Genomic DNA, 72,089 nt, shown 5'->3' with positions numbered 1-72,089 from the left:
AAGGGGGGGCAGCGGGAGATGGCATAGATATAAATTCACACTCCATTTTCTTAAGAGCTGTTGATGAAAAAGAAATTGTTGATATTATTAACACCTGCAAGAAAAAAACTTCAACTGACTGGAATGGGTTTGATATGACCGTGGTAAAGGAAGTGGTTGAGGGTGTTGCAAAACCATTAAGTCACATCTTTAACTTGTCATTTCAAAAGGGTATATTTCCAGGTAAAATGAAAATTGCAAAGGTGATCCCTGTATATAAAACAGGGGATAAGCATCAATTCACTAATTATAGACCCGTGTCCCTACTATCACAATTCTCTAAAATCTTAGAAAAACTTTTCATTAATAGATTAGACAACTTTATCGAGAAGCATAACTTGTTATCAGATAGCCAATATGGATTTAGAGCCAACAGGTCAACAGCTATGGCATTAATGGAGCTAACAGAGGAAATAACTAATTGTATAGATAAGGAAAAGTATGCTGTAGGAATATTTATAGATTTAAAGAAAGCGTTTGATACAATTAATCATGATATATTGCTTAGTAAAATGGAAAGGTATGGGATCAGAGGAGTGGGGCTTAAGTGGTTAAAAAGCTATATCAGCAACAGGCAACAATTTGTACAGTTGGGAGATCACAAATCATCATGCTTAGACATTATATGTGGAGTCCCGCAGGGGTCAGTACTTGGTCCAATATTGTTTATTTTATATATAAATGATATATATAAAGTATCAAAATTATTTAAATTGGTCATATTTGCGGATGATACCAACATCCTCTGTTCCGGAGATAATCTAGAGCAGCTCTTAGCGATGGTTAAAATAGAAATGAATAAATTAAAAACATGGTTTGATGTAAATAGATTATCATTGAATTTGAATAAAACCAAATTAATGATTTTCGGTAATCGTAAAATAGACACAAGAGTGCAACTGGTTGTGGACCAGGTAGATATTGAGCGGGTATACGAAATAAAATTTCTAGGGGTAATACTAGACTGTAAAGTTTCTTGGAAGCCACAGGTAAAATATATAAGATCCAAACTATCAAGGAGCATTGCTGTGTTGGGGAAAGCCAAACATATACTGGAACAAAGGGTGTTGTACATTTTATATTGTTCACTTGTACTGCCGTATTTGACTTACAGTACTGTGTGGAGGTTTGGGGGAATGCCTATAAAACAACTTTACAACCATTATGTATACTCCAAAAAAGAGCATTGAGAATTGTACATCATGTTGGGTACAGGGAACATACAAATATATTATTTCTGAATTCCAAGTGTCTCAAGTTTATGGATCTTGTCAAGTTCAAAACTGCTCAAACAATGTACAAAGCAAAGAATCATTTACTCCCCTGTAACATTCAAAAGTTATTTAAGGACAAAGAATGTGGGTATAATTTAAGAGGAAATCAATGAAAGTGTGGACCCAAGCAGCTCAAAAGGCAAAAGTATTCAAATTGAAAAAACGGTGGAGCTACTAGGAGTATTTTTATATAGCAATATTTAATGGGAAGTAATATATCTGTGTACAGGCAGTTACAAATCAGAATATATCTTCAAAGTTATACGGGCAGACAAAACGCAACGCGTTTCAACCACGTAGGTCTTCCTCAGGCAATGTTTATAATTTAAGAGGGAAAAATAATTTTGAGAAACGCCATGTTCGTACAAATTTGAAGAGCATGAGCATTTCATTTGGTGGAGTGACTCTGTGGAACAGTTTGGATGATGAAATAAAACAAAGTAGAACTATTATACTGTTTAAGAAAAAGTTTAAAAATATTATGATTGAGGGATACAGAGAAGAGGAGGCGGCGGGGGGGGGGGGGGGGGGGGGGGGGGGAGGGTGAGGGCACATGGTAATAGGGTACATTATGGCCCAGGTTAAAAGGGAAATAAGAAAATATGAAAAGTAATCAAATAGAATGTTGACAGAGACCTGATTTAAGTTTATTTATTTTTGAATTAAATAGGGGTAGGACCAGATAAGCAGAGGCTTCCTTCCTACTCCTTTTCGAACAAATACTGTTATTTCTATTGCAATTATGATTAATATTGTACATTATTGTTTTTTCCTTTTTTTGTTTTAAAATGTTTTTAAATGTATTGTGTATTATTATTATACTTTATTTTTTATATTGTCTTTTATGTTAATGTTCGAAATAAACATTCATTCATTCATTCATTCAACTCAACGCGTTCTACGCTAGATTCGACCCCTCTGCCAGAGCGCCTCCCATCCACCCCCCCCCCTCCCCTCCCCCACCCCTCTCCCACTCTCCCCCCCCCATCACCTGCCTCCCTCCCCTCACCCCCCCCTCCTCCCCTCCCCCCCTGCCACCCCTCCCCCCTCACCATCCCCCCCCCTCTCCGTCCCCCCACCACCCTTCCTCCCCCCCCCCTCCCACCATCCCTCCTCCCACCACCCTCCCCCCCCCCCCTCCCACCCCTCAGCACCCCTTCCCATTCACACCCAACCACCAACCCCCCCCACCCCCACAGATCCAGACCGCCCTCTCACCATCACTGAGGATGAAGTGTGCCGGTCGTTCCTGCGTATCAACCCACGCAAGGCGGCCGGCCCGGACGGCATCCCCGGGCGGGTCCTCAAGGCCTGCGCTCACCAGCTGGCACCCGTATACACAGACATCTTCAACCAGTCCCTCTCCCTCCGACGAGTCCCCCCCTGCTTCAAAGCAGCAACAATCATCCCCATTCCCAAACAGCAAAAAGTGACCAGCCTCAACGACTGGCGCCCAATAGCCCTCACACCAATAGCCAGCAAGTGCTTTGAGAAGCTGGTCATATCAAAGATCCGCCCCACACTCCCCCCGGACCACGACCCGCTACAATTTGCATACCGCCCCAACAGGAGCACAGCGGATGCAGTAGCACACGTGCTCCACACCGCCCTGTCCCACCTGGAGGGGAAGGACACCTATGTAAGAATGCTGTTCGTGGACTACAGCTCAGCATTCAACACCATAGTACCCTCCAGGCTGGTAAGCAAACTCAGGGATCTGGGACTAAACACGGCAATGTGCGACTGGATCCTGGATTTCCTGACAGACCGCCGCCAGGTGGTGAGGGTGGGCAACCTCACCTCCTCCCCACTGACCATTAGCATAGGAGCGCCCCAGGGGTGTGTCTCCAGCCCCTTCTGGTACGACCTCTACACCCACGACTGCGTGGCGACTCAAACTTCAAACACAATTGTGAAGTTTGCAGACGACACAGCGGTCGTGGGGCTGATCTCGGGGGGCGACGAGACGGCCTACAGAGAGGAGGTGGGGGTCCTGGAACAATGGTGCCAGGACAACCACCTGTCTCTGAACGTCTCCAAGACCAAGGAGATCATTGTAGACTACAGGAGAGGGGGGGGCGCACACCCCCCAATCACCATCAACGGCACAGTGGTGGAAAGGGTGGACAGCTTCAAGTACCTGGGAGTCAACATCCACCAGGACCTGACCTGGGCCGGCCACACCGCCACTGTTGTCAAAAAGGCCCAACAGCGACTACACGGACTCAGGCGCCTGAAGAAATTCGGGCTGAGGAAAGAAATCCTCGGGGACTTCTACAGAGGCACCATTGAAAGCCTGCTGACAGGCGGCTTCACCGCCTGGTACGGGAACTGTACCACCATGGACCGCAGAGCGCTACGGAGGGTGAGGCGCGCGGCCCAGCACGTAACAGGAGGTGAACTGCCAGAACTGCACGCACTGTACAACCAGCGGTGCCTCAGGAGGTCCCTGAAGATCATCAAAGACACAAACCATCCCCACAACAGCCTGTTCTCCCTGCTACCCTCAGGGAGGAGATACAGGGTTCCAAAAACACGCACAAATCGCTTGAGGAACAGTTTCTTCCCGCAGGCCACGAGACTCCTTAATATGCACAAAATAGTGCAGTAGTCGTACCGTACCGTACTGCAGCTGCTACTATTACGGATGCCTAACGTTTAATTGTAAATTTAAGTGTATGTTTAATAAGGTGCCTAACGTTCAATTGTAAATTTAAGTGTATGTTTAATAAGGTACATGCTATTTGCACATGTATGTATAAAACGTCGAATTTGGAATGTCTGAACACGTCTAACGTATGCACATGACATGTGCACCTATGTGCAATGAATATGCCACTGTCGTATAAGCCACCGACTTGTCTTATTGCTTATTGATGCCTATTTCTTATTGCCTTATTGCTGTCTTATTGCTTATTGATGCCTATTTCTTATTGCCTATTACTCATTGCTTGTTGCCTATTTGTACTATGTCGTAAACGGAGTCCACTGCACAAGAATTTCACACGTGGTACTTGTACCATGGAGTGACAATAAAAATCTTGAATCTTGAATCTTGATCTTGAATCTTGAACAAGAAACATACATGATAAAAGACACAGGGAACAAAAACAATAATAACCGGTTATCCGAAGGCTTGCCGGAACAGAAAGGTCTTTAGCTGTCTCTTAAAAATATCCACAGAGGCAGAGGCTCTTAGGTCCAGGGGGAGAGCGGTCCAAAGCTTTGGAGCTACTGTTTTAAAAGCGCGGTCACCTTTTGTTTTGAGCCTGGTCCGGGGTACGACCAGGAGCCCCTGGCTGGTAGCATAGGGCTGGAGGAGGTCGTAAATGTACGCAGGAACTTCCCCATGCAAGGCCCTAAAAGTGGTCACCAGAACCTTAAAATTAAACCTGAAGGCCACAGGGAGCCAGTGCAGTGAGAACAGGATGGGAGTGATGTGACAGGATTTACGTGACCGGGTTAACAGCCTGGCAGCAGCGTTCTGTATCAGTTGTAGACGGTCCAGAGATGATTTATTGAGGCAAGTGAAAAGCGAGTTACAATAGTCCAGTCGGGATGAAATAAAGGCATGAACAGCCAATTCCAGTTCTGAGTGGGAGACAATGGATCTGAGTTTGGCAATGTTTCTGAGGTGGAAAAGGCAGGTGCGGGAGAGGGATTTTACATGACTGTCCAGGAGCATGGTCTGATCAAAAATGACACCGAGGTTTCTTAGGCTGGAGCGAATGTTGGGGGTTAAAGATCCCATGTGTTTGACCACCTTAGAAACAATGGAGTCAGCAGCCACGATGAGGACCTCCGTCTTGTCTGCATTTAGTTGTAGAAAGTTATTTGCCATCCAGTTTTTAATGGCAGACAGGCACTCATGCAGGATGTTAATTTTTTCTATTTTTTCTGGTTTAAAAGACAGATACAGCTGGATATCGTCTGCATAACAGTGATAAGAGATGCCCTTAAAACTGTTGATGAGGAGGCCTAGAGGCAGCATATACAGAGCCCATAAAATCGGGGCTAAAACAGAACCCTGGGGCAGGCCACATGGTAGGGGGGCGGGGTCAGATGTAAAAGGGCCAACGGCCACAGAGAAGCTTCTCTCAGAGAGATAGGATGAGAACCATTTCAGTGCACTCCCAGAGACACCCACCCAATCACTGAGTCGGTCCAACATGATGCAGTGGTCTACACAGTATCAAAGGCTGCACTTAAATCTAATAGTACGAGGACTGAGCATTCAGCTGCATCTGAAGCCATCATTATGTCGTTTGAGACTCGGAGCAGGGCCGTCTCTGTAGAGTGCTTCTGACCAAAACCAGATTGGAATTTGTCCAAAATGTCATTATTTGTCACGAAAGAGGTCAGTTGATTAGCGACAACTTTCTCAAGTACTTTAGAAATAAAAGGCAGTTTAGAAATGGGCCTGTAGTTTTTGGGGAGGGACGGATCCAGATTGGGTTTTTTGAGGAGGGGTTTGACAATGGCCTGCTTAAAGGAGGATGGAACACAGCCAGACTGCAGTGAGGTGTTGATGATGGAAACCGTGCTAGGGCCAACAGAGCCGAAGACTTCCTTCAGCAGGGAAGTTGGTAAGGGATCTGAAGGGCTGGAGGAGGATTTCATCCAGCTGACTAACTCGGTGAGGTTTTGCAGGGTGACACAGGTAAAGTTGCTAAAAGAGACCTGTCTCGCAGGACAGGTGGGAAGGGGGGTGGGGGAGGTTGAGGTGGGGATACTGGCCCTCACATCAGAGACTTTGTTCACAAAAAATGAGAGGAAAGTGTTGCAGTCCTAGACGTTTTTGTTTTCTTGTGTTCAGACATAGGTTTATAGATGTTATTTATTTACCTTGACAGTTTCGACGAGTCAACTCTCGTCTTCTTCAGAAGCAGTCGCACTGACAGCTGGGCACACCGCCAGTTGCTGAAAAGCAACTGGTTGACACGTCATACCCAGCTGTCAGTGCGACTGCTTCTGAAGAAGACGAGAGTTGACTCGTCGAAACTGTCAAGGTAAATAAATAACATCTATAAACCTATGTCTGAACACAAGAAAACAAAAACGTCTATGTAAAAATGAAGACATGATGAACATCATTGAACTGTTGCAGTCCTGATTGAAAAAAACCGGGGGTGAGGGGAGAGGTGAGCTAACAATATTATTAATAGTTTGAAAGAGTACCCTAGGGTTACGCCTACTAGCTGTGACTAGGGTTGCAAAATAAGAAGCCCTTGCATTCTTTACTGAGTCATTCAAGGCACGCTGAGTAGGCGCTGAGAGGAAAAGAGAAGGCTTCTTGTGTGAATGGTTAAGCGTTAGCTCGGCCTGAGCCTGCCTCAAGCTTCAGCTCTGCTTACGTTAGGCGTCCTGTGTGAACATGGGCTAAGAGAGTGAGAGAATGCCAAAAAAATAAAGTTGAACTTTAACGTGTGTCCAAGGAAAGATAGTAAAAGGTCCACCTGATCTATTGATTTTTTTTCACACTCTAAAATAAGAAAGTAAATAAAGGCTGAGATTGCTGCCATAAACGTTTTTCAGCTTTCGCCTTTCTGGGCTCTCTCGTCTCCTGCTATCCTCTGGCGCATGGTGGTGTTCAAATGACACACATGAGAGGAGAGAGAGACAAAGTGGCGTGCAGCGGGGATTCCAGGTCGTGGCCTTTGTTTGAGTGGTGATGGAAACGTGGTTGGCACAGGGAATTGACGGTCAGACTTTGTGGATCGCAGAGAGATTAGAATGACAGAAATGTGTTGAGAATTTACGGATTGTAGGGAGGTTTGAATGACAGAGGTTATATTCACATCTATTCGTACGTATTGGCCAGATGCGCTGTCTCTCTAAGTGAGAGCAAATTAATGATACCGCTGCCGGTAAATTATATGGTTATTCGATAGCCTAATTTTTTACAAGGGTTTTTCATACTGGTTTAAATCAACATTTTCATCATATTTCCCATCTTTGCAAGCAGTTTTGTGTGAAAGGAATTAAAGGCCTGTCCCATAGACGCCTGTCCCAAATATAGACTGGTTGAGTTCAGTGATTGAAGCAAATAAAAACCTGCGCTATTAATTGAAGTTTTATGCTATGTTACATTAATAAAGAGCATACACGTGGCAGCCAAATGCCAGCCTATATATTAACTCACACGACACACATGTGCGCAGGCATGCATGCGGACAGACACACACCATAAATACATCCATGTCTGACATCTTAAAGCCCAGATGGCTTTCTTCCATTCAGGAAATAACATCACTGACAGGAGCAGGTCTCAGCACCTTAACTTTGACATTTTGGAGAAACCACACTCCACTACAACACCATAACTCATGAGGTATATATCAAACTTTTCCATGAACCCATAAGCCTACTCAACCATCTATCTACTCATCATAGGTTTGTAGCATATCTACATCCCTGACACATACCGGAGGAGGGAGCTCATTTCCCGACTGCTCCCGCTCCAAAACCAATACAGCAGGCAGCCTGAAGAGCAGGATCTCTGGTCTCCATCTCTCCTCCGTTGACTCTCCCTGGAAGGATGATCACAAACATCTGTAGCCTCCCTATCTGCCGTTCAGGAGCACTATCAGCAGAAAAACACTGCCTGACTCTCCATTCCCGTCAGTGGCGGAAGCAGGAACAGCTGGATGTCCAACCAAGCGAACACTGGTCTAGATTGCGCTTGGAGCATCGCGGCTGGTTAAGGGCAGGTCACGGCAGGGGAGGGGTCCCAGCTATTGGCCAGTTGATGACTAGCATTGACCAAGATCTGAAATCGAGCGAACGTTGGCTGAATTAAATATCGATAGCTGTGACGCAAGTATATACGGCAGGGGTCTTCAATTACTTTTCACCAAGGGCCACAGTTGGCTGAGGGCCGATCGAGGGCTGGGGGCCGAACGGCCGTTCAGTGTCAATGACATATCCTTCTGTTTCTCTTGTGTTTCTGCACCACTATTAAAAAAAAAGTGATTTGATCGAGGGTCACAAAATGCTAACTGGCTAACCGAGGCTAACGTAATTTTTGGGCTGTTAAGATTTTGTCACTTTTTGTGTAGTCATTTCACAACAGAAACAGAAAGATATATGACAACACCTGTATTGTGTTATTATAAGCTATACTGAAACACAAAATAAGTGAAAATGGTATGTTAAGTACCCCCAGTTTTAGTCACTCTCCCTTCCCTGCTGCCTCTGGTTTGAAAATAAATCTGATTGCAGAGTTGAACTAATGTAACACACTACAAATGGCCAGTGATGTGACATCTACTTTTCATTTTTAACCCAGAAAAAGTGAATTGTCAATTTAGTGTCTAAAACATCTTTAGTTGAACACGTGATGGCAGCTGTGGCTCAGGAGGTAGAGCGGGTCGCCCACTAATCAGAAGGTCGGTGGTTCGCTCCTCCAGTCCGCATGTCGAAGTGTCCTTGGGTAAGATACTGAAACCCAAATTGGCTTGCGTGGTAGCTTTGTATGAATGTCTGTATGAAGTGGTCGGTAGATTAGAAAAGTGCTATATAAATGCAGTCCTTTTACCATTTTATGTGGAGGCAATGGCGGGTATTGTTGACTTCTAGCTCAAACAACAGGATTTTACATTTTTCTTCTTCGGAGCCACGTAGCCTATAGAGTGCAACAGAAGAATCATGTTTAAATTCATACATTAGCAACACTACAGGTTGTAAGGTGGGGTCAGAAGCAACAGTGTCCAGACAACAGATGTAACAAAATATTCCTGCGACCCTCCAATTATCGCCATCACATTTGTTACAAATTCTGTCATGAAATATGGAGCAGAAATGGTACAATTAGCCGGGGGACGGTGCAACTCTCCACTATTGGCTTGGTGACGGCTCGCATTGGGGGAGTACTAAATCCCACTCTGACAAAGTTATTTATTACATACTCTGTAAAAGTAAAGTACATTTCACTGTTTACTTTCAAACTGTGACATTTTAGAGGATGTATAGACATCTGTTTTTTAAATACTGGGCAACGGGTAACTATTTTGTTATTCTTATTGGATACACAACTTTTCCAAATGAAACCCTTCAGTACAAACTGAGTGACCCCATAGCTGAATCACCGTTGTACCTGACCTGAGTGAATAGCAAAAAAACATCTATTATAATATTAGATGTCATTCAAATGTTAGAAGATAGAAGATTCAAGGTGTTTCACCTCCATGTGACATTTACGTCTGCATTCCTCCATTCATTTGAATACAAACACAGTGATAAAAATATATATATATATATATGTATGTGCAGGTCAGCAGAGTGACCACATTCCTCTTCCAACGGCTACCTTTCCCTCGTTGTAACTGGAGTGAAGTTCATTGCTTTTCATTAGTTATATGGAGTTGTTTTGCCCTCTCTGTCTTACAGCCAATAGATGGCAATAGAAAATGCCTATGGCGACTGCACACAGGCAGGATGTTGTAACAGATACTGAACATGAAAAAGCCTTGGGACTGTTGGCAGGGAAAGGGCAGACGCAGGCAGCTCGGTCCGTGTAAGAGCTTTGATAAACGCCTCAATTAACATTCCAGGTCCATTAAGGCTGACAGTTTACCTCATCCGGACGTCCACAGTTTACAGTAAGCCTCCCTCCCGGCCGGGCACTGGTCTGTCTGCAGCATGGTCCTCCTGCCTGTGGGTTTGATGGCACACCTGCATTAAATACACCCCGGGTTTAGTCTCCTGTATGTTTTAGCAGAGTGCTTTTAGGCTTTTAGTTAGGAAAGATAAGATTTGACTAGAGAGGTTTTGCTCAGCAGTCGCTCTCAAAACAACTTTGCAATTTGTTCAGGTGACTTACTGAACCAGCTAGAGGCCAAAAATAGGTTTAGAGCACTTATGTTGAGGATTGATTTCAAAAGTCACTCAAATGTGCGCGTGCACGCAAATCCCCCCCAATCACACACAAATGCGGGGCAACGCACGCACGCGCGCACACACGCACGCACACACACACACACACACACACACACACACACACACACACACACACACACACACACACACACACACACACACACACACACACACACACACACAAAGAATGTCAAAGAATATTCTATATTCAAATATTAAAATTAAAGGAATATTCAAATATTCACGTCATTATTGTAAAAGAGAATGTGATCTCAATAATCTACCTGGTAAAATAAAGGAAATGATGTATATGAAAATTAATATTCAATTATATATATATATATACATATATATACATATATATATATATATATATATACACAGTATATATACATATATACATACATATACATACACATACACACATGCATATATATATGTAGTGATGTCAGATATCAGTCACCTCTGTGGAGACACTGGTATATGTCGCTCTTATGAACACTGCACTATTTATTTGGATATTGCTTTTTCCCCCTACTGTCTGTAGGGATTCTTTTTAGTGATGTCTTTTTATATTGACCTTGAGTCTGGAATAAAGTTTTGATTGATTGATTGATTGATTGATATAGTGGTATTCGAATATATTCGAACAAATATGTTTTGTTTAGAGGAAATATTCGAATATGATTTTGGCCCAATTTTGACAGCCCTAACAGACACTTGAATAATGTATTAATGGATACATCACATCAGTGTAAGAAGAAGAAGAAAAAGTATAGTTTCTGTGCAATCCCATGGCACAATTGTGAAGACCTAATTAAAGCCATCATACACAGGTTTAATTCATTGACATTTTGTCTGAATTCTGCAACAGTAATCCTCATGTTAGGTGAATATAAATGAGTAAGATAATGTCATAAGCACAGGCATAAGTGCATTACTCTGTGACTTGCTTTCAATGTCATTTTGAGGTTCGGACATCTTGAGGATGATGATGTAAAAAAAATCTTCAATAATGAAAAAGCAGAAACATTTTCTCTCCAGAATGAAGGGTACTTTCCTGTTCATTCTGACAAATATTAAATTTTCCTGGAAGGGAGGACACTCAGTTCATCATGAGGGCGGAATTTTGCAAACTTGACGCATGTTTGTTTGAGTTCAGTAACTTCTGTCAGTGCGAGTAGTGCACTGGTATGTTGCTTTGGAGTGTGTGTTGACACCATGCATCACTGTATTGGACATGATGGTTGGTTTTGGCAATTGTGTGTGTTGAATGAACCTCAACAGACTCATTAGCCTGAGTCCAAATCTGATCTTATAGTTTTTATCGTTAAAATGAAGAGTAAAGATCAAGCAAAAATCACCAGAAATGTACTTGAAAGTCATTCACATCAGTGGAGCATTCATTCAGGACAAATGTTACATTACTTTGTTGACCTACAGTACATCGTATTATCATTAGGGATGTACCGATATGACAATTTTGGCCGATGCCGATAACCGATATTAACATTACTGTTATGGCCGATAGCCGATATTTACCGATATTGATATGATCTGTAAATCAAAAAAATCGGCTGAAGGATGCGGTAGGTTACAATAGTTTAGGTTAGGCCAGGAGTTCCCAAACTTAAGAATGCCGCGGCCCACTTTGAAATCTGAAAATCTTCCGGGACCCACCCAAACCTTTAATCACATCTCTGATCAACACACGAGACTAAGATGATGTATTTCCCTATTATGTTTTTTATATTCTTTTTTATTTTTATTAATTTTTTCATTAACAGAGCATGTGAACTTGGGCATAAGGGAAATTAATAATCCATCCACCAGTGTTGTGCAAGGTCACACTTCAAAAGAGCTAGCTCAAAGTTCAGCAAATTAAAATGAACTAGTTCACGTTCATAGCTCATATTTTGAACTTTGAACTATAGCTCACAGTCCCAGAAAATGAGCAGCTCAGTTAATTTCAAGCTCACTTCTTGTTTAGAGAAAAGGCAGAGCACTGAAAACGTAACACACAATAGCTTTTAACACACAATTGCTGTAGGAGCCATTTAAGTTTGGTGTTGGCATGTCATATTATCTTGTTTAGATATCTTGCACTATTATTTTTGGACACTTGGTGGCGGCCACGAGATCACATAGTTGTATAAGATGGGCACAGGTAACAGGAGACCATTAGGCACAGGTGAGGTGGAGCTCACACAGTTCTCACCAGACAGACAGACAGACAGACAGACAGACAGACAGACAGACAGACAGACAGACAGACAGACAGACAAGAACACCATTGGAAACTTGTACTGGAAACCAACTGGAAATAACTGGTATGCTCATCTGTCTACAATAAACCACTAAACTAAACCACATATCACTGTCTGGAAAATCTGTTTCTTTATTGGGTCTGCGTAAGATCACTCCAACCAACCTACCTGTGTATTATGGCAAATGGACATATAGGAAAATTCAAAATGGCCATAACAATAGCTTTTTAAACACATCTTTATTTTAAAAGATGAATAAAATTCAGGGGCACCCAAGCTTCAACAAGAGCAGACATATTTTATCTTGCTCTAAAATAAAAAATATACAATAAAAAATATACAGGTCATAGCTTTTTCAACATTCATTTTTCCCCAGTCCAGTTCACATGCAGCTGCTCTATCCCTGTTCCAGTCCCAACAACAACAAAACAAAACTGCAATCTACAAAAACATGCAATATAAAACCATAGTTTGAACACACACCACAACCAATAAAACCAAAAGTAAATATATATTTATGAATACTGATAAAAAAAGCAGAAATTCCAACAAAAAGATTCAGTGGCCTACTTTTATAGGATCTAATGCAAAATGTTGAGATTAGCCACTACAACAAGCACAACCGTGCACACCTATCGCAAGGCTAACACAGTAGCCTAGCCTAGCTAGCATAACACATCCTAGCTAAGGTAGCACAAAGTTTAGCACCTTTAGAGGATTTAAACGGCTAGGCTACTGTGCTTACAGCTATTAACCCGGACTGCTATCAGCAACTAAACCAGAAGACTCACCGAGAGAGAGAGAGAGAGAGAGAGAGAGAGAGAGAGAGAGGACACCGCCTTGGTGTGTTTGTGTGTGTGTGTGTGTGTGTGTGTGTGTGTGAGAGAGAGAAAGTGTGTGGGTGTGACTCACGGTGAGAAGGGAAGCGCAGCAACGCAAAACCAGTTTTATTCTAAGTAAATTACCACACGCATGTACACAATGGCCAATGGGCAATTATCGAGGTAAGAGAGCGAGAAAAAGAACGATAAGAGAGCGCCGTTCACCCCCGCCTGTGTTAGTGACGCTCACTGTACGCTCGTGGATTTGCAAAAAGGTGCGCTCAGCTCATCGCTCATGAAAATAATGAGCTTGCACAGTGAGCGGCGCTCTGTTAGCGCGTTCCTGCACAACACTGCCATCCACATACAAAAACATTTCAGCAAAATACCCAAAAGCAGATTGCCAACATTTTCTCCCCCCTTACTCATCAGATGTATTTGCATGCATAAAACACATTTGTTGAGACAAAATGTGATGAGCAACAACAGAAGAAATCAATCCACAAGTTATTAATGCTAGGCTGTGAAAAATGCTACCTTATCTGTAAAGGGGAGTCTCATGGGTACATTCAGATAAATTGAGCTCAGAGGTCAAGGGAGCCCCTTTGAAATAGTTTTCCCTTGCCAAAATGTAACCTATGTTTGGAGCGTTATTTAGCCCTCTTCCCGACAAACTAGCATATTATGCTTGGTAACAATGGATGCCTGGATGTCTTCTAGTTTCTTCTGATCCCAGGATCTCCACTCTGGCTCTAAAAATGACCCTGCTACAGCCATTTGATTGCCCGCGAAAATCAGGAGTGTTAATGGCAGACCACTCGCGGCCCACATGCAGTACCTCCACGGCTGGGCCCACAGTTTGGGAATCACTGGGTTATGCTCAGTAGATCAGCTAGATTTTTGTTTGTTTGTTATAGTTCTGGCTAAGATTAGATTAGATTAGAGTACATTAGGATAGGGCAGGTTAGGCTGTAGATTAGCTAGATTTCTTGTTTGCTAGTTAGTTCCGGTTTAAGTCCCTGGAAACCAAATGTGTTTTGAGTTTGTCACACCGCAGGAAAATGTGTTATTAACCACCCAGTCAAATTTTAACTGAATTGATTGTCGCCAAGTATTTAAAATTAGGAGCTGTAATCTCTATGTTCTCAATGCGATTCAACTATGCTTTTAAGTAGAGATGGAACAATGAAAATTTCATATCACGATTATAGTGACCAAAATTATCACGGTTATCAGTATTATCACGGTTTGTTAAAATGTGCTGAAAATGTTCAAAAAGTACTAATACACTCACATAAATCATTTCACCAAGTTTTATATTGAAAACTCAGACCCAAAAAGGATTGATACACTCACTGAAATCATTTCTCCAAGGCTGTGCGTTTGCATCTGGGAGACGGTTGCCAACTTTGGTTGATGATGGACGGTATTTACCATGTTTTTTAGAGCGCTGTAATCATGGTAACACGGTCATCACGGTACCACAGTTTTAATGATAATGAAAAAAAGGAAAAGGTAAATTATCGTACAGAATTTTATCACGGTTATCATTAAAACCGGTTATCGTTACATCCCTACTCTCAAGGCTGTTCTCTGCTGTGAGACTGTGGGGGCGTGTGATGCAAGCTGGCTGCAGCCAGTCTGCAGAATGCTCACCAATAGCCAATGAGTGTTGAACTAGGCGACGTAAACTCAGAGTGGACCGTGCCTTCTCCGTTGTCGCCACTAAACTCTGGAACGAGCTACCGCTGCAGATTAGGCAGGCCTCATCACTGTCACACTTTAAAGGCCTTCTTAAAACACACCTTTTCTCCCTTGCCTTTGACACCATGTAGGATGTTGATTTTATGATTAATGTTATTTGTGTTTTATGTTTTTACGTGTTTTATTTATTTTATTGCCGTTTCCTCTGTTTTTAGATATTTGTATCTATGTTATTGTTTTATTGTTGTTGCTTATGTTTTTTTTCTTTTTAGGTATTTTACGTATTTGTATCTATTTTATTGTGCTGCTTATTTCTCCTCTGTACAGCACTTTGGGCCCCTGTGGCTGTTTTAACCCATTGATACCTGATGCAGCATTTGTGTGTGTATCCCTTTAAGACCGCGAACCGCGTTAAAGGGATACGCACACAAATGAGGGATATACACGCAAATGCTGCATCAGGTATCAATGGGTTAAGGGCGCTTTATAAATAAAGTAGCTGCAAGCCATGCCCATGCCCATATATGGACGTGGGGCACAAGAGCAAGTCGCACAGTCCCTGGGCTGGCAAATGCCGAATGACACAGCGCATGTGCGAGTATCGTCTCAGGCTGGAGAGCGAGGCGGCATTTTTTAAATCTCAGCTTTGACAGACAACTGAGAGCTTCTGTAAGATTGATTAGGATTTATGACGGGATATGGTAGTAACATAATGAGCCCCAAGTACCGCCCACTTCAAACCCAGCCTCAGCAAACAGTAACAACAGGGAGATGCAATATTTAGGATTTGGGTTGAAACTAATGTCTGAACTTTTTGATGCTTATAATTTGGCACATTAGACCCTAAATTACATAGTTGGAAGGTTCTGGTACTTTTTCTTGCCAGGGTCTTTAAGGTTAGAGTACCGTAAATTCCGCACTATAAGCCGCACCGGAGTATAAGCCGCACCTGCAAAGTTGACTGTTTTTTACATATATAAGCCGCACCGGACTATAAGCCGCGGGTGTTTTAATGGTATTTTTTTTATTTTTTTTTATTGTGTTTTAATGTTTAATTACCATATGTAAGGGTTCATGCACAGAGGGGATTGTCGGGAAAGAGATGGCTGTTTGAGGAAGCTCCCATTTATTAACATTTCAACAAAACAACATAACACAACACCACCTGTGTTGTGTTATGTTATGTTATGTTATGTTGTTAAAAGAGGGCAAGAGAGGAAATTAAAACAGAAGTGGATTTATAGTTAGAAAGAGTGCTAAAAAAGAGAGATTTTTTTTTTTTTTTTTTTTTTTTTTTTGAAAAAATCCATAGATAAGCCGCACCGTTATATAAGCCGCAGGGGCCAAAAAAGCCCAAAAAACGGGAAAAAAGCCGCGGCTTATAGTCCGGAATTTACGGTAATCAGAATGTCTGCAGATGTTGCTCGTTTGGTTTGGCCGCTCTGCTGCCGGTTCCGGTGTGCCGCAGCTGTAGAGTGGCCGGGCGGAATGAGTAACAGCTGTATGCCCTAGGGCTGGGCGATAATTCAGTACTATCGTTTGTCGTCTTTCAGTGGTATCATATCGTAAAATGATCATTTGATTACTAAACGTGACTTTGCTTCCATGAACCATATTGTGATATACGTTCATATCGAAAATGATCCTTATGATTATCGTGATATTGATTTCAACCTTATCGCCCAGCCCCAGTACACCCTGTTTGTTCTACTCACTCTCTTCTCTCCCTCCCTTGTTCTCTCTCTCTTTCCTCTCTCTCCCTCCCCCCCCCCCCTATAGACCAAATCACCGTGACGTCACCATGTAAACAAATTTACTTCCGGGTACCACTTGGGGAAGGCGGCAGGTTTAAATGTGCGTGTTGTCAAATAAATGCTGTCAAACCCTCTCGTTGTTTTCGGCCGACTACTTTCAATTTAAATGGTTAAACGGTTGGTAAACATGCTTGTCCGACGTATCTAGCCTTTCTTCTGTGTTTGTTTTATGTAGTGTTAGCTAGCTAATAACGTTTGTTTGTCTGTCAAACTCGCTGTTTTTTTGCAGAGTCGTTAACGTTACAGACAGAGTAACCTCGCGTCACCAGGCTCTTCTCGGCGAGAAAGAGCCTGGTACAGACAGAGCTACTGACGCCACGTCAATTTAATTTAGCTTCAAGTCTACTCTAGTCTGGTCCAACAGGTAAATTAGCTAGTCTGGTCTCCACTAACGTTAGTGAAAGTGTTGTTATGAATGATATTAAACAACAACACAACACGGACGAACCATTTTTGTCTTCTTTGTCTGTTTTTGTCTTCAACACGTCAGTTTGTGGCGTCCACCGCCATTATAATGTGTGGACCTCAGGGGTACCCGGAAGTAAATGTAAACATCCCGCTGATTTGGTCTATTCTCTCCCACTCCCCCCTCTCTCTCCCTACCCCCCATTCTCTCCCCCATCCTCTCTCTCTCTCTCTCTCTCTCTCTCATGCTGGGCCCAGAGAGACTACACAAATTCAACCTGATATTAACACGATTTGGCCGCGGCCGACACATTTCCAGCATCAGGCCCAACATGGGAAATGAGGAACGGGCATCTTTACCTCTTGTAGAGTGAGATAATCTAAGACCAGCGTCTTGCTGTCTGGGACGATGCCTCAGTCTAGCATGCCAGTCTTTTTGATATTTCCTCGCCTAGTTTGACATCTATTACAATGTGTTCCAGCCCAGGGGTGCCTTTTGATTTCAGCTTGGACTGTCCCAGCGAGCACAAAACGTTTTTTCAACGTTGATTTTTAGTTTAAATCTGGGTGATATTGGGTTTGAACGTCTAAGACCTCATTTCACCCTCTTTTCAACCGGCTAAAATGCGGTTACAACGTCAACATGTAAAAAAACACAATTTGGTTCATCATATTGTTAAAACATTTGCTGTAGTTTGGAATAGAGACAATATTGATAGTGTGTGAATTGGCATTTGTCCATTTTATTGTGTAACTGAGAGTTGAAATCTCGTCTACACGAAAACTACATTTCAACGCATTTTATGTCACATGGAATATCATAAATATGGGACTATATAGGCTATGTGGTGCCAGCAAAAAGCTTCCAGGACACAACTATGGTTAATAGTTTAGCGCAATACTATAAAATAATGAATTCAGTTCCTGCAGCAACACGCATGCGCAAGTACCGTGCTAGCTATACCGTGACTGACTAGACCAAAGCAAGTCTGCACCGGTCTGCACCAAGTGCGGAACGAGGTGCTCTGGGCAGCTATGTTATTGTATACGAGGCTCTGTGTACCCCCTGAGTCTCTCGTGTTAAATGAAGTTAACCTCTGAAGCCATACAGCCTACAGACTACAGATGCACACACACACAACATAATTTTAGTCTGTTACATAATATGATAGTCTCGTACGCATCACATAAAATAACTTGCCCTCCCGATCGTTGACAATTGTGTGTAGTCTAAGTTGTGTGCGAGATAGAGTATATATATGCCCGGCTCTCTGTGTAGTATAAGAAAATCTATAGCTCATGACGCAGAGCGCAGTGGCTTGGACGTGGGCGATCGGGGTTCGATTCCCGTGTGCGCTCCTGAATTTTTAATTTAAGATGCTGGTGAAATATGGTCTAAATCTGAACGTTCAATAAACGTCTGCAAATAGTGGGTGAAAAAACTTTCACTTTCAAACCTTCCTTGCACGTTTTTTCAACGTTGACCCTAAACGTTTTTTAAACGTCTTTTCAACCGAAAAATGCTCGCTGGGGTGGCTTGTTTTTTCGGGGGCAGAGACATGCAGTAGGACGCTGGAAAGCGAGAAACGTAGGCTACAAAATCGATTATATTGTAGGCTACAGTACATTAAACCAGGTATTAATAGATTTTCCGCTGCTAGCTACACGGTGCTGCTGTGGCACTGTGATGAGTCTGTCTTGCCTGCCTGTGCGCTGTCAGCACTGTTTGCACTCCGTGAGGTTAGCAATTCCGATTTTCTTTTTCACTGCGTGAGACAATGGACTTGTGACGTGCGGGTCATTCCCGATGTTCTGCATCCGTTATTTCTCACTGTGTGAATAAGAAAATGGACTTGTGATGTGCGGGTCATTCCCAATGTTCTGCGTCAGAGTGGTTTTTCACCGCGTGAGAAAATGGACTTGTGACGAGCGGGTTGTTCTTGATGTTCTGCGTCACAGTTGTTTTTCACCGTGTGAGAAAATGGACTTGTGACGTGCGGGTCGTTCCCGATGTTCTGCGAGTTGGCAGCCCTGGTTGGGGTCAGACTTGTAGTGCTGCCAATCTCCCAGCCAAGGCGAATTTATAGCAGAAAGATTGCTTAGTCTGACATGGTGACATCAAAGACAAAAATGCACTGATGTTTGTGTCAAAAAAAATCCGCTAAGATGTGAAGATTTGTTGTTAAATTCTCACAATAACACAACTTTAACCTCCTTTTACTAAACTAGACACTCAATAAAGGACAGACGTAATTAGCAGAAAATGATTTTTACCACACTGTGATGAAGTTTGATGGCGCCCAGGTAGTGAAGTGTCTCACTGTCAGTTTCTGGCATGAGTCGCTCTTGAAAACTGTGGTAAAACAGAGGTACATGAACAGTAAGACTGCAATTTGAAAGATTTTAAGGACTTGCCTGACAGCTATGTTATCATGGCACTCATGAATATAGACAGAATTGCCTGCAATGACAGCTTACATAGAAAAAAATCTAATTATCTGTTCATCTCATTTTGATCATCATGTTGTTTAAAGCCCCCTAACTACAAGCCTGGGAACATGCAAAATATGAGCATGGACAAGCCAGCACCTACACTGCAAAAAATATATGTCTCTCAACAAGTCATTTAGTCTCATATTTAGTCTTCAAAGTGTATTTTTCTTAAAACAAGAGAAAAATGATGTGAACAGGGTGAGATAACGCCGCTTGTTTCCAATGCAGTTTCACTTGTTGAATTTTCTAGAAACGAGTGTCAGTATCTTGAAACAACTCAGAATATTAAGTGAGACCACTACTATCACTCACTACTATCAACACTACTACTACTACTAACACTACTATCAAGAAAATGATACTTGACACTTTGCATTTGGATTTGCATTGGAAACAAGTAAAATGATCCATCCCAGTGGCAGATTTCTTCACTTGTTTTAAGAAAATTACGATTTTAGGACTCAATAATAGACTACTTGTTAAAATTGAGATTTTCTGTAGTGTACAGTACAGTCAGTCAAGGTGCATTATTTATTTATTCAATGAGAAATTGGTATATTTACAGCATTGTTGGAAATACTTCTGGGTTAGAATAAAAAATGCACAAAATGATAAGTTAAAATACAGACCCTCCTGAGCTCTTCGTGAGTGTGTGCAAACACACACAAAAGAAACATACTTGGCCAATGAGACACTGTCCTTATGGTCATCAGAGCCTTGATCTCCCCAAGATGAAATGGTTTAACTTTGATGTCACTTTATGACGGGATGAAACAAAGAGAAATGAGCTTTGAAGTGTCTCTGTGCAGCTGAGGCAGACAAAACACCCAGCGCTGTAAACTTCTTTTCCAAAACAACACCTGCGAGCGGAGCGTCCTCTCTGAACCACAGACCAGCTGGGTCAAAATCTGGCTGGCAGTGGGGAAATGAATGAGAAACACCCTCTCAGCAACTACTGTTACTGTTATAATAATGCCCTTGAGCAAGGCACGCAATACTCAGCTGCTCCAGTGGAAGCACTTAGTGGCTCAGCAGTCATATAGTCTGCGGTTGGTTGTGAGGGTGAAGGAAGGTGAAGCGCAGGACTGAGAAGCAGGGCGGTGCTGACAAACACACCGCATGCTCTGTCAGTGCTAATGACTGACTAATGCTACATCAGAGCCCAGTGTTGGAAATCCCCAGCTGGAAGGTCCTAATTACAACCTCACTATGTCCAGTGGGCCAGCTGGAAGGTCCTAATTACAACCTCGCTACGTCCAGTGGCCCAGCTGGAAGGTCCTAATTCCAACCTCACTACGTCCAGTGGGCCAGCTGGAAGGTCCTAATAACCTCACTACGTCCAGTAGGCCAGCTGGACGGTCCTAATTACAACCTCACTACGTCCAGTAGGCCAGCTGGACGGTCCTAATTACAACCTCACTACGTCCAGTGGGCCAGCTGGAAGGTCCTAATTCCAACCTCACTACGTCCAGTAGGCCAGCTGGACGGTCCTAATTACAACCTCACTACAGGACGGTCCTAATTACAACCTCACTACAGGGCGGTCCTAATTACAACCTCACTACGTCCAGTAGGCCAGCTGGACGGTCCTAATTACAACCTCACTACAGGACGGTCCTAATTACAACCTCACTACGTCCAGTGGGCCAGCTGGAAGGTCCCATGATAACAGCTATGCTATGACAGTGATATAAATGTTTAGCTAGTTAGTTAGTTAGTTAGTTAGTTACTTAGTTACTTAGTTACTTGGCAGAGAATGTTAGCAAGTCTATGTGAAACTCAAATTTAATAGTGGTGGTAAGATGTCCAACTCAAGTAGAAGAATTGTCTCTTTGATTGCATGTTATTTAAGTAGTAGGCTACAGTAGAAATGTGTAAAAATCAAAAATGTAACCTTACCTTAGCTCATTTAAAATGTCTGTCCTCAGAGTAAAAGTTATTTACTTTAAAAAAAGACTGTTGTTAGCTGCTACTTTTCCATGTGATTCCAAAGGACGGGAGGACAGATAGTGTAGTGTTGACTTCTTTGTTCACTACAAGTCTACAATCTGTCCTCTGTAATGAATTTGATCTATATCTGATTCTGATTCTGATCTGAATTTGATCTATATGTGATAAGTAGGCCTATAATACTTTAGTAAAAATGTGCCCTATTAAGTAAAAGTAAAATGACTGACTTTAAAAATAATCAAGTACAATTAGCCTACGTTAACAGTTTGTCTTTTAGTTTTAGACTTTGACTTTAGGGAGAACTCTAAAGAAGAAGAAAATAAGTTTAAACTAAAAGAATCGCAAACTAAGCTACACGTTAGCGTGCTAAAACGAGTGGGTAACATTCTTACAAATTGCAGATTTTTTTACATTTAACATTCTTCTTACAATACAAATAACACATTAAATTACCATATTTCTCATTCATTCAGCTGTCTCGAGTTTTACTCAGGGTGTTCATGAATTAATCCCTTTTCATTTTACAACATTTTACTGAATATTTTCAAAAGTTTTAACAGTTTACCCACCTGAGAACAATGACAAGTGTCCTTGACAAAAAGTCACGCATGTTAGCCATGGGGGGATGTTAGCTACAGTAGCGTGTCTGTTCCGTGTCTGTTCCGGTCTGTTCTGGGCAATCACCTCAGCTTCCTCACCTCACTTCCTCAAACCAGAACGAAGGACCTAATGCAAGCATAGAGCACCATCTACAGGTTAAACTGTGTAATAGCTTGTAAACTATACGAGGGATCAGCCGAGCAGCATTTTGGTAAACAAACCGCGTCACTGGGTGGCAACGGTAATGGAACCCTATGGAGACCAAAGGGCTGTACCACGAATGTTCTACCTACTAGCTAAGAATGCTAACGAACATGCTGAATGCTGAATTTCACACAGAGCGAAACACAGATGACACAAACACATAATAACGTTAACATTACATAATTAAGACCTAAAATTGTGTGTTAACGTCATATAGCCTATATATATATATATATATATATATATATATATATATATATATATATAGTAGCGATCCGGGTTCTGGGTGGATAAAGCGAGCACGTTGGTCCACAGGAACCTATGCCAGGGTCTTGTTTGTGGACTATAGCTCGGCGTTCGACACGACCATCCTGGCCCTCCTGCACGAGAAGCTCTCCAAAGCCGTTTTCCCACATGCGCTTTGTACCGCTAAATGACCGGAACGTGGTCTAATGCCTGCATGTGTGAAAGTTGTCGTGCCGGTATAAGCGCGACCCCGTCATCGCGGACATTTCACCAGTTTCGAGCCAGTCAGAAGAGCGGTATGCGCGAGTATAGAACGGTCATTTGCCGGCATGGGCGAGGTGTACACACGTTGCTTAATGTTCCAGCGGGCATAATCTAATCATTCGCGCACATTAAAGCAAACTGGCGAAATGATCTTGTGATCTCTCCTCTCTGCTGCCTGCTCGCTCTCTGGCCAGTCAGTCCTCCTCCTTCAGTCACAGCCCGACAGGGACACAGACGAAGCAAATGCACGAAGCGAAATGTGGAAGTATTTTGCTTACGTTGCCGACAGCGAAGGCAAGCCCGGACACATCAAACGAAGCCAGTCTGTAAAAAGTGCTTCAACGCGACGCAGGTGAACGGATAAACAAGCAAACTTATTTCACCATCAAGAGTTTTGCCGACACGTCACTCCCCACCCGCTCTGCAGTGCCACCCCGCCCCCCAACATACAGGCAATTTCGCTGCTAGATTCCCATATGCGAGAGGAGAGGTGTGAAGGGAAATGTCTGATATTGACTTACAGGTAATTTTCCGGTACGCATGTGGGAAAACGGCTCAAGCTGGGTGATTCCCGGACGATCAGCACCGGAGCTGCCCAGGGCGGTGTACTCTCTCTCCATACTTCTTCTCCCTGCACACCAACAGCTGCACCTCCTGACATCAGTCTGTGAAGCTCCTGAAATTCGCAGACGACACCACCCTCATGGGGCTCATCTCAAAATGGAGACAAGTCTGCACACAGGCAAGGAGATCGACCAGCTGACGACCTGGTGCTGTCAAAAAAACCTGGAGGTCAATGCTCAAACGACAGTGGTGATGGTTGTGGACTACAGGAAAAACGCAGCCCCATGACATGGATTCTGGTATACTGCTCGGTTAGGTGATTGGCTCAGCAGGCAGGAATAGATTGGCTATTGCCAGAGAAGGTAGCATGGAAGACTGTGATTGGATGGGGAGAGAGCGTGAATGAAAGGGGGCATGCCTAACAATGAATGGGTTATACAACCTCAAAGAAAAGGGGCGTGCACTGTGATATAACAACTGGGCGTTGGCTGCAAGGTAGTCTCCATTATTGAAAAATTTGTTATAAACATCACCAATGTGTGATGAAGTATGGCCTCATAGTAACCAATTCAATGTGATGATTTTTTTCAACTTGACCTTATACTGTATAAAATGACCTATTGTGAGCTCTAGGATAATCACAGCCTTGTTAAACTCTCTACACAACTAAAAATGTATGGGATGTCCAGGTACATAGAAGATAAGTGTGTTTTTCTGAGCCATTTTCAGAAAATAGTGCTCATCTAATCGTCAACATTGCCAAAATAGCACAAATCTCCAATGTTCAAAAGTGATTGATACTGTATAGCATCACACCATTACATTTTTTTCAAGCTCACGATGAGGTCTTCTGGTGGTGTTTTGGGCAGACTTTAACTCATGCACTTTATTATTTTAGTTAAAGTAATCACAGTGTTTCTTATTCTGATAGAATTGTGCTTTATGGTATATTTACAGAACATTTATGGACAGTGAATTGAAGCATTGGAATCAATCCTCCCTCTGTGGCGGTACACCACAAATATATTTTGACTGCCACATATTAATTTCAACTAGTTGACTGTAAACTCCTGCTTTAGGGCTTATATAAATATTGTCTTGGCTGGCCATTGTATTTAACAAGCAGTATTCTACCACAGTGGTTCCCAAACTTAGGGTCGCGACTCTAAGCGGGGTCGACTGGAATTCAAGGGTCACCTGAAAAAAAACAAAAAAACAAAAAAACACCACACACGATTTAATATTACCAAAGATGATTAGGGTCACTTGCAATTATTTATTTTTTTGTTTTTGAGTTTTGAGTTCAAAGTGATAATCTCTAAGATTTCAGTTTTGTTCTCTTGGGTATGTTGTTGTATGTTGTTCTATGGCGGTGGGTGGTAATTGCAGGTGAGATCCAAACAGTGTAATGTCACATAATGTCACTATATACTGCAAAGGCTTCATCCAAATGGACATAGCCTCAATCAACATTGTGAGTGACTTTTTTTTTTTAGATGAAAATCTTTTAGATTATAACTTTAAATCAGGATTCTGAGAATAAAGTCAGAATTCTGAGATTCAAGTCAGAATTCTCAGATTAAAGTCAGAATTGTGCGGGGAAAAAGAAGCATTATGTGACATCACTGACGATGTCACTAATGATATTATCGATGGTCTACCGGAATTTGAAATGTCTCGGGTCCCTAGATTTTTGTGACGTCAAAATAGGGTCACAAGACAAAATAGTTTGGGATCCCCTGTTCTACCATAAGTGACCTGTATGCAAAATATATATATATATATAGCGAGATAATAATTTTCATCATTGTAAAGGTGTGTAGTTCTTCATAGATCTAGCCTCTTCATTTTGCTCTCAAAGTGGTGTAAGTGGACTCTCACATGGTTACATGGTCATTTTACATGGACACAACCCCTCCCCATACCCCCCCGGCCCTTATACATCACTTAAGGATTTACTGGACATTTTAGATACTTATTACATGGACATTTACATGGACTCTGCTATATTTCACTTAAAGGTCTTTTACATTGCATTTTATAATTTATAATTCGAAGATTGTTTTTCTGCCTGCTCCATGTTTTTCTATTGCTGTAATCGCTGTGCTGCATACTGCACAAATACAAATTCTTCATTTGTAACATGTTATTATTATTATTAAAAATAATCTCAAAATCTTGAATCTGAATCTTGAATTTTGAAACTCAAGACTTATTAACATTCTTAAGCAATCTATAAACTGTTAACATATTTCTTATAAGCGCTTATATGTCTTATTATCTAAAAATAAATGTGTTAATGATGGTATTATTAACACTTATATAGGCTAGTCTTATTAACACATAATACGTGTTAATAAGCACCTTATAAGGGCCTTATTACCCATTAATTAACACTTTTTTACAAGCATCTTAAAACTGCTACTCCATTGCAGTAACACGAGTAAATGTAGTTATTTCCAATCTTGTGTTTAACTATTTTGCCACACATAATTATAGATGTAAGGTCATGCAATGCTGAAAATGAAACTAGTGTATTTTGGGCATTACACTAGAGCAGTGGTTCTCAACATGGGGGTCGGAACCCCCCGGGGGGGTCGTGAGATTATTTTGGGGGGTCACGGGATGATTGTCCAAAAAAAGAAAAAGAAAAAAAAGAAAAAAAAAGAAAAATCAATCAATAAATCAATCCCATGATGATTAAATCTCCCATACCAATGATTTAATGTATCATAATAAAGTTATATAAACTATAAAGTGTATAAAAAAGATTTCAGTGAATGAATGAAATCAGTGTGTGAATGCATGCGCACTGGGAAGTGGGAAGTTGATGGTTTGGTTGGGCAGCGGCAGAAGGGGGGGCGGTTGCGAACCCCAGCCTAAAGGTTTTTGGCGATCGTGGCTCAAAAAAGGTTGTTGGAATTCTGACTCATTTCACTACATTTTTCCTAGTAGAAAGTCAGAATATCCAACTTTCCATCATCTCTGAACTGCAGCATAAAGAAAGTTTAAATTTGAATATAAATAGGCTATAATAAAGTCCAACTACTAGGTGGGTGGCATAAACCGCAGCACTTTGAAGAGTACAATGTATTCGGCAGCCGATATCAAAGTAACTCCATTCAGCACAGAGTCACTAAGCCATTCTGTCCAGCAGGCACCTTTTTGTCTGAGGTAAACAGATGCCTGTGGGAAACGCTGGAATGCCGGTCGTGACTGCTGCTGCTGATGCCATGTGAATACTGAATACTGAAAACTCAAGTTGAAGTGCTGCATATTTTTGCTGGCGGGGGGGGGGGGGGGGGGGGCGCACAGCAGCTGAAAAGACTGATTCACAGTAGACACAAGACCTAATAGTTTGCTCAGACTACACTTTTTTCTGCTGTATGAGAGTTTGACCATCGGTTTCACAAGCTCTCCATCTAAAGTATATTGCACTCTGTAATGACATTTTTAAATTGTTGTTTACATTTCAGGGAGCCAATACCATCGCTACAAAGATTTGTGTCTCGGAAATAAACAAGTCGTGCTTTGTTGTCATTCAAGCTTTTATTAATAATTACATATTGTCACATCCCTTAGACAATGTTAAAGCTACCATACAAACCACTGCATTAATGATTAAAAAGTGAAATATTAATCACTTCTCGACACATACAGTACAGGCTACCGCTGCTGAGGTCATTGGGGGGACCCCTCATTAGCATGCATTGCCGACCGACCGAACCTCAATATTAATCTCCTCAGCCGTCTGACGGCCGCATCAATTATTGAGCCATTAATTATTGGCTCAAACAGATGTCACTCAAGTGAGACGGACACTTTGACCCTGAGGAATAACCCATAGCTATAAACAGAGAGAGAGAGAGAGAGAGAGAGAGAGAGAGTGTGTGTGTGTGCGTGTGTGTGTGTGTGTGTGTGTGCGTGTGCGTGCGTGTGACCATGCGTCCGTCCATCCATCCGTCCCTGAGCACTCGTGTGTGAACACATCTGAATGGTGCTATAAATTACAAGGACAGGGGACCAGTAAAAAGAAATGGGTCTGTGCCAGCGCCCGGCCCATATATCAGCCCTAGTGACGGTGTAAATGCTTACACTGCTCCATTTCACCTCAAGGAACCAAATAAGCTTTCCAGTAGAACACATTAATGCATTTAATTTGGGCCATATGGGGAGAAGTATCTGTGAGGCAGCTGGAGGAAAAGATCCACTGAGGCAGAGGAGATCACAATCTGTTAATATAACCTTCCCGGAGCCCCACGCTGGGGTGGAAATGACCAGCTTAGCAGGTGATTTTATCTGGTGCTCAGACTTATTGAGCTTATTTGAAGACAGTCCAGTAGTTCAGTTGGTGGAGCATGGCACTGAAGCTCACAGGGTGAGGGGTTGGTGGAGCATGGCACTGAAGCTCACAGGGTGAGGAGGAGCATGCCACTGAAGCTCACAGGGTGAGGGGTTGGTGGAGCATGGCACTGAAGCTCACAGGGTGAGGAGGAGCATGGCACTGAAGCTCACAGGGTGAGGAGGAGCATGGCACTGAAGCTCACAGGGTGAGGGGTTGGTGGAGCATGACACTGAAGCTCACAGGGTGAGGAGGAGCATGACACTGAAGCTCACAGGGTGAGGAGCATTTCACTGAAGCTCACAGGGTGAGGAGGAGCATGGCACTGAAGCTCACAGGGTGAGGAGGAGCATTTCACTGAAGCTCACAGGGTGAGGAGGAGCATGGCACTGAAGCTCACAGGGTGAGGAGGAGCATTTCACTGAAGCTCACAGGGTGAGGAGGAGCATGGCACTGAAGCTCACAGGGTGAGGAGGAGCATTTCACTGAAGCTCACAGGGTGAGGAGGAGCATGGCACTGAAGCTCACAGGGTGAGGAGGAGCATGGCACTGAAGCTCACAGGGTGAGGAGGAGCATGGCACTGAAGCTCACAGGGTGAGGAGGAGCATGGCACTGAAGCTCACAGGGTGAGGAGGAGCATGACACTGAAGCTCACAGGGTGAGGAGCATGGCACTGAAGCTCACAGGGTGAGGAGCATGGCACTGAAGCTCACAGGGTGAGGAGGAGCATTTCACTGAAGCTCACAGGGTGAGGAGGAGCATTTCACTGAAGCTCACAGGGTGAGGAGGAGCATGGCACTGAAGCTCACAGGGTGAGGAGGAGCATGGCACTGAAGCTCACAGGGTGAGGGGTTGGTGGAGCATGGCACTGAAGCTCACAGGGTGAGGGCTTTGACTCCCTCCAGGGCCAGCCAATGCTACAAATATCATACTGTAAAGGTGCTTTGGGTGAAAAAAAATGAAAAAATGAAAATTCTGTCATTATCTACTCACCGCCATGCCAGTTGAAACACTGGTGAAGTTTTCCAGATAACACACAGGGAGGTTGCCAGCACAACTCGAGAAAGAGCAGGTCCCCCTTTGACTTCAGTAAAGTACAACTGAAGTCGATTGCGACCTGGTCTCTCAAACTGGTCTCTCAGACCTTTTTTGACCTCTGAGATGACCTCTGTGTACTTACATGTTTTACTGTTTCCAACGCAACTCAGCATGAGCAGAGCTTTCATTAGAGCCTATATGAAGGCTGTACGACAACTTTGAAAAATGTACAGTACCATTTGGAGCTGAATGTTGGCCAATGGCCAGGTTGCATTTGAAGGTCAAAAATAGGTCAAATAATCAAATTACATCAATTATGAATTCTTCAAACCTAAAAGTCCCAGAAACCATTGTACTTTGCAGCATTGTAGGTCAAACCATTGAGAAGGTAATATCCAACATAGCCGATGGTAGTCATTTTGGATTTAGGGCTCTCAGAAATGTTGCCCCCATTTTCATGGGAGCATGGGAGCTCATTTTATTTTATTTTTGTAACCTTCATACAGTACATGGCAAATCCACTGAGAAACAAAATTAAATTGCTTTCAATGACGACGGAATTGCTGATGACAACTATTATGTGCTAAGACGTTTGGGTTGGTAAGCATTTTGTCTTCCTCTCATTAAGCCTGCAGGTGGTAGGCCTACATGGATGAAATACCACACAGCCTGGTAGCTCAGGAGTGAAAGTTTGCTGAGCCGTCCACCTGCTGGTCATCACACCATCATAACACCGTGAGCAGCATAACAGTAATATATTCAGACAGCAGTGTTATCATCGTAATGAGCCTGTCACCGCGGCGTCGTCCCAGGGTTACGGATGACAGGCAGGACAGGTGAAGCATGCTGCCGGCTCTGGAGATCACAGCGGGCACCAGCCGTGACTTTCAGGAGGGCTAACCTTGGCTTTCACTCTGACATATCAAATGCACACAGGCAAACAGAGGCACAAGCCACACTTTGATGTCACCTGTCGGCTGATATCGCTTCGCTGTTAATTGTCAGGAAAAGGTGCCATTGTTTTGTGCTCTTTCATTGTCTACCTTAAAGTAATCTGCAAGGAGTGTCCGTTTTGTATCCGCGATTGATATAACACAATAGAAGTGTCTGTTGTGTATCCATGATTGATATAACACAATAGAAGTGTCTGTTGTGTATCACACAATAGAAGTGTCTGTTGTGTATCCATGATTGATATAACACAATAGAAGTGTCTGTTGTGTATCCGTGATTGATATAACACAATAGAAGTGTCTGTTGTGTATCCGTGATTGATATAACACAATAGAAGTGTCTGTTGTGTATCACACAATAGAAGTGTCTGTTGTGTATCCGTGATTGATATAACACAATAGAAGTGTCTGTTGTGTATCACACAATAGAAGTGTCTGTTGTCTATCCGTGATTGATATAACACAATAGAAGTGTCTGTTGTGTATCACACAATAGAAGTGTCTGTTGTGTATCCGTGATTGATATAACACAATAGAAGTGTCTGTTGTGTATCACACAATAGAAGTGTCTGTTGTGTATCCATGATTGATATAACACAATAGAAGTGTCTGTTGTGTATCACACAATAGAAGTGTCTGTTGTGTATCCATGATTGATATAACACAATAGAAGTGTCTGTTGTGTATCCGTGATTGATATAACACAATAGAAGTGTCTGTTGTGTATCCGTGATTGATATAACACAATAGAAGTGTCTGTTGTGTATCCGTGATTGATATAACACAATAGAAGTGTCTGTTGTGTATCCGTGATTGATATAACACAATAGAAGTGTCTGTTGTGTATCCGTGATTGATATAACACAATAGAAGTGTCTGTTGTGTATCACACAATAGAAGTGTCTGTTGTGTATCCGTGATTGATATAACACAATAGAAGTGTCTGTTGTGTATCCATGATTGATATAACACAATAGGAGTATCTGTTGTGTATCCGTGATTGATATAACACAATAGAAGTGTGTGTTGTGTATCCGTGATTGATATAACACAATATAAGTGTCTGTTGTGTATCCATGATTGATATAACACAATAGAAGTGTCTGTTGTGTATCCGTGATTGATATAACACAATAGAAGTGTGTGTTGTGTATCCGTGATTGATATAACACAATAGAAGTGTCTGTTGTGTATCCGTGATTGATATAACACAATAGAAGTGTGTGTTGTGTATCCGTGATTGATATAACACAATAGAAGTGTATGTTGTGTATCCATGATTGATATAACACAATAGAAGTGTCTGTTGTGTATCCGTGATTGATATAACACAATAGAAGTGTGTGTTGTGTATCCGTGATTGATATAACACAATAGAAGTGTCTGTTGTGTATCCGTGATTGATATAACACAATAGTTGTTCAACCTACAGTATATCCAGTTCATGAAAGCTTTTACTTTTGTTGTTGTCTGGTTAGGTACAGAGAAGAACCAAGCCCCACCCCCTGCGATCTTTGGGAAGTGCAGCGCAGAAACACCACAGGAATGAGCGCTTAGAAACAATGATGTCGCCATGATAAAAATGGGGGGAAGGGGGGGACTCACGGAATACCACTTTAAATTACCAGCCATGTAAAGAAGGCAGCCTGCCGGTTATTTCTACTGTGCAAAGCAATGAGTAGGGAAAAATCAGTGACATTGAACGATGGAGAAAGATGATAGCTAAAAAACATTGTTCAGACTTTCTTATTTCCAGAGCTCTCTAGTTCTATTTGATTAACGCATTCCCGATGTCTCTTTTATCAGAGAAGACAGACACTTTGGCACTCAGGGGCTGTCTTCCATTTGCAGGCTGAGTTTCAAAGCGTCCTAATGTCAAAAATGCTCTTCTCTCAGTTTGAAAAGTTTGATATTTGGGGTATGAGTAAATTCAATCTGTGAGAATTGTAGGAAAGAATATTACAAGGGGTGTATTGAAATGGAAATAATAACAATAATATTTTCCCCAAATAGACCTTTTTCAGAGATGAGTTGAGAGTGAAGATGATTGGACTATTTCCTGAAAGTTGCTACAGTGCACTGCTGCCCCCTGGTGGCTAACAGAGTGATATGCAGTTAAAACGACTACATCATCTTGTTGTGTTACTAAAATGACTGACTGAATAAGTCATTTTGAAGAGGTGGAAATCTGTTCAGTCGAATCTGCTCAGTCAAATAAAAAATATATAAGGCATAAATGGGGAAGACCTCAATTTATTAATCTATATCACTATATTATATATTACATAATCCGTTATTTTAACTGAAACATAAGCATTCTTTGCATTCCTGAAAATTCCTGTTTTTGTAGACTGTTTTTATCTGACAACACGCTATTCCTCTAATATTCATGAACATAAATAAGTGCACACCACTTAGCCAATACTAGTCTGTGATGTCACCAGGATGTGTAAAGTGGAGGCGTCTCCATGAAGAAGATACTAAAAAGAGAAAGTGGTGTATGTGTGTAGACATCCAGAGATATTAGGGGATATTGACATCCTCTAAAATGTTCAGTGTAGGCATCAGATGTTACAAATGATTAAATCTCATTTTCAGAATGAATAGCCTATTTTCCATTTCTGCTAATGGGGTGCATTCACTAATGATTAGTTACTAATACATGTTGAACAGTTGCAGGGCAAAAAATAATATATTGAATATTGAATGTCAGCGGTGTTCCCCTTTAACACATCAAAACCGCAACTCAGTGGAGTTATATATCAAAACTTCAAAATGTCAAAAATCGTATGAAACTATTGTTCGCTTCACACTCCCTTTGGCAGGCAGACCCAACCTGCAGACGACCTTTATAGACACAAGCTGCACAGTTCAAAAAGTGATTTTGTTGCCAGGGAAATGATTTGCTTTACAGCTACGATTATTATATTATTATTATATGGAGTGGTGCAGTCTGAGAAGAAAAAAAATCTATCCGCTACTCAGTCTGGGAGAAGAACATCCTCGCTAATTTGCTGCTCAATCCTAGAGACAGTATGGGTTTGTCAATCAATCTGAAACTGCACATGGGCATAGGCAAGGACTGACTGGTTTTCCATTTTCCAAAATTTAACTGTGCAGTTCTTGGCGGCATCTAGTGCTGAGGTTGCAGATTGCAACCAAATTAATACAATGACATTTAATCTAAACATGACTGCCTCCGTGGAGGACCCACTCCTATGTAGATAGAAAGGGATCATTCCAAGGTAAGGAAAATACAATTCTTATTTTCATGGGATTATAGACGGTTTCAATTCGACAACAAAAAACATTCTAAATTGCCCCCAGCTCACTTCCCGTTAGTGTTTGCTAGCACAATAACTGACAGGACATAAACTAGGTTCCAAACTGTTCTCTAGCAAGGCAGTTCCGTGAAAACAGTCTACACACTAATTAAAATATACTTTTGAATATCATATTGAATTTCTGCATTGTATTCCACCACTACATTCCACCAAAAACTACACAGTATTTACTAGCATTTTCGGCAAGTCTGTAGAGTTGTGCTACGTACATCCCCGGGTATGGACTCGTTCTAATAAAAAGTGGAAACCCATTTGTTATTTATCGCGTACATGATTCCAATGACATTCAGATTAAAAAAAAGGCATACAAGAGACCTAATTTATTGGATTTATTAACTTGTATCCAGACACTCAAAACTGATCAGCCCATCACTAGTAATGCTGTTTTACATCATTAAAATTCATTGAGCTGGAAGAGAGACTGCCAGTTCGGTTAATTATGCTACCTGCTTATAGCTGTAGGTTAGCAAGTCCAATACAGTCATCATATAAAATTGAAGGGCAGTCATTAATTAAAACATGATCAACACTGTGCAATGCAATAAAAGTTCCTTTCAAACATGAATGGACCATCTTTGAGAAAAGTAACAAGACACCATGGAAGGATTTTGTTAATAACACTACATTTACCTAAAAAAAAAAAGACCAGCAATGATTAACATTTGACCAGTTTTGTGACAAGGTCTAGAAGGAAAACAAAAAATAAAAGCAGATGTATATAATTGAACTGTACAAATTGTTCGGAATCTCTAGATCATTTGCTGGCGAGCTTATACTCTGCAAGCTGTACTAGAAGAGGAAGAAGACAACATTGCAACATTGCACCCTAGAACAACATGAGAATATATTTTCCACAGACTTGTGACAATGGCTAATAGTCAAATGCTCTGTTGGTGTTGCCATCTGAACTCTACTGTCAAACAAATCCCCTTCGGATTCAGACTAGTGAATTTGATGCAGGTTGACCGCTGACCTGGACAATAACAGAGTGGATATAACATGGGACTATTCATTTGTTCAAGTCTCCGCAAGGCAATTCACAAAACAGGATGTGTGTTCAACAGTTCCCTGTGTGGATTTGGTTATTTTTGAAGCCACATCATTCATCAATGCCTCGTCCAGTTTAACAGCGTTGCCAATTGAACAAGGGACGTGTGCGAGCACGAGCCGCTGACAGTCTTCATAGTTATGCCCGTCAGGAAAACACAGCAAAATGTTAGAATCCTGCCGATACCGCCCTCTTGCTGGTCTGAAGGGATAACGGCGCTTGATGTTCCTGCCAAACCGCTCTGCCGATGAACAGGCTTCCCGCACATTTTCCCTTTCAAAAACTCTTCACCGGAATTGGAAGATTGTTATTCAAGATGTATGCTGCTAGTGGCACTGGCTGGCGGGGGGCAATGTGACAAAGCCAAATTACTCTATAGGTTAATATTCTTTTGCACTTTTTTTTATGACAGTGGCAGCCACTGGGTAGTCGGGCGTCTATTGAGACCGAGCAGGTTTTCTTCCATACTTTGACAGACTTTTTTGTGTGTATTTTCAACACTTTTCATGAACTGTAAAGTACCCAAATTCATTTTCCATACTTTTCCAGACCCGAGTAGGATCCTTGGATGAAGATGTCCTCTTGTGTAACAGATGAAAGGAGGGGAGGTTTGCGCGGCGGTCTTTGCCTGGCACTGTGTCAATACTTCAACGCCTTAACAGCAAACAGTCAAGAGCCGCCGGGCAGCTCATGATGGGAACGATTTGGTTTCTCATGATTGTAAGCAAAACTCAACCGCACACAAAGCGTATTAGAGGCATCCAGTCAACCCTGTGAACTGACAAGTAAGCCTAGACCTCTTCAGCAAATCGCTCTCGACACACACACACACACACGCACGCACACGCACACACACACACACACACGCGCACGCATCTTGCTTGCTCATCTCTCTGACAAGGGGTTAGTCTTCCAACTGAATAAAAGATAAAAATGTGTTTTTTAGGCCTTGTAGTGATACATGCATCCATTATACTGATATACACTTCTTTTTTAAACAAAAGTAAAAAAAAAAAATCAAAGAAAAAGTATTAGAAATGCAGCTATACAGAGTCTTTAGCTATTCCAGGGGAGTGAGGCTGAAGGGTAGGTCTGACGTCGGGAAACTGAGGACGAGGATCCCCATGTCCAGATGTTATTCAGCTGGCTGGGGGAGGTGTGTGTGTGTGTGTGTGTGTGTGTGTGTGGGGCGGGGGGGGGGGGGGGGTCAGAGCAGGGAGAGCTTGGTTAGTTACTGCAGCAGCTGCGGCTGGTGGGCTGAGCCGTCTCTGTCAGGTCCACTCCCCTGTTTCGACCGCTGCTGGCTCCGGCAGCTTGAGGCTCGTTCTTGGGTAGCTTCTTAGCTGCAATGTAACGGTGACAAAAATCTGTGAGACATCCGCCAAGCACGATCAGATACTGTACATCGAATCACCCGTGACATAATAAAGGTGTCACACGATTGATTTAAGAGTGCTGCTATCTGTAGTATTTGTTGGGCTTTTTCCCTTTATTGTAGCTAGACAAAAGATTGAGAGGGGGATGGACGACATGCGAGAAACCTCATTGGTCGGATTCAAACCCAGGATGTCGCGTTTACATGCCGTGTCCCTAAGTGCATTTTATAGTCAAACCAACGTAACGTGAACGTGATGTTAAGAACGCTGTAGTGATTACGTTTATGCTTTTGTGGTGGTAATGTAAAAAAAAAAAAAAATTATTGCACCAACACAAAACATAGAAGAGTGAAACGGGAAGCACATGTGATGATGATCACTGGTAAAAAACCACTGACCTAAATAATATGGACAGAGCTATCCCATTGATCTTGGTCTCCCGTTTGGAGTTGAAACGTTGGCCGTCACCATCTTGATTTTTCGTCAGCAGAGCGGGAGGGAATGGGTTAAGTCCTTCCGCACCACTCACGTGAGATGGGAGTTTCCCAGAGCCGCAGATCCGCCTGCTATTGGTCCGTGATCGGCAAGCTGCGCGATCACTGGACTAAATGCCTACTGCCCCCAACGCCTAGTGGCCATTCGAGGAACTACAGCTTTTCAATTCACTTCCGCATCATCAGTGGGAAGGGGGTGGGCTTGCCCACTGGTAAAAACAAACATGGGATGTGTTGGATACCGTCATGATTGCCTCTATGATCAACCAGCACGACTTCAAATACACACCATCTACACATTGACACTTTTCAACCCCAAATATGCATCAAAAAGCATCCGTTTACATGCAGAGACGCTATTTTCATTCTAGTATAAAACACACTTTAGACCAGTGGTTCTCAATGTGGGGTCCAGGGACCACCAGGGGTCTTTGAGGGGGGTCCAGGGGGTCTCCAGCAAACTGATGAATTGTTCAACTTCAGAAGGATCTCATTTACAAGAAGTGAACACAATTAGAGAATGTAGAAGAACGGCAGTTTTGATTGTTTCCATGTTATCTCTCCATCTACAGTCAGATAGTCTGGACAAAAATCATATCTGACAATACAAATATTCTCAGGTTTGGGTCCGGGGGACAGAATCTCGTCAAATGGGTCCATGGCTCTAATATCGACTAAATTAGGAGTCTGACATGAAAAGGGTTGAGAATCACACTGCTTCAGAATCACTGACCAGATTCATTTTGAGACATCAGTATAATTACCACAAACAAATGAGAGGAAATCGCTAAGAAGACTGGCAGCCTCTACAGGCCCCTAACTCTGCATTTTACATTGTGTGCCAACGATTTGGAGGGAAATCTGCTGTATTGCTTTATGGCACAAAACATGAAGAAGGCACCGTTCCTCCGGCACAAATGGCTTCCAATCTCTCTCCTAATAGCAGATGGTGCACGGAGTGAAAAGCAGAGGGGAAAAAATGACTTCCAACATGCTTCTCCTCTTTATCCACGCGTGCAGGGAGTGTTGCCAGTGAGCGGGAGAGACGTAGCAACATCCTCTCTGTGTGACTGGAAGCTTATGGGGAATGTGTGGCCTGAGCTTTGGAGAAACACGAGCACTAACGTGGGACCGATGTTGAGACAGAGAGGCTATTGCTCATCTCCACGGGCTCATTCGTGTATTTGCATCAAGGTGTCACAGTTCATCTGACTATGACTGATAAGGAGAGGCAGGGCCCCCAATCACATGGATTTTAATCGAGTCAGACTCGTCACAATTGTAATTGCTTGCGACTTGCCTTACCTTCACCTGTATTTTTCCAGGTAAAGTTTCCTGAGCATGCAGGCTGTTTTTCAGTACCACCCTGTTTCACATTCAAACAGTTGCATATATTGACACGTGAAAGCTGCACAGCTCAACCAGTCTTCTGACTGTTGCTCAGGGGCAATTCCAACACTTCTTGTTGTAGAGTGGAGAGCATAACTCATTTGTTTTTCTACCCAGATTTCCCTCAGCCGGTCTAGAGATGAGAACCAGGCATCTTCTAGTCAAAAGGCAGCTTCACCAACAATTACACCAACTAACTCCAGCTCGTTACAATCATACGTCAAGATAGCCTGGTAAACCAGCCCGTCACGTGAACTCACATTTCATTTGGTTCTGCGAGACGGTCTGGCCCCAAGGCCTGGGAGTGTGTTAAGCAGAAGCTGCAGAGCAGAAGAGCCAATCAGCAACTGCGCTGTGATTGACAGCGCAAGTTGGCCAATCAGGAACGCCACTAGCACTGCACTAACAAAACAATAATGGCCGCCTCCCTGTCTGTCCACCTCGAGGAGTCATGTCAGCGTTTGTCTAGTTTAAACAGCCATAAAGTGCAGTTATTGCAGAAATACTCAATAACAACAATTAAACAAGTACAGGAGTATCGCCGCAACCGCGGAGTTTCTCGGCGGAAAACATGTTTTTGCCATTCTCCCGAGTGGATCCGACACTGATTGGCTGAAGGAGTTGTCTGTCAAGGCAACTACGCCCGTCCATGCTCCCGCCCCTGCTAAGGACTGGGTGAAGAGAGACTGAAATGTGAGTTCACGTGACGGGCTGGTTTACCAGGCTAACATCAAGACACACCATACATCAAAACACATTTTCAAATTAAAGGGTATGAAGATTTCATATCACCAAAATTATCATGGTTATCAGTATTATTATTTATTGTTAAAATGTGCTGACCTACTTTCAAAAAGTACTGATACACTCAGTGAACGAATTTCACCTAGTTTTCTATTGAAAACTCAGACCCAAAAATTACTGATACACTCACTGACATCATTTCACCAAGGCCTGCGCTGGGAGACTGATGATAACTTTGGTTCATGATGGACAGTAGTGTTTTTCAAAGTGCTGTAATCACGGTAACAGGGTAATCACAGTAACATGGTTTTGAAGATAATTACAATTTTAAATGGTAATACTAACGCTACAAATTTTATCATGGTTTATCATTAAACCGGTAATCGTTTCATCCCTATTTCAAACATCTGTCAGCACCAGTAGCTCCTGCATTACATTACTGGCTTCCTTGGTAAGCTAAGCAGGTCTGGCCTAGGATACTTCTTGGATGGGAGACTGGTGCTGGAAGTGGTGTTGGAGGACCAGTAGGAGGTGCTCTTCCCCTCTGGTCTGAATGGTCTGATGAATAATCTGATCTGATGAATAATCTCCCCAATGCCCCAGGGCAGAGACAGGGACTCTCTCCTGTGAGTGAGCACCGTCCTTCGGATGAGACGTTAAACCAGTGGTTCCCAAACTTAGGGTTGCGACCCTAAGTGGGGTCGCCTGAAATTTCTTTAAAAAACAAAAAAAAAATTTTTTTTTACACCACACACAATTGAATTTTACCGAAGATGATTAGGGTCACTTGTTCTCTTGGGTGACACCTATGGTGGTGGGTGGTAATTGCAGGTGAGATCCAAACAGTGTAATGTCACATAATGTCACTATATACTGCAAAGGCTTCATCCAAATGGACATAGCCTCAATCAACATTGTGAGTGACTCTTTTTTTTTTAGATGAAAATCTTTTAGATTATAACTTTAAATCAGGATTCTGAGAATAAAGTCAGAATTCTGAGATTAAAGTCAGAATTCGAAGTTACTGTCAGAATTTTGAGAAAAAAGTCCGGATTTTTAGATTAAAGTCAGAATTCTCAGATCAAAGTCAGAATTCTGCAGGGAAAAGAAGCATAGTGACATCACCGACGATGTCACTGATGATATTATCGATGGTCTACCGGAATTTGAAATGTCTTGGGTTCCTAGATTTTTGTGACGTCAAAATAGGGTCACAAGCCAAAAAGTTTGGGAGCCCCTGCGTTAAACCGAGGTCCTGACTCTCTGTGGTCATTAAGATCCCATCGGCACTCTTTGCAAGAGTAGAGGTGTAACCTCGGTGCCCTGGCTAAATTCCCAAACAGGCCTTCCTTCAATCATGGCCACCTAATCATCCCTCGTTACTTAATTAGCACATTCAGTCCTCAACTCTCCACCGTGATAGCTGATGTGTGGTGAGCGTTCTGGCACAAACTGGCTGCCCGTACATCATCCCAGGTGGGTGCTACACATTGGTGGTGGATGAGTTGAGTTCCCTCCCCTGATATGTGAAGCGCTTTGAGTGTCTTGAAAGGCGCTATATAAATCCAATCTATTATTATTATCTTTTTCTTTTTTTTTTATCTCATTTTTATCCCCCATTAGTGCACATTTAATTTATCTATCCTGGTTGCTACTCCACCCTCTGCCGATCTGGGGAAAGCCGAAACTGGCTCCATGCTTCCTCCGAGACATGGAGGCCGCTTCTTTTCACCTGACAGGGGAAGCTTCACCGGTAGGACATAGCACGTGGGAGGTTCACGCTATTCCAACCAGTTCCCCTCCCTCTGAACAGGCGCCCTTAACGACCAGAGGAGGAACCACATTAGCAACCAGGATATTGCATGTTTTGGTGAAGGGGGTTCCTATATGAAGGAAACCCCCGGGAGGCACGGGGAGAACATGCAAACTCCACACAGAAAGGCCCTTTTGACGACCCCACCCGGGCGGTGGGCACTCGAGGACATGCGGACGGGCACGCATTCCTTCAGCGTTCACAGCGTCCCAGGTGGGAATCGAACTATTATTATTATCTATCTCAATGCAGCAGAGACACTTACCGATCGCCATGAAAATCTCATTCACGTTCAAAGACGTCTTTGCTGATGTTTCCATGAAAAGCAAGCTGTTATCATCTGCATATGATTGTGCATCCTATGAAAGTGAAACAAACATCATGAACTCATTCATTGAAATGAACTCAAAGTACTTTGAAATTTGGCACTGAGGAAGACAAAGTGTGAAGAAGAGAAGCATTTGTCACATAGGTTTCATTATCTTTGTACTAAGAATATTGATCTTCATTTCATCCTGATGTCAATATAAGATATATTTAATAAATCACAGTTCAGCATTTTACATTTTAGGGTTTATTTCAATGTCTGTGATGTCCATCTCCTAGATGTCCAGAAAAAGTAACATATTGAATACGGTAAGAAATAATCAGGAATGTTCATTTTTAGTTTGATTTTTTTCAAACTCTAATTCATTTCTAATGAGAGATGAAGTCTTTCTTGCTTTTTGCCGTTCTGACATCTTTCAGATCATTTAGTAAAAGCATTAAAAGGACAAACCTGAAAGTCCAACGCCCTCTTGTTTGCGAGATCGGCCTTGTTCCCAGCCAACGCTATTACAATATTTGGACTGGCTTGTCTCTGAAGCTCCTTAACCCAGTTCTTTGCTCGTACAAATGACTCCTGGCAAACAGAAAAGGGAGGGCAAAGAAGTGACTCAGTGGGTAAAGTAACAATAAGAGCCATGTGGTGGACCGACGAGGACGACGGGACTCCCATAATGTCCGGACAGATTTTAGGACATAGTCTCATCAAAAGATGACTGATGAAATATGACAACCAAATGCAAGGTTCCTGAAATCAAAGCCACATTATTGAAGGGAAGCGAGTGTATGTTCTATTGACATGCAGTTATGCCATTGGAGTTATGCACTTCATCCAAGAAAACATTTAAAAAACAAAAAACAAAAAACAACGCTTCCCTTTTTTCATCATGACTTTGTCTTACATTCATAAGACCCATTACATGATTTTTACAATGACTTTCTTAGAAGCAGCTAGTTGAGTAGAAGAAGCAGAAACCACTTTGCACAATTCTGTGCTTTGCTCTAGTTATAATAGAGCTAAGAGTTACCTTGCCTGAAGCACATTCATGAGCAAATACATTCCCCTACTAATAACCCAAAAACTAGGCCTCCATCCCTCAATGAGTTATGCAAAACATGGTAAACAGGAAATAGCAGGAAATGAAGAAGTTCTACATTGATACTGTATGCTAAAGAATCACCAGGAATTGTCTAAATATAGTCAAACTACTTGCTGCATATATATTTTCTTGTTTTGATGAAACTATGGAAGCTTTATGTTGTTCTCTAGTTCAGGTGGAGTAAAAGCAATTTGTTTTATAGCATGTTGGAATATGTACAATTTGCGATCAGATTATACTATTCACATGTCTGGTATATATGCCTTCTGTGACTGGAGATTAGGGCTGTGCAATAAAATCGATACGGCAATATATCGCGATACTTTTTTCCGCAATACTGTATCGATATTTCAGAAAAATATCGTGATATATCGCCATATCGATTTTTTTTAATTGCTTGTTGGATTTACTCGAGCAAAGAAAAATTACTCGATCAAAACAAAACATAAAAGCAACGCATTAAATGGTGTTTTCAAATAATTTTTCAATGATCCTCCAGAGGGCGCAATGATATCACTGTAACAGACTGTTCAGCGTGTATGGGAGGCTCTGTGTTTGTCCCCTCGAGAGTTGCCGTACAATAGGAAGTGGGGGACTTTGTTGTTGACCACAGAGCTGGTGTGTGCTAACGCTAGGAGCTAACTGAGAATGAATGTGGAAACGTGTTATAACGTTACAGCCTGACTCTCGTTTATTGTTTAGGCACACCCGGAAACTCGGCTACATCACTATAGCCCTTTTCAGACAAGTCATAAGATGCTGTTCAAGTAGAACAGTGTTCATTGGGATAAATTGGCTCGCCTGGAGTCTCACCTGGACTGCGAGCAGAAAAAATAAACAATCTGCGTGGGTAAGTGAGCCCCTGCGGCCGTGACGGGGATTCTGGGCAAATGTTGACATGTCTAAAAAGTTATGCCTCCACGTTTTTATGTGTTTCATAGCGTAGGCTATGCTATGCAATGCTGTGAGAAATATACAATAAGTTGCTGCTCCATAAATAAACGTTTTATTATATATTAATATTATTATATATATTTTTAATTACAATTAATCGATTGATTGATTGTTAATGTTACCAATGATCGAGTTTGGAATTTGCGGAAAATGTGCATCCCTAATTGTATCGCAATGTATCGTGATACAATCGTATCGCAACCCATGTATCGTGATACATATCGTATCGGGAGGTCCTTGCCAATACCCAGCCATACTGGAGATAGAGACTGGAGATTTATTATTATTATTTGTAAGATTAGCTGGGGAAGATATTCACTTCAAACACAGCTGCTGTTGGGTTTCTGTTAGCTACTGTATATGGTAAACACAGCAAAGCAGAGGCACGGTTGAAGGTGAATCCTGCCACTTCAGTTGATCTAACAAATTTTGGGGGGTGGGGGTGAGGGATATACTGTATATATATATTGTACAAAATCCCCCCACCAGCTCAGCCTCACCTGATCAGTCACACCTGGGGCCCTGATTGGGCCACACCTGGGCTCAATAAAGGATGACTGATTGGGTGAGGCTCAGTGTGCTCCAGACAGCAGTGGAGGAGGCTGCTTTGTCCTTCCCTTGATGTTCACCAATGTGCAGATGCATCATTGCCAGTAAGTCTTGTTATAGTTAGTTATTTCCTTTGTATATTTGAATTAGATGTATTATTACTTTACAGTTGAATGTTTTCCCTTGTTTGTTTGAAACCTTTGGTAATACCTTTTGTGTTTAGGTAAAATCATCTGTATCATCTGTTAACATCAATCTACACCTGTCTGATGGTTATCCACCCACCAAGGAATGTCTAAATAAAACCCTTGGCTTATGTTCCTCTGGTCCTCCTCATTCTCACCGATGCCCCACTTGCTGAGGCTACACCTTTAACCAACACCACTAGCAGTTTCTACATATATACTGTATATATGTATGTATGTATATATATATGGGCTGTCAATTGATTAAAATATTTAATGGCGATTAATCGCATGATTGTCCATAGTTACCGTAAATTCCGGACTATAAGCCGCGGCTTTTTTCCCGTTTTTTGGCCCCTGCGGCTTATATAACGGTGCGGCTAATCTATGGATTTTTTCAGAAAAAAAATTCCAAATACAAATAAAATCTCTCTTTTTTAGCACTCTTTCTACCTATAAATCCACTTCTGTTTTAATTTCCTCTGTTGCCCTCTTTTCACCACACCGCGGACACTGTGTGCACTGTCGAAATAAACAAAGGTGTTGTGTTATGTTGTTTTGTTGAAATGTTACGGTAATACGGTAAATGGGAGCTTCCTCAAACAGCCAACAATCCCCTCTGTGCGTGAACCCTTACATATGGTAATTACGGTAAGCAAACGGCCACTCTGTGACCTCCAAAATCGATGGATTTTACAGGTTACACAGCTTCATCAGCACATTTTATGTGCATTGCTTTGCTGCTTGTTTTTTCGATTATTTTTTTGTAAAGCACCTTGAATTGCCTTTGTGTATTAAAGACTTGACATCATTGGCGGAAATCAACCGGTTACTCCTACCGGTTCAAAGTTCATCAGCGCCCGGAATCACAACAAGACCAGCAGTCTCTCTCTCACTTACCATGGGGAAGGTACGCAGAAATTCACACGACGCAGCTTTCAAGCTGAAAGCAGTCGAACTCGCACTAAAAGAGGGAAACAGAGCAGCCGCGCGTACTCTGGGCATCAATGAATCGATGGTGAGACGTTGGAAGAAGCAGCAGGAGGAACTGTCTCAGTGTAAGAAGACAAAAAAGTCCTTCAGAGGCCACAAAAGCAGATGGCCGGAGCTTGAAGATTCCCTTGAGGACTGGGTGTTGACCCAGAGAGCAGACGGCCGAGGCGTTTCCACGGTGCAGATCCGACTGAAGGCAAAAACAGTCGCCACCGAGATGAAAATTGAACATTTCAGAGGTGGGCCATCTTGGTGCTTCCGTTTCATGAGACGAAAGGGACTGTCTGTCAGGGCGCGGACGACTGTGTGCCAACAACTCCCTCCCGACTACCAGGAGAAAATCGCAAACTTCGGCGAATACACACAAAGGAAGATCAAGGATTATTCCATCGAACCGGAGCAGATCATAAACATGGATGAAGTGCCTTTGACGTTCGACCTGCCACTCACTCGCACTGTGAACAAGAAAGGTGAATCGTCGATCACATTGAGAACCACTGGGCACGAGAGAACCAATTTCACTTGTGTTCTCGGCTGCACAGCATCTGGAGCCAAGCTGCCGCCAATGGTGATTTTCAAGCGGATTACGATGCCGAAAGAGAAAATGCCCAGTGGGATATGCGTCAGAGTGAACAAGAAAGGGTGGATGATGGAAAGTGTCATGAAGGAGTGGTTGTCTCAGTGCTACGTCAAGCGCCCTGGAGGATTCTTTCACCAAAAGAAAGCGTTGCTCGTTCTGGACAGCATGAGGGCTCATATAACCGATTCGGTGAAAGCAGCCATCAAGACCACAAACAGCATTCCAGCTGTGATTCCTGGGGGCACGACCAAGCATCTCCAGCCACTCGACATAAGTGTGAATCGCGCATTCAAAGTGGCACTGCGCATTGAGTGGGAGACGTGGATGACGAGCGGCGACAAGTCATTCACAAAAACAGGGCGCATGCGGAAAGCAACTTTCGCACAAGTTTGCCAGTGGGTCCTGACAGCGTGGAGGAGTGTTAAGACATCCACGATCACCAACGGGTTCCGAAAGGCTGGACTGCTGCGTGATGAAGAGGAGGACGCCGCCACAGCTGAGGGCCTTCAGAGGCTGTTCGATTCCGACAGTGACGAAGAGGAGTTCGTTGGTTTTGAGAGCGACAACGAAGGAGAGAGGAGAGTGGTTGACGAAGCCACCCTGAGCCTGTTCGTTTCCGACACTGAAGTTGAGGACTTTGCTGGTTTCAGTACGGAGGAAGAAGAGGAAGACGAGGATTAGACTTGACTTTGACTGTTTACAGCCGTTTGCTGCACCTTCACCTAAAAGATGAAGACAAGGGCATTGTTGGCAGCACCTTATCCTTTTGAGAATTGTTTTATTGTTTACAGCACTTTATCCTTTTGAGGATTGTTTTATTGTTTACAGCACATTATCCTTTTGAGGATTGTTTTATTATTATTATTATTGTTTTATTTTTTATAGCTACGGTATTTATTTTGTTGAAATGTTAATAAATGGGAGCTTCTTATAGCCTATAGCCTACCGTAATGCTTGTTTTGTTGAAATGTTAATAAATGGGAGCTTCCCCAAACAGCAATCTCTTTCCCGACATTCCTCTCTGTGCACGAACCCTTTCATATGGTAATTAAACATCAAAACACCCGCGGCTTATAGTCCGGTGCGGCTTATAGAAGAAAAAAATAGTAAATTTTGGTGCTGCGGCTTATAGACCGGTGCGTCTTATAGTCCGGAATTTACGGTAATTGCGATTAATCGCAAATTAATCGCACAATTTTTTATCTGTTCTAAATCTACCTTAAACCGATATTTTTCAAGTTTGTAATACTCTTATCAACATGGGAGTAGACGAATATTCTTGCTTTATGCGGATATGTTTATTATCATTGGAATAATGACATACTGTCCAGAATATTCTTCAGAATAACCTCAAGGGTGTGCATGCTGAACCATACTGTATAGTGAAGTAGAAGCATATAAGCTACTGTAGTAGGCTGCATAATTAGCCTACTGGTTCAACTGAACAAAACAAACTAAGCACAGCTTAGAAGACTACAGTAAATATCGGCAAATGAAGACTACGGTCGTTTTCACATATAAGCTGGTGGACTCGGTGCGATTCGGGGGGGTGAAGTTGCAACATTGGTCTGGTCTGGTCTATTGGACAGAATAGAGAAGGGAAATCTCTCCAACACCACCTGCGATATTGGGATTTCTGGTTTTACTTTGTTGTTACTATCAAATCAATATTTGACAAGAATGTGCCCAATATGAGCAGCAGATGAGGCAGAAAGCTGTTGAACATTTCATTCTGCAGATGAGAGTAGCCTACGTACCGAAGGATAGCCAAGCCAGCTGTTGAGTGTTGTTGTTTTGACGACGTACGTCACGCGGCGTGCAGGTACATGTACTGTAGTACACGTGTGCGCACCGCAGTGTTTGTTTTGCTCCTTTCTACCGTCTTCTACTCATGACATCTGCTCAACCTAATTGAAGCGGAACTTGCCATTAATACCCTTTTCTTCCTCCTTTTCTGCTCCTCACGGAGATTTATTTCTGCTTTACTTCCTGAAACCGCTGCGAACGGCTTGACTACAAGTACGGGTGCGACGAATGGACAAAAAAACGTGTTATGGTGGGCCCTTAATCGCATCGCGATTAACGCGTTAACGCTGACAGCCCTAATATATATATATATATATATGAAGAGAAAGGAGAGTCCCCACGCACAGCCAGTGGAATGATCAGATGCTGGTAGGTTGCAGGTGCAAAGGCACAAAAACAAAAAAAGTACCACCGCACACTGAACTACCGGTAACTTTACTGTGATTTATTCAGCAAACGCTGTAGCAGCTTCATCAGGTTTGCTATACTGTACCTATATGAGCAAACCCACAGCCGACAGCGAAACGCATCGTTTGCTGAATAAATCACAGTAAAGTTACTTCAGTGGTGGTACTTTTTATATATATATATATATATATATATATATAGATAATATATATATATATTTGGGCTGTGCAGATTCACTTATCTCCCGATTCGATACTATCACGATACTTGGGTGCCGATTCGATATATATTGTGATTCTAAAGTATTGCGATTCGACGATTATTGCGATTCGATATTACGATTTTTGTTTCTTTTTTTATTTTCTTTTTTTCAGTTTGTTTGCTTTTTTACTCTAGAACATGGGAAAAGTTGAATCATACACTTCTAGAGACTGTATATTATATTCATGAGTAGGGCTGGGCGATATAGTTAAAAAGTATATCGATATAACATCTTTCATATCAGTCAATATCGATAATTATTGATAATTTTAATTACCCGTTTTTTTATTAATAAAAAAAAATGAGGAGAAAAATGTTGCATTTAGCCACTTCATTTTGAACCACCTTATTTTCAAGGCACAGAGGTAGGTTCTCTCTCTCTCTCTCTCTCTCTCTCTCTCTCTCTCTCTCTCTCTCTCTCTCTCTCTCTCTCTCTCTCTCTCTCTCTCTCTCTCTCTCTCTCTCTCTCTCTCTCTCTCTCTCTCTGTGCAACTGCAAGCAGTAATTTACAGACATGGTGACGTTTTACTTTGATGACAGCCTAGCATTGCCAGCCTTCTTTAAAACGTTTGGTAACGTGTATTTCAGGGTTGTAGGGTTAACAGAGGTGAATCAGAGGTGTGGAAAAGCCTGGGTTTTGCTTTGACTTGCTTAACTGCAAATATGCCATAGGGCTGGAGGGCGACCGCGCTGGGGACCGCGCGCCGTTTGTTGGGCGATAAAAAGCCTTTCCTCGCTGAAAATGCGGTAGGCTACATTTCTCCATATCAGTTATATACCCATCAAGACTCCGCCCAAGCAGAAGACATAAAGTTATAAGCTGTGTGCTCAATAGATGACACGAGTTATTCCTGTCCCAAAGTACAAGTAAAACCTTTCTAACAGTTCAACTTTGTCTCTGCTCACACAATTGAGCTGCGGATGCCATTCCGTAAAGGAACGTTGCAGATGTCCGTATTTGTGAAATTGGTGTCTTAACATTAACGTTAATTTCCCGGGCGCTTATTAATAGATAGAACACATGTTAACACGTTACGTTAACACGAATTGAAACTCGATCACCCACATCAAATTCTTTGTAACGCCGGGTGAGATCAAACGAGTGGCATCAGCGGAGGACCAAAATGCGAGACTCATTAGCCAGGATTGGGTCTCGCGCTACTTTTGCATGCTAAAATAAAGCTGATAATGTACAATTTGATTCAAGGGGGGGAAACCCTTTCAGAGTACAACACAAACTGTCTATTTTGCTACAACTCGACAGTGCTGCTTAATCCAGGACAGGAGATGTCAGGACTCTCGGCTCTGCATTGTCAAGGGATATGATTAGCTGTGTGTGAGTGGGGGCGGGTCATGGGGCGGGTGCACTCGGAGTTTGTCTGTAAATGATTGGCTGTTTCCGTGTCACTTGTACTAACAAGGTACATGATTGGCTGTATGAGCCACGGAGCACAGAGGGAAGCGCTCTATATGTGATTGATGAAAGTGGGAACATTTCATACATAAACAGAAAAAATGCGATTATCAATTCTTAAATTGTGACATTAAAAATCGCGATACTTAAGTGAATCGATTTTTTTCTCCCACCCCTAATATATATATAAAAACAAAAAAAGTACAGAGCCCAGCTAGCAATCTGCCGCTGCCTCTGGTGGCCCGCGATCGCATTTTGGGCGGGATAGCGGCGGTGGCATTCCTTCAGCGGCCATCCGGCGGCCCACTGGAGGAACGCCGCTACCTTCACTCTGGCGGAATGCCGCTGGAGGGCTAGCAGCGGCAGGCCGTCGGCAAGCCGCCAAGAATTTTCCCTCTCTGAGTACCACATCAGCGCTGGAGGGGCGCTGGTGTCTGGCTGTCGGCAGATAGGCCCACCCCATCCATTAAACTGCATTCATAAGCATTATGAAACTATAGCTCTATTTTGAAACGATGGGCGGGCTAAGTTCTGTTCTCTTTTGTTTGAAAGAGACTATTTAATGGATTTCTGTTTTTATTAGGCTACACAAAGGCAAAAATACCTTCACAGCATTCTAAAATCAACTTAGCAAGATTTTCCAGATTGCTAAATGGATGAAAAACACAAATGCCCAAAGATTATACATTGTATTTGAGAAGTTTATTGTAGCCTATTTAACCTCTGTAGTAGCCTAATTGTTTTGTCCCTACAATATTCTCTCTTTTTCTCTCATTTACTTTTTATTTCTGTTGTTCTCTCGAATTTTTATATTTACAGTCTTTGAATTAAAAAACATTTATTTATTTATTTATTTATTTATGTCAGAGTGAAATGTTATTTGCTCTCTCTTGTGATTATGAATGGAATAAAGACACCTCACATTAGGATAGTGGACAAACATTTCTAATCACCTGTGTTGGAATGTTCGTCGTAAACCAGAGCAAATTAAAATACAACTGGATGGATGTTGGACTTTGAATGGTTTTGCAATGTAGGGCTGCAACAACTAGTCGATTAAATCGATTAAAATCGATTATTAAATTTGTTGGCAACGAATTTGATTATCGATTTGTTGCCTCGCAATTAGTTGGACCGCAGAGCCATCTGTTTTGTTGATATTAACAACAGCTGACCGTAGCTGCTGCGGCGCAGTGCTGGCTACGTCACTCCCTGGCCCCGCTGTCGCGGAGCCGACTACGTCCGTACATAATTGACCGATTAATCGATTATCAAAATAATCGTTAGTTGCAGCCCTATTGCAATGACCAAGCAAAGTGGTGTATAGCTTATAAGTGCTGTGGTTCTCAAACTTTTTCAGGTCAAGGACCCCTAAACTGACACAAATTAGACGGAGCCTCATTTGATAAGATTTTGTCCCAGGGTCTCCCAACTGATAGCTTTTGTGACAACCCTCCCACTGTGTGGTCGTCACACGTTTAACTGTTTTATTACATAAAGTGTATAAAACCCATGATCAAAATGCTCATGCATTCTGTCATTGTGTTACTTATCATTGGAATTATTGTGAAAAAGATTTTTTTGCTGGGGGCCCCTGGAAGCCCCTCAAGGACCCCTGGGGGTCCCTGGACCCCACTTTGAGAACCTCTGCTATTAGTGCATACCATACTCATTTGGTCAGCTCTAGCCTACACTTTCCTGTGAGTCAGCTCACAGCTCAATGTAAATGTCTTGTAGATAAACCCTCCCCCACACAGCCATTGTTTCCGTTCCCGCCCCTAGCTGGCCCGGCACTTTGAATTCTTACAAGGAGCCGGCATGGAGCAGGAGGACTCTCTGGGCTTTTTGGATTAATTTATTATCGATAGAATGTAAGTAACCCCGTTTATTTTCAAGTAAGAAGTGCATATGCCTGTTATTAATTGCAAAACCGCACTAACGTGATGTTAAACAAGACGGAGACTAGATTTAGATGATCCCAGCTATTGTAATTTGCAAGCGGCGTTAGCTCGTAGCGCGGCCTACATTTCAGGCTCGACACTGACTGTGTAACAGCCCCGCAAAAGCACTTCATACTCACAGAGCTGGTGTAAACATATATAAACTAATGGAAACCCCTTTACCCGAAATGAAACATCCAGGGATTGTGTAGGCCTATTTAACTCCAAAAAACAACACGCTAACGTTAAGGTAACCGCGCTAGCCGGGAGTCCCACACAAAGCAGCACAGAGCCAAAACAAAGGTGCAGTCGCACACAAGCATCAGTCAACATAACATGACAATAAGAGTCTAAATTATTATGCCTTTTGTCATTGTGTTTTATCTGCAGACTAAGCAGTCTATAGCACGCTATATCTGTAAATCTTGTGCTCTGCTGCGATCTTACCATTAGCCATTTCACTGGTTAGGCAGATAACAAGTTAGATGGCTAATAGTTAAATGACGTTGTGTAGACAGCTGTTTGTGTTACAAATACAAGTAGCAGAGGCTAACGTGAAGAAATGGGCCATCTACCTCTTGTTATAAACCTTCCACGTTTCTTGGAGTAAAATATAAAAAGGCATCGGTTGCAAACAGCTATTTTGTGCTCAATGTGCTCATTCTGGATATATCAAAATGGAACTGTGAATCTGAAATTGAAAGCCTCATACACAATGACTAGGCAGAATTAATTACAGCAATATAGCCTACTTATTTTAGCCTAGAATTTAATTTGATGCTGTAACATTTATTTTTACATTCTGATTTATTCTGACATTCTTTTTGCTTATGCTTTATTTTTTCCAGAACAAACAAGGACAACACCTCCATTTGGACATTAGTGATTTAAAGGTATTACTCTCACCCCCCCCCGCCCCCCTTTTTTGTTTTAATACATAAAATTGTACTTCAACAAACTGTAATGACTAGTCTTCATGTCCTCAATCTTTCTTGTTCGCCTCTCGTCCATCTCTCCGCTGCATAGCTGGGTTTCGGAGGAGCCGGCCTTGTCCATGGACACCAATGGGAAAATCATGAAGGCCACGGGCGACGCCGTCAAAGAGAAAAAGACCTGTGACTCCCTCTGCCTGCAAGTGTTGTAGTTCTCGAGTCCAGGAGTCCAAGTCCAGGACTCGTGACTCGACTCGAGGCACTCGTGACTCGGACTTGGCTATCCGCCTCTTCAATGAGACCCGAAAGCCTCCACAAGCCCCCCATGGGCTTCTGTCTGTTATTCCACAGACACTTGACATCTTATGGACTTTGATATGGACATTATTATCGCACGGCCATGGACACAACCATTACACATCACTTAAGGACTTACTGGGCATTTTATGGACTTATTACACGCCACGGACATTTACATGGACTCCACTATGTCACTTTCAAGGTCTGTTACTCAGGCGCGTAGCCACGGGTGTGCCAGGGTGTGAAAATGCCACCCAGACAGGCCGCTGGCACACCTAAAAAAAATGGGGTAAAAAAAGTTTTTTGTTTTGTCTGCAAAACACATGTCAACGCTGTCATGCACTGTGTCCAACTGTCCGCTGCCCTATGTGCCCAGGAGCATCATGGGAAACTAGTTAAGCTGTCGTCCACGTAAAGTAAACAAATGCACAGCAGCAGTAGTGCCAGCCAGCACCAGCAGTGACTCGTCGTCACCCTCCCCCTCAACAAGTGCGGATTGTAGTGCACCCGTTCCACACCTGTATTGGTGGTGTACAGTGGAGAACAGACGGACGACGATGAAGAAGATGATGCAGCCGAAACAATGACGTTAACAGCGGGGAACGCAGCCAACAACACACCGGAGGTTTGTGCAGAGCCAGAGGACACTGACGCTACAGATCTCTCTGCAGTAGACGAACCTGCATGCCAACCAAACTTGCGTTCTTCCCGACTAGAACACTCTTTGGAAAACGTAGGTGTTTTTCAGCTAAATGGTACAACAGATACAGTTGGCTAGAGTACAGCATTAAAGTTGATGCTGTATTTTGCCAGCCTTGCCGCCATTTCAGCACTGATGTGAAGGAGAAACATCCTCCACGTCCTATCTTAAAGGCACTATGTAGTGATTTTTTTTGTCCACTAGATGTCGCCATTTTCCCTCTAAATCTGGCTTGAAAAGGCCCAAATTTTTAGCTTGAATCTTGAGACTATTGTTTATTTATATACTGGACTACCCCTGCTAGTATTGACTTACAATAATTACAGTCCTTGATAATTACCCACCTATAATAACACACTATTTTATATAAAATTAACTTTTTGGAACACGGTGGAAAAGTAGGAATACCGGTATCTATGATGTGCTGCTGTGCGTGACTTTATGCTTGTTTTCTATTTGTATCTTTATGACTCTTTTATTTGACTATTGCACTATGTAAGGCAGATTTTGTGATTCAAAATGGCTTTGTTTTTTTTTATACATTATTTTTGGCTTGATGTTTTTTTTTAATATATAGCCTACATAATATGCAACATATACAGAGTTGTCAAATTGTTTGCTATTTGCAATGCACAGTTGTCAAATAATCATCCTTTGATTAATTAATTTATGTCCATAAATAAAATAACAAAGTTCACGGATCTGTTCTCCTTTGAATTATTATTGTTGTATTAATAATCACGTGTTATCATTTAAATCATTGTAATTATGTGCATTATTGAAGTGGTTCTCATCTCAACCTTTTTTAACCAAGTAGGCTACCTCAGAAATTACCACCATATTTAAGTATGAGAGGAAGGGAGGAGCCCTGCCAGTGGAGAAGCACTGCATGCATGCATTAGCATAACAATGTATATGGGGGCTGGGAGGTGCAATACCAGCGGCATGCCATCAGCGTGCCGTGCAAGGGCCGCTGGCTGTGTACGCTGGTGCCGCCAGCGGACCGCCAGCGAGCCACCCCGGCGGACCGCTGTTTCACCGACTAGCACGACCGCAGCGGAGCCGCTGCGGCTGCCGACGGTGGCCCGCCGAATTGGTCTCCGGCTTGCCGCCGGCGGCCCGCCCATGATCTGCTAGCTGGGTAGAGCTGTCATATTTAACGCGATAATAGCAAATTCTTTTTAACGCCACCATCTTTTTTTTTATGGGCGATTAACGCATGCACTTTCTGTGATGTTTGAGCCTTGGTCCACTCCATAGTTTGGGAAATCCATGGCAGTAACGTTGGCGATGCCAAGCAGAAACAAACGTCCATGAGCAGAAAAGGAGGAAGAAAACGGTATAATGGCAAGTTCAGCTTCAAAGTAGGGTGACTGCTTTGTGCAGCAGGACTGCACAGCATTTTCATGACTTTCCACGCGTCCCGCAAATGAGAGGGAGACTGAGACAGTGAGAGAGAACAGACTGACACTGCAGCCTCAGAGAGATGCGTGAGTATTCCAAATACTGTGTGTAGCAATAACAACAATAGCCTACCAAAGGCCAATTACATACCAATATCACACTACCCATATTCTTTGCACAAACACAAAGCTCTCCAATGTTGTTCGGCACAATTAAGACAAATCTCAACAGCATCCAGTCTTTGAGATTTAGTCTTCATTTTGCCCATATTTACTGTAGTCTTCACTAGCCTACTACACTGCTGCCAAATACATTTATAAATGCCATTCTAAGCTCTTAGTTTGTTCAGATGCAGCCTACTACAGTAGGCTTAGGTTATATGCTTCTACTACAGTATGGTTCAGCATGCACACCTTTGAGGTTATTCTGAAGAATATTCTGGACAATATTTGTCATTGTTCCAATAATAATAAACATATTTGCATAAAGCAAACATATTCGTCTACTCGCATGTTGATAAGAGTATTAATAACTTGAAAAATACCGGTTTAAGGTAGATTTAGAACAGATACGAAAAATTTTGCGATTAATTTGCGATTAATCGCGATTAAATGTTTCAATCGATTGATAGCCCTTATATATATATATATATATATATTAGGGGTGGGACAAAATATCGATACTCACGGTATCGCGATATTTCCACTTGCGATACGTTATCGATACACTGGCACCAAGTATCGATATGTTTATTTAAAAAAAAAAAAAAAAAAAAAAAAAAAAAATTATAAACAGGCTAAAATATTATGCTGTGTGTGGTAGTTCAAACATAGTTTCAAGTTGACGTTTATTTATGTTTGTAGTTGAAACAAAAACATAAATACTGTAGGCTTCATGAATGGAAATGTTTGATCATTAATATCTACTTTTAGAAATTATATAGGTAGGTAGGTTATATAGGTTTTCTTGTTTTAATAATAATAATAAAAAGGACTTAATGTGTAACTTTTCCTCCGTGGTATCGAAAATGGTATGAGTGAGTGAGTGAACTCTGAGAGAGTTCATGTCAATTCTGCTAATAAATACATAATACCTGCTTCTTGCCTTTTAGGGGTATTTTTTTCTCTTCGGTTACACAGGTATCGTGATGTATCATCTTCCAATATATCGATTATCGCAGTATCGCTGTATCGTGATAATATCGTTATCGAGGGCCAAGTATCGTGACGATATCGTATCGTGAGCTACTCAGCGATTCCCACCCCTAATATATATATATATATATATATATATATATATATATATATATATCTATATATAGATATAGATAGAGAGAGAGAGAGATAAAAGTGGGCATGTACATCTAAGTTTAAACTTTTAGCACGTAATTTCCCTCCCAAAAATTCAAAAATTCTGAGAGAAAGAAAGAAAAAATTACAGATGCAATATATACAGTATATCTCTATACAGGGATTCAAGGCCTAATACCTAGTGAAAGCAACCAACAAAAAGTATATTGCCACCACCAGTTGGGGTGTAAATACAGCTGGGGATATATTTTCCAGCTGTTCTATGTAAGTATACTTTCATCCAGCACCTGGCCTGAAACAGGTTGGACATGCACACTTCTAGTCTTCCATAAAGAAACAGGCGGTACCCCCCCCCCCCCCCCCCCCAAGAAATGCACTTAAACATAATCTTGACTGACATGTTTCATCAATGTTTGTTTGATTGAAACAAAGCTTTGGTCTACAAGCTACATTTCTGATGGCTTTGAGACCGAGGAGTGTTCATAGCTGATAGTGATGTTGACACTACATTTTGTCCATCTGCTCAACCTTGACAAGAACATTGTTCCAGCAAAAAGCACCACTGGAAAACGCGCGGGCAGACGAGACAAAAACTGGCTCCTGACTCACCTCGTTTGTGATATCGTAGACCACAATGGCCGCCTGGGCGCCTCTGTAGTACATGGGTGCCAGACTGTGGTAGCGCTCCTGACCGGCTGTGTCCCAGATCTCAAACTTGACTGTCGTGTCATCCAAACATACTGTCTGAGTCAGAAAGGCAGCTGCAGGGGACAAAGTGGACAAACAAATGACTAATGAGCCACATATAACAAAGCTTGTGTGGCTGTAATGGCATCATTTGAGACTAAGGTTGGAGACACATTACTAGAGGATTATCGGACGGATTCATTCCAAAGTTTCACATCCCGCCAATGGGGGCAAAATTAAGTATGAACCTTTTTTTAAATCACATCTGGATACAATCTGGATGCAAGTCACATGAAATGGACCTTGTGTAATGATCGAACGTGAACATCTATACATGACTGAGACAATATGCATCTCACACAATTGTGAGATGCATATTGTGTGCATTAACATAATTGGTTAGGATTTTCACAGTCTTCTAGTGCAGTGGTTGTCAAATGGGGGTCCGGGGACCCCCAGGGGTCCGTGGCACTTTGCCAGGGGGTCCGCGAAAAGTTTTCAGGAAAAATAATAATATATATACAGTATATATATATATATATATTATTATTTTATTTTATTTTTTGCAAAAGCTTCATAGTTCAACGAAAATAGTTTATGCTTTAAATCTAAAACGGTTCACGGATTACGTTCTAATCTAAGAAACCTATCAATTTAAAAGTCAAGCACGTTACCGTGAAAACAATTAAGCTTAGCCCAAAATCACAAATCAGAATAAGGGGGTCCCCGGTATATTTTCTATCTTGTAAGGGGTCCTTGGCTGAAAAACATTTGAGAACCTCTGTTCTAGTGTGTCCTGGCTTAGGCGACTTTGGAAAGAGCAGTCTCATGATAGCACATGAAGCAAATGAGGAAAATGTGTATTTCATACCAGTATATACAATATATAAAATTAATCATAAAAATCAATCAATTATTAATCAATATATACAAATTGACAGAAACAATAAGTGATGGGTTTAATATTGTGTAAGCTGCCAGACATTCCAGGAAGTAGGATGAAGATGCCAGAGAATTCGCCCCATTATTCCTGCAGTTCTGTTCCTGTCATACTACAACTTCACGGTGGCAGCGTTCTAGCTCCAGTTGTAAGCTGAAAACTTCTCTTCAAAAAATACAATAATAAAAAGTGGGTCTACAACAACATAAAAGCTACTGTATAATTATGTGTGTATCAGACCTGAAGCATAAGATTGTCCATACTTTTTCAAACATTTTTTCAAATTCCCAAACTATTCAAGACCCTGAAAATGATCAAATTCATTTTTAATCGTTTTCAGAGCTTTCCAGACCTGTGTAGGAACCCCTTATCTTCCACCTCCACGTGCTTTCTACCAAATTCCTCAGCTCTTGGTAACATTTGTAGCACTTTTGCACCACACACATGATCATTGTAGGGTCACAGGAGCATTGTATTATATCTACTGTCTGGGAACTATGGCTCTGGCCATTCCACTTGTTACTATTGTTTGCTTGTAGCCTTAATAGTGATCATCTCTGAATGTAATGCTTATTCCACTGTTACAATAATTGCAAGTGTCTCAGGATAGGATATTCAATCCTTAGGCTGGCTTTACACGGTGAAACTTTCATGCAACTAGTTGCAGGTTGCAAGTTGCATGCAACCCAATTTCCATGCAACTTCACAGTTACACAATGCAATTAAAAAATAATCAAGTCTCGTGCAACGTGGCAGTTTCTTCCAGCAAAACTAGCTAGCTAGATTGGTCATTTTTCATCTATTGTATCGTTTTCTTCTTTTTTCAAGTGAGAATTGTCATTCTGCATCTTTGTATCGTATTTCATATCGTTTTCTCGCTGGAAAATATCAATTCGGACTCGGAGGTGTTGTATCGGTTTTTCAAGAGATCGTCTTCGGTTTTATTTGGTGCATTTTCGCTGCCTGTCCCGTCCTGCCATGACATGTACTTGTGTGTGTTTGTTGAGACTGCGCACTGATTCAGACAGCCAGAGCCTACGTGATCAGCTGACTGGTTATCAGCATTTTGATTGGCTGTTGCATGAAACTAGTTCCACAAAGTTGAGAGCTTTGCAACTGTCGCGGCTGAGTTTCACAGAAGTTTCAAGTGAGTTGCAGAAGGATTTATACCATGCAATTCATTTGCAACTTGGTTTCACCTAAGTTTCATGCAACTAAAGTTGCGTGCAAGTTTCACCATGTAAAGCCAGCCTTACATACGATTTCACAGGCTTTTTCACAGAAGCGAACCCAAAAATTGTGCTTTTGCAGCTCCATACCTCCGATTGTGCTCTCTTGGAATTCGTGAAACTGTCCCTTGACGAAGCGAAGTACGAGACTGGACTTCCCCACAGCCGACTCCCCTAAGAGCACTAGTTTGAACTGGCAGATCTTGTTGCCTGCATTTGGCCCATTGGGTCGTGTTGCTCCACCTCTACTTGCCATGTCACACTGTCCGGTCTCTTCCTCTGGAAGCTGGCGTACTGTGCCAAGTTGTGCTAAATATCTGAACAGAACAGATAAAGAGAAGCACAGTGTAACTTAGCAGATTTTAAAAATGGAAAATGATTCAGTGATGAAAGAGGATTAAAAAATGGGGGGGGGGGATAAAGTCAGTAAATAACATGCAATTGACAGGTCTGTCTACTGTTATGCGCACATTTTGACAATTTTATTAAATGCCATTCATCTTATCTTAGTAATAAATGATTTTGCCTATCAAAATGTCATCAAGGACAGCTGAGGAATTGTTTATATCATCTTATATATTAGTTACTTTCGTCGGCATACAATAATTTGTAGATACTTAGCTAAGGGTAAGGTAAGCTAAACTTTATTGTCCCTGCAGGGAAATCAGTCATGGAAATCATGGCAGTAGCACATAAGATATAAAAACAGTACAACCCCAGGGAAAGGCTATATTATGGAAATGATCCAGGGGTCCTTCAACAAAGTTCAAATTAATGCATACAAGTTAGCAATGTAGCAAAGCTGGAGGACCATGTGGTTAAACATGGGACCTGTGCTCATTAAAACCTATTTCTCTTGTCATGTGGGGACCTGGGACCAGGAAGACATACTTTCAAAAACCATGGTCTAAAATGCTCCCGTCATGTGTGAGAGACAAATATGTGCAGAGGTTTCTGCATTTTTGTATATTGGGAGAATTGTTCAGGAATCAAAATGAACCGCATTTGCATCGTTTCTGTAACATTTATTTTAAACCATGAATTTATAATAGCCTACATGTTGAAGTAAAAAGCCCAAATATGGAGGCCAAAATGTCACAGATGATACAGTAGCAAGGATGGGAAATTAACTTCAGCCCGGTAAATACCGACTTAACTAGCCACTTTCACTACACATTACCAGCCATTTTGATTTTTTAAATACAAACAAATCTACAAACTGCTGCCAAAGAGTGCCTATGTTTGTCACCAGTCCAGTACAAATTTAACTGCTGCCAAAGAGTGCCTACGTTTGTCACCAGTACCAATTCAACTGCTGCCAAAGAGTGCCTATGTTTGTCACCAGTCCAGTACCAATTTAACTGCTGCCAAAGAGTGCCTATGTTTGTCACCAGTACCAATTTAACTGCTACCAAAGAGTGCCTATGTTTGTCACCAGTCCAGTACCAATTTAACTGCTGCCAAAGAGTGCCTATGTTTGTCACCAGTACCAATTTAACTGCTACCAAAGAGTGCCTATGTTTGTCACCAGTCCAGTACCAATTTAACTGCTGCCAAAGAGTGCCTATGTTTGTCACCAGTACCAATTTAACTGCTACCAAAGAGTGCCTATGTTTGTCACCAGTCCAGTACCAATTCAACTGCTGCCAAAGAGTGCCTATGTTTGTCACCAGTCCAGTACCAATTTAACTGCTGCCAAAGAGTGCATATGTTTGTCACCAGTACCAATTTAACTGCTACCAAAGAGTGCCTATGTTTGTCACCAGTCCAGTACCAATTTAACTGCTGGCAAATAGTGCCTATGTTTGTCATCAGTACAAATTTAACTGCTGCCAAAGAGTGCCTATGTTTGTCACCAGTCCAGTACAAATTTAACTGCTGCCAAAGAGTGCCTATGTTTGTCACCAGTCCAGTACCAATTTAACTGCTGCCAAAGAGTGCCTATGTTTGTCACCAGTCCAGTACACATTTAAATGCTGCCAAAGAGTGCCTATGTTTGTCACCAGTCCAGTACCAATTTAACTGCTGCCAAAGAGTGCCTATGTTTGTCACCAGTCCAGTACAAATTTAACTGCTGCCAAAGAGTGCCTATGTTTGTCACCAGTCCAGTACCAATTTAACTGCTGCCAAAGAGTGCCTACGTTTGTCACCAGTACCAATTTAACTGCTGCCAAAGAGTGCCTATGTTTGTCACCAGTGCCAATTTAACTGCTGCCAAAGAGTGTCTATGTTTGTCACCAGTGCCAATTTAACTGCTGCCAAAGAGTGCCTATGTTTGTCACCAGTCCAGTACCAATTTAACTGCTGCCAAAGAGTGCCTATGTTTGTCACCAGTCCAGTACCAATTTAACTGCTGCCAAAGAGTGCCTATGTTTGTCACCAGTACCAATTTAACTGCTACCAAAGAGTGCCTATGTTTGTCACCAGTCCAGTACCAATTTAACTGCTGCCAAAGAGTGCCTATGTTTGTCACCAGTCCAGTACCAATTTAACTGCTGCCAAAGAGTGCCTATGTTTGTCACCAGTACCAATTTAACTGCTGCCAAAGAGTGCCTGTTTGTCACCAGTGCCAATTTAACTGCTGCCAAAGAGTCCCTATGTTTGTCACCAGTGCCAATTTAACTGCTGCCAAAGAGTGCCTATGTTTGTCACCAGTACCAATTTAACTGCTGCCAAAGAGTGCCTATGTTTGTCACCAGTACCAATTTAACTGCTGTGCCAAAGAGTGCCTATGTTTGTCACCAGTACCAATTTAACTGCTGCCAAAGAGTGCCTGTTTGTCACCAGTGCCAATTTAACTGCTGCCAAAGAGTGCCTATGTTTGTCACCAGTGCCAATTTAACTGCTGCCAAAGAGTGCCTATGTTTGTCACCAGTACCAATTTAACTGCTGCCAAAGAGTGCCTATGTTTGTCCCCAGTGCCAATTTATATGCTGCCAAAGAGTGCCTATGTTTGTCACCAGTGCCAATTTAACTGCTGCCAAAGAGTGCCTGTTTGTCACCAGTACCAATTTAACTGCTGCCAAAGAGTGCCTATGTTTGTCACCAGTACCAATTTAACTGCTGCCAAAGAGTGCCTATGTTTGTCACCAGTACCAATTTAACTGCTGCCAAAGAGTGCCTATGTTTGTCACCAGTACCAATATAACTGCTGCCAAAGACTGCCTATGTTTGTCACCAGTACCAATTTAACTGCTGCCAAAGAGTGCCTATGTTTGTCACCAGTACCAATTCAACTGCTGCCACAGACTGCTTGTCACCAGTACCAATTTAACTGCTGCCAAAGACTGCTTGTTTGTCACTAGTACCAATTTAACTGCTGCCAAAGAGTGCCTATGTTTGTCACACCAGGACCAATTTAACTGCTGCCAAAGAGTGCCTATGTTTGTCACCAGTACCACTTCAACTGCTGCCAAAGAGTGCCTATGTTTGTCACACCAGGACCAATTTAACTGCTGCCAAAGAGTGCCTATGTTTGTCACCAGTACCAATTTAACTGTTGCCAAAGACTGCCTGTTTGTCACTAGTACCAATTTAACTGCTGCCAAAGACTGCCTATGTTTGTCACCACAATTTAACTGCTGCCAAAAACTGCCTATGTTTGTCACCAGTACCGATTTAACTGCTGCCAAAGAGTGCCTGTTTGTCACCAGTACCAATTAAAAAGTTTAGGAAGCAGGATGTAGCGTTCATATTACAACTACAGTGATGTTGGGATTGATGCAAAGTTATTTCATAGGGCAGATAGAAGACAGTTGACCAGTGGTTTGTCACAGTCACCACCTGTTCATGTGAAAACTTGTTACAACAAACCTTTGGCAATTTGCCAGCGGCTAAAACCTATGTGAGGCAGACTGTTACAAAGTGGATTAGTGTGACACGGATCTAGGCATATTTGAGAATAGTGTGTCAAGGTGACGTTATGGCTTTCTGGGCTGTGTGTGTAATCACAAAGTAACGAACCAGATAACGACAGATTAACACCCTCTTATTTCTCAATCGCACCAACTAGTAAACAGAGTAACAGTCCCAAATAATTACCGACAAAATTGCTCAAAAATCATGTTACGACAAAGTTATAACCACACCTGTTATGTTGTTATGTTGACTGCATGGCTCATATTAGCACGATAGCTGGAATTATGGTGAGCTTGCCAACAATTAGGAAACGACTAACCTAAACCAGTCTGCGTATCAAGCATGAACCTATCGAGTCTGTGAGTGTTTGAAACATTTACAACCCCATGTTAACGTTACACCGCAGTTTAGCTAACGTTATCGTTTGAGTAACTACACCAACAGAGATTATGCAGGTTTGGGTGTGTACGGCCAAATAGCTAGCTGTTAGCTGCATAATTTAGTGATCTGTCTTTTTTTTTTCTTTTTTTAATGGTATGGACCATATGATATGGGGTCCGAAATGTTTACATAACTAACGTGTTAACCATAAACAAAGACTGTTCCGGGATCACCCGTCGTACGTTGCAGTGCTAGCTTGGCCCAGTGTTGGCTAACCAACGGTAGCTAGCGAGCTCATATAGCGTTAGCAGTGGGGTTGACAAAAACGAGATTCGGCCTGGCAAACTAGCTAACGCTATTTAGCTGGCCGCATCGGGAGGAGCCCTCCGGATAGCCATTTGCTAACGTTAGCCAAGCCAGCTAATATACGAGCTACTCACCTATCCAAAAGAGGAAGCGAGTAAACGTGACGATGTCCCAGTAAAATATTTGTGGCACTTCACTGTCTGTTCACAGTGACGAGTATCTAGCTGGCGTTAGTTTTCATCAAGCTTTGCGATGTCCCTCTCCCACTTCTTTCAACTTCCCTTTTGCATTGTACGGACTGGAGGATGATGACAGATCGTATGACTGGAATTGACAAGTGCCTACGTATTGGTGCGGATGGACCAATCACATGTTGGTATTTATCCCCAATTAATGTGACTGATCAACTTTCAAGGTCTATGCTGAGTGCTGACCCTCATAATAATAGAGAAGGGTATTATTTCGAAAGATCTATAAAACGAAAACAAAAGATGATGACAGTGATCCTGCGCAAATGGAGTTTAAAGTAAAAACACAAATTAATTCAGATGGACACAGGTCTTACCGCACATGCCGTGGATCAGACCACATGAAAGTGGCCAGCCACCATGATCTGATTGGAAAATATATAATTTTGACATCACTGGTGATGATTGACATCACTGACTGATTTATGACATCATTAGTCGGTATGACATAACTGGGCAACGCTTTAGAATACAGCCGGCAAATAAGCATGTAGTTATAGTATAACTACGGGGTACAATTGATCTGTACTTATAGTATAACTATGGGGTACCACACTGTAGTTATAGTAGGCTATAACTACGGGGTACAAGGAGTGAATTTAGACTGTAACTAGAGGGTAACAAGATCTGTACTTATAGTATAACGACGGGGTACCACACTGTAGTTATAGTAGGCTATAGGCCAACTACGGGGTACAAGGAGTGAATTTAGACTTTAACTAGAGGGTAACAAGATCTGTACTTATAGTAACTACAGGGTACCACACTGTACTTACAGGGTAACTACGGGGTTGCGGGCTGTATTCTGAAGCAGGGGACCAATTCTGTACTTATAGGCTAATTACGGGGTACCACACTGTACTTATAGTGTAACTACGGGGTACAAGGAGTGAATTTAGACTGTAACTACAGGGGAACAAGATCTGTAGGCCTACTTATAGTATAACTACGGGGTACCACACTGTAGTTATAGTATAACTACGGGGTAAGGAGTGAATTTAGACTGTAACTACAGGGTAACAAGATCTGTACTAGTAGCCTATAACTACGGGGTACAAAGAGTGTAGTTATAGTATAACTACAGGGTACAAGGAGTGTAGTTATAGTATAACTACGGGGTACAAGGAGTGAATTTAAACTTTAACTAGATGGTAACAAGATCTGTAGTTGTAGTATAACTATGGGGTACAAGGAGTGTAGTTATAGTATAACTACACTCCTTGTAGTTATACTATAGAGTCGTGGGCCAAACAATATTAAGCGCAGCCGTTTTCAACCTGTTTACACTGAAAGCGGGAAAACAAATTAAACCAGAAAACGCTTCTTGTGCCATCAAAAATTTAATTTCTACCTAAATAAATATATGACACAGTTTATTGATGTGTTGCTCACCTGGGGGGGGGGGGTTTGTTTTCGTTTTTTCGTTTTCTTGTTTTTCCGTTTTAAACTTTAAAACGGAAAAACACGTTTTTGGCATTTTTTATTTTTTTTGCTAAATTCATGGCGGGCCACTTGAAAACGGGCAGCGGTTGGCCCACGGGCCGTAGTTTGGCCACCCCTAATGTAAAGGGAACAGTGTTGGGCCAGAAATGGATCCTTGGGGGACAGGGACACCTTTTGAATAGACAGGGAGTCGGATCTCATATTGTCAAAAAACAACAGTTTGCTTTCTCCCAGACAGAATTGCAAAACCATCTGATCGAGAGATCATCTAGTGTAGTCGCAGACTGTAGTTCAATCATGGAAGACCAAATAAGGCATTAATAGAGCACCCCATGCTGTCATAACCCTCAGCCCAAATGACGTCACTAAATGACGTCTCTATCTCCGACGTCACCTTCTCCATGACGTCACCTTTGCAGTGTGACGTCAGTTGCCCAAATGACGTCAGTTATGACATCATAAATGCCCTTCTCCTGGTACTATATAAAGCCCCCATCACCACAGCTTAAATCACACTTGTGCAGTCATCACTCACCTCGTGTCAGCATCACGCATTCATCCAGCATCTCCAGAGCAAGAAGCTTCATCCCACCACCTCCCCAGATCACCACCAATGTTATGACTCCTGTTGGAAACAGATCCCCTTAAGGGGGATGTCCTATCTCATACAGCACTGACGCCCCTCTTTCATAAGCAAGAGGAGCGTCACATCATGGAGTCATACGCCATACTCAAACTGTCTATTCTGATTCAATAAAGTTTGTTAAAATTATATTACGAGTCTCTCATGATTGAAATCCAATGGAGGACAATTTACTTAACAGAATACTATGGTCTACACAGCACACATGGGCAATATCCGGCACCCATTGTGTGGCCCGCGATGGAATTGCATTTTTTTTTTTTTTTTTTTTACAATGCTAAAAGTAATCTCATGTGTAAGAAATGACTGTTCTACATTGAAGTAAACATTTAAATAATTAACTCATTGGTTTTGGATTTATTTAGCTTCAAGAGTGCATTTTTGTTCTTGACCCTCAATGCAGGCTTTGAGAATCCCGGGCCACTTATTGATACTTTTGCTTAAATTAACCCACTCATATTCTGGTTTATTTCAAGAAAAACATTTTGGCTAGTGGAAATTCTAATTGGCTGGTAACTTTAAAATCTAGCAGCCATATTGGCAGGAGGTCAAAAAAGTTAATTTCAAGCCCTGCAGGGAGAGCAGGTGGTGACATAGGAGTGAGTGAGAAAAGGATCAAATATTGGTGGTTAAGACTGAATAATGACATCACAACTGTTAATTAAAAATGAGTTATTCCTCTAAACCTGGCTTCAAATGCCCCAAATTTTTCACGCTGGCGCCGTTCGGCCCTCAGCAAAATCTGGTAACGAGGATTTTTTTGTGTGGCCCTCTCTATCATCAAAGTTGCCCATCCATGGGTTACGCCATAACATTACGGCATGACAATATTTGTTCGGCCCCTGGCAACAATCTGGGTTTCTCATGTGGCCCCCCATGAAAAATAGTTGCCCACCCCTGGTCTACAGTGTCAAACGCCTTTGAGAGATCAACAAAGAGAGCTGCGCAGTGCTGGCGGTCATCAAGGCAGTTTAGTATATTGTTTACAACAAGAGATGTGGCAGTGACAGTACTGTGTCTAGGTCTAAACCCTGATTCACGTGACTGGAGAATGTTATGTGTCTAAATGTGTCTAAATATATCCAAAGTTATGCCAAAGTCTGTAAAATAGTTATTTTTAAGATGTTTATTTATTTTTTACATTAAATGGGGGGAGATAATGGAAGGGGGAGGTGAAACTAATTTCTATTCACGTGATGGTCTGCCTCTTAAGGCAAAGCTTGATGCCGTTCTTCACCACCTGAATGGTGTTGATAGGGGGGAAAGGCACATCTGACAGGTCGGCAATGGGCAGTCTCTTAGATGGAGGCATGTTCTCACTCCCGGCTTCAAACCTCTTGGCTTGTATCTCTGACATCATGGGAGGGGGGGTCTTGCTGAGCGGAAAACCCTTGGTAGACCCGTCAATACATTTACCGTTTGCCTCTGAAGCTGACATTTTATCAACTTTGGCCATCTTGGCTGGCCTCTCTTTTTGGGGAGAGCCTGGCCTCTTGGTGGCTGGTGTCCTCATGCTGGGAGGGGAGGTCTTGCTGAGTGGGAGACCTCTGGTGGACCCTTCAGTGCATGCACCGTTTGTCTCTGAAGCAGACTGTTTATCAGCTTTGTTCTTCTTGGGTGGTGGGCCCATGGTGGGAGGGGGGATCTGGGCAGGTGGATCTGTGGCAGTGATGGAGTGCTTGCGGCTCACTGTGGGCTTTTCTCCCTCTGCTTCTCCTGGGGCCTCTGTGGGAGGGACAGTGGCAGGTCCAGGCCTGGCCCCTGTAGAGCTGTAAGTGGGTGGGAGTGTGGCACCCTTATTTGGGGTGGAAGAGGGCATGGTCATAGAGGAGATCTGTGAGATGCCGTGTTTGAGATCAGGTAGCAGGTGGTGAAGCTCTTTCCTCTTTATGAACATTGCTGATATTTTCATCTCCTCCTCCTCTGCCTGGCTATAGACAGTGTCAGCAAAAGACAGCATGTCAGAACTCAGGTCTATGTTCATGTTTACAGACCCCTCCAACTTCTTGAAGGCAATTCCAATGAACCACATTGTGCTTTTAAACCCTTTGCCATTGCCTTCCTTGGGGCCAGGGAAGGACTGTGGATTGACTTGGGCCAGAGTAATATACTCTTTGTTCTCTAGATTGAGGACCAGGAGTCTGATCTTTGACTCTACCAGGGCAACCCATTTGAGGTGTTGCTGCTTTGTTGGTGCACTTGCTAGCAACACAATGTAGTTCTTGTATCTCCCAAAGAAGTCTGGTGCTTCAAACAGTCTGGACCACTCTGCATTTTTCTCCAATATGTTGGTCATGATGGAAAGACCCTGTGTGAACTCTTCTGCCATGACCGCCCGGGTGGAGGCAGACACATTACATGAGGAGTTCTGCTGGGGGTATGCTGGGGTAATGATTGGCATCAGGTGGTCACGATCACTAACCTTAACCCTGGAGTCCCAAACTCGAAAGTTTAGCCTGGAGTCCTCCTGAGCTTGCCTTAGCAGTATTGGGAATGGCCATGGCCACATGGTGAAAACTTTAAAGAATTTATGTACCAGAGTGGAGGCTACAGCGTACGGGTAGAGCTGGCAAATCCTTGCTACCAGTATGGCCCATGATACCCCACCCAGGAAGCCCAGCGTGTTGGAATAAATGTTGTGGTGTTTGGCCCACAACTTGATGGTTATCAAAGACAGCCTGAAGTTATCCACATTGGGTACCAGGTTAAGAATCTCCTGTGCAACTCTGTAGCCACTGATACTCCTTCTGCAGTGGATATTCATGTCCTTCAGCAGCCCACCATCCTGAAGTCTTCGATTCAGATCTTTGGGAACGATTGGCCACGCTAACTGAGCAAACAGCATGTCAATGTCAACTCCATCAAAGGACAGTTTGATTACCGGGACAAACGCATTTTCCACAGCCAGCAGGTTGTTAACTTTGTCTTGGTTTTTCAGGTTCTCATAGAAAGAACTGAAGAAGTCCGTTCTGTGTACATGTTCAGGTGCTAAACAGAGGGCATCAATATCGGCTCCTTTTGTGCCTACACCCATACAATAGGAGCCAAATGGTAAGATCTTGCCTCCAACATCTTCTATTAATGATGTGGGTAAATCTTTCTGTTTACCGATTTCTTTAACCCACTCATTAAACAGTGTCTCTAATTTATCTAGCACATTTTTTTTGTGCTTCAGCTCCAACTCCTCTTCAAACCCACCGGGTTGTTGCAGGATTTCAACCAACTTCTGGGTCAAGACCAGGTCAGCCTCCTTGGGAAGATCCCAGCTGATGGGTGAAGTGACCCCATGCAACTTGGGGATCTGCACGACTGCTGGAAGCTGGCTGGTGAATTGAAATGACATAGCGGACAGTCAACTGTGCTGTTCTGTCCGTAGTCTCGTATTGTCCTTGCAGTCTCAAGTGAAGTCTGTAGCTTAATGCCCCCACTAACTCAAGCCACTGGTGCTTTTATCCTTTTACCAACATTCCCTCTGTGACATCATAATGTGATGTCATTGTTAAGTGGCAGGCTAGTGGATCCACGCGCAGACACTCGATTGGCTGGAGGCTGAAGCAGGCCAACAGAGATTATGCAGGGATAAACAGGATCTGGTAACAGACAAACTTGCAAGCAAGAGAAAAGGCTAGACATAGACTGACTGTTGCTGATACTACGATCTGACAGCGTGAAGCTGGTAGAGCTGATTCTTATAACCTTCAACAGTGTGAAATTATCAGTGACATCATTATAACCGACCGTCCACAGTCACATCATATGTCAAGTGTGACATCATCAGTGAGATCATGATCACATCATAATCAATGATGGCATCATCACTGTTGATATCATCACTGTGGCATCATTGGGGACATCATCCTCGGTGACGGACAAGCAAAGGGGATGTTGCAAACTCAACAGGCATAGCCAGAGGGCATGCTTGCTGTAGACTCAGAAGGTGGAACCACCTGTTGTAGTGGAACAGGGACAGGGGACTTTTGCAATGCAACAGGGACAGGGGAATGTTGCAGCTCAACAGGAACAGAAGTCTGATGCAGCTCAACAGGACGTCGACAGCAGAGACCAGAGCATTCTTGCCCTGGAGGACAGATGAACAGACAGACAGGGGAAGGGGCGGAACCCCCAGAGCTTTCTTCCCCTGGTGGAACACAAGAGGATAGGCGGGTAGCACGCTGCAGTGGAATAACCTGCTGGTGTAGCTCAGGCTGGCAGCTAAACTGCTGTGGCTTGGCTTGGTAGCTAAGCTGCTCAGAGCTAGGCTGCTGGTGGGACCTGGACTTGTATTGGTAGCTGGCAGGCTTGACAAGGCTGGGCGATACTACGGGGACCTCCCAGGACCAGGCGGGTACCCAGGCATGGGTTAAGGACTGGAACTGGCTGCTGATGCTTAAACTGGCGGATAGACTGCTGCTGAGGCCTGCGGCTGGACTTGGGCTTTGCCAGGAGGAAGCCTCACAACCCCGAGCTGCAGTGGTGCACAAAGTTAGCAGACTGGGAGGCAAACTGAGAGGGAACAAAGTTGGTCTGCAGATAGTGATTAAACTTTTCACAGACGCCTTCAATGTGGGGTACAAAGTGACTCACCCACAGCCTCTCCTTAAACCAGCGCTGTTGGGCAACGAGACAAGCCACCGTCCGGTCAAAGTGCCTAACCTTTTCAGAGAAACCGCCTCTTTCTGCGTTGATATGAACTCTGCCCAGCTGCGTGGGCTCCGGAACAGAAGCCTTGCCCTCCGGACCTACTAAGGGTGTTACGGGTGAGTGGTGGGCCCCTTTGGTCGTCGCCGGGGGCAGGTGGAGGTAATGGCCAGCTTGACCACAGTACAGGCAGCTCCGGGTGTTTAAACAGAGCTGCCTCTCCTCTGGGGTGATGTGAACTCTGTCCAGCAGCATGAAGCGACTGAGAGACAGAGGCAGTTAGGGGAGGACGAGGCAAGGTAGCAGGAGATGGAAAGGCGGAGGTTACCTTACTCGACTTCTCCCTCTGACGCGGTTGTCCAACCGAATGGCCAAGGTGATGAGCTCAAGTCCCTTGGGCTTGTTCCAGTAGACCAGTTCATCTTTGACTGCCTCAGTAGTGTTAATTTCGTCCACGAAAACTATGATGAAAAATGTTCATCGACTACCTTTCATGTAGCTACATATTGTATATATATAGGCTATACTCGATTTGATTGCACTTGCAACGTTGTGATTGTCTTTAGTTAGCTTCATGTCTGTTGGGCCAAAGAACAGGCAATAACAATGTCACTGTTGACCGACTCTGGACACTGGGCTGTTTAATCACTAAGAGACACATTATTTTAGATTGGAAGGAACGCAAACTAGGGATTCATGGCTGGAAGAATACCTGGACTTATTAAATATGGAACGGGCGGCCTGCCTGTTAAAATACTTTGATAAGGGTCTAGAGGACCACTGAGATGTTGTTCGCAAGTTCTTAACCTGAGTACGTAGTAGTTTATTTTTCCTTACATTGCCAGTATTGAAACCCTTGCTGAACATCTACACAGCATCTTTGGTGTTCAAATACCACTGTAGCCTATGCTACTATGGCAGGCTCAGGGTGACAGCCCCCCATCCCAATGATTTTTATTAATTGTATTTTTACATTTACATTACATTTTTAACTGTCTTGTCTGTTTTTGTAGTGTCCCTTTTTTATTCTTTTGTTGTGTTTAAAATGGTAAATAAAATAAAAATAAATATCAAAAAGAAGAAGACCTGGCCGCTACAATACGAGGGATCAGCCGAGCAGCATTTTGGAAAACAAACCGCGCCACTGGGTGGCAACGGCTATGGAGCCCAAGTGGCGCGAGGTGTGAGTGTCTGCTGTAGCCGCTTACTCTGTTTACACTTTAAAAACTGCGACAGTTCACACAATTTTAATACGACATGCATATATTATACATCAAACTCTTGAGCTAATTCTGCTCTCACTCAGAATGTCAAAATATAAGCGATGTGATGTAGCCTATGGTTTGAGATATTAACCTTTGTTTGACACAACTCATACTAGCTGACGCGGGGTTCCGCATTTCTGGGTGGCAAGTGACGTCATGCTCATTCGTCCTATTATAACTTGTGCCCGCCCCTAATTTGCATTGCCCACGGTGACGGCATTAAACGAGCGCAAACGCCTGAGTTGAGCTCATGCACTGTTGATCATGCGCAAATGATGCGCTTCTGGACAGAGCCAGTGATGTCTTATCCTTCTTTTTTAAGGTCCTTGTGAGAAGTCAGGAGGAACTTATGTTGCTAGGCAACTAGACGTAAGTTACAACTCTACGTTGGACTTTCCAGCGTCTAACCAACGACACATTGTAGTCAATGAATTAGCAAACACACAAGACAGAAGACAATTACAAGCTAGCTTGTTTGACTGTCAGGTGTTCGTTCAAGATGACTTTGACATACGGAAATACAACAACAAACACTTGGAAATACACCGATAGATTTCCGAGCATACCAAGGGTAAGAAGAACACAACGTTAGCTAGCTACAGTAGCTTACACCTGCTATTAACGCGAAAGCAAGTTCTGCCATCTAACCTCGACGCGAGACAGCCTGTTTCTCATTCTGAACGAGTGGCCAACGAGTGGAAATCTAATTCTGAGGCTATAGTCTGTCATCCAAACAGTTCAAATACCTTTTCAAGTTATTTAATCATTTACATTTGTACTCCTCTCATTCCACCAGGCTGGGAAACTGATACCTGTAGGAGACAGAGCTAAGACCTGCTTCCAAGAGATCCCCAGGGCAAGTGCATTGTGTGTGTGTGTGTGTGTGTGTGTGTGTGTGTGTGGGGGGGGGGGGGGGGGTTGATGTCCTTCTGACAGTCTTACAGGTGCATTCCTGGTCTGTCTCTGATATGTTATTTCCACCCTCTAGCCTCCCACCCCTCTGGTGGTTAGGAGGTTTCTGAATGACACTCGGCCACAGCCAGGAGCCATTAGAGTGCTACGAGGGAAGGCAAATGATCCGGATATTGCCACCACCTTAGTCCATGGCATCGTCACCAAATCTTCCCTCTCTGTGAGTACGAAACTAGAGACTTCTAGTTTAAACGGATACTATGCATGATTTTTGTGGACCCAAGTGAGATGAATGATAGGGTTATTGATCAATAC

At 42.6% G+C, this 72,089-nt stretch overlaps 2 protein-coding genes and 1 pseudogene across 3 annotated transcripts in view; 1 reads left to right on the top strand and 2 right to left on the bottom strand.

Moving 5' to 3' along the window:
- Positions 1–33,515: 33,515 nt before the first annotated feature.
- Positions 33,516–62,907, bottom strand: rab5ab (RAB5A, member RAS oncogene family, b). Its single transcript, XM_083644849.1, has 6 exons — positions 62,760–62,907; positions 58,171–58,397; positions 55,834–55,985; positions 40,843–40,965; positions 40,330–40,423; positions 33,516–35,591 (listed from the first exon to the last, which is right to left on the bottom strand). The coding sequence occupies exons 2-6, from the start codon at positions 58,334–58,336 to the stop codon at positions 35,476–35,478; spliced, it is 651 nt and encodes a 216-aa protein (XP_083500975.1). The 5' UTR covers positions 58,337–58,397; positions 62,760–62,907; the 3' UTR covers positions 33,516–35,475.
- A 3,241-nt stretch (positions 62,908–66,148) lies between these two features.
- On the bottom strand, positions 66,149–68,302 carry LOC310772585 (poly(A) polymerase type 3 pseudogene; annotated as a pseudogene). The gene has a single exon. The product of its transcript is annotated as a poly(A) polymerase type 3 pseudogene (transcript).
- Positions 68,303–70,757: 2,455 nt separating this feature from the next.
- Positions 70,758–72,089, top strand: part of efhb (EF-hand domain family, member B) — a gene marked incomplete at both ends in the record, with an annotated part of 29,255 nt that continues 27,923 nt past the window's right edge. The window contains 3 exons of the mRNA XM_083632411.1: positions 70,758–70,778; positions 71,659–71,718; positions 71,851–71,994. Of these exons, the coding sequence (XP_083488537.1) occupies positions 70,758–70,778; positions 71,659–71,718; positions 71,851–71,994 (225 nt within the window). The remainder of the gene's footprint in view (positions 70,779–71,658; positions 71,719–71,850; positions 71,995–72,089) is intronic.

Source organism: Poromitra crassiceps, assembly GCF_964638095.1.
Source record: "Poromitra crassiceps genome assembly, chromosome: 1".
Taxonomy (NCBI): Eukaryota; Metazoa; Chordata; class Actinopteri; order Beryciformes; family Melamphaidae; genus Poromitra; species Poromitra crassiceps.
The sequence above is the reverse complement of the archived record's forward strand: the minus strand, read 5'-3'. Positions and strand labels throughout refer to the sequence as shown.

What these genes read in the sequence shown, in the direction of transcription:
- rab5ab (XM_083644849.1), bottom strand. Translation starts at nt 58,336, where the DNA reads ATGGCAAGTAGAGGTGGAGCAACACGACCCAATGGGCCAAATGCAGGC. An exon ending in TCTACGATATCACAAACGAG is followed by an intron (nt 40,966 to 55,833) that starts GTGAGTCAGGAG and finishes TCTGTTTGCCAG; the next exon opens with GAGTCATTTGTACGAGCAAA. An exon ending in AGAGGGCGTTGGACTTTCAG is followed by an intron (nt 40,424 to 40,842) that starts GTTTGTCCTTTT and finishes TCACTTTCATAG; the next exon opens with GATGCACAATCATATGCAGA.